Below are 72089 nucleotides of genomic sequence, written 5' to 3'. Positions count from 1 at the left end.
TGTGGTAGAAGAGTCCTGCTACATTGATACAATTGAAACATTGGATAGCAACTTAGGCAACAAAATCCGAAGGCGTACTGCTCAGGACAATCGTGGCTACTAGGGGCTCCACAAACTGCTGAGATCCAGAAGACTTCATTAACACTCGAGATGTTCTATATATCGTAAACTGGCAGAGGATGCGAATACAGTCGCTATTTTCATGCGGCGGATGTGGATCTCCCAAGCAAACCTTCCTATGCTTGTGCAACAGATGATCATTCGATAAAATATCCAACAAACTAAATTGGTTCAAAGTTCAAAGCTATCAATGAAATCCGACAGTTCCCGCACGCCATTCACAGTTGAAGTTTCGGCATCGTTTCTCATAGGACCTTGCAATAGACTATAATTGTAAAAGTTAAAGAGCATATTGTTAGCTGTTCGTCCACTCTCTAAAATGAGCTTCCATATGATACACCTTCATCCCTCAAGCCAATCTACCTTACAGCTAGCGAACACGGTTAACAATTCCATTTGTTTTATTAACACAGGCTCCACCCGTGCTCCAAAGACATGAATCACTCATCCCGTTCATTTCACTTTCAGCCTGAAAAGCAGTAACCTAACCGCACCAATCACCGCGGAAACAATGGACAGCAAAAAGGGTCAGTGAAAATGTTAGCAAACTTAGTCAGCGATGCGAGAAAATTTGCTACCGTAACCGTAAGTCAGCTGGAATGGAAGCGAACCGAAAGTTCGGCTGGCTGTTCTAATTTCGAAGGCAGAAAAACCGCTGAAACGCGTGCGTTCCCCGCGGCCACTGTTCACCGATGCTAGGTGTTGGTGGTTGCGGTGTGGCGGTATCGACCTAGCATCGTCCCCGGGCAAACTCGCTACAACCTCCCCGGACATTTGCAAATAACCTGGCGCCCCGGTTGTGGGCAAGGGGCATAATATTTCCGATGCAAACATTTCTCCATCACCTTCAACATCAGCATGATCGTCGTCATCAACCCGCTTTCTGATTACGCATCAAAGTTGTTGGTGTGTAACGATTGCTGTTGGAGTTGAAGTTGCCTGAAGGTTCAGCTCAGTTTTAGGCATACGTTAAAGTTGGGTTGAGTGAGGTTCCTAATGAAACTAGGCGTTGTTGAAAATAAAACCAAAATTGGCAATGTTTCATCGTGCCATGTGTTCTACGCACCGCACACGCTTTGATGGTTGCTGATGTGGCTCGAAAGTGGGGGGAAGCTAATTCTTCGTAAATTTATTGCTAGGTGAATTGGAAAAATACATCGTTTCCCCGATTGCTTCTTGTGCCCCGTGTTTTTCCGAACGGGAAATTTAATTCTTTTCATTAACAACCACCATCACGACACTCCGCCATCACACCCGAAGAGGTTAAGTGTACACGCCGGATTGAATTGTGCCTGAATGGCAATAGTCGTGGTGGAAAATAAATTAAATTTTTACGCCATCCTCAACTACACGGTGATCCCCACCTATGATGATTCTTTCCACTGTGCTGTGCTGTGGAAAAGATACACATACACACATACAGTTACAACTACAACAAAAAAATGCCAACAAGGCAGAAATGGGTTGAAAACAACAAACCAAAGTACACCGAACGAGCTCCACCAACCCAGCTCCATTTGCTGGCGGGACCCGGGCAACGCACCATTCACGGGAATGCACATCCTTCACAGCTATCCATCGCAAGCCCGGGCTCTCTCTAAAACCATTAATTAAAACACGTAGTTGCCGTAAAGTAGATGCCTAGTCCTGCTAGGAGTGTTGCGCCTCTCATCGCGAAACTTGCTGCGCCACTAGATTGTTACAATTTATGCCGGTTAGCATTGCGATTATGGCTCATTCATAATTACAAGTGCTGTACAGTGAGCGGTGTAGGTTTGCGGTCGCGAGGCATCCGTTGGGCATTGGGGGAGGGGAAGATTGGAACGGAGCAATCCGTCGTCGGGTCGGGTCACAGCCAGCCAGCGAGGCGGTAATAGTTGTGTGCGGTTTATTCAAATTTGTTTGTGCAAAGCGGCACGTGGAATGTAATCTACTTAAGGCAGGTGTGGTTGATGGTTTAGGGAACAAACAAAAAACACATTCACCAAATGGGTGAAGCAACAACAAAAAAACACTGTAGCTGAAATGAACGAAATGTCTGCGAGAGATTAAAAGGCAACCATTATGTGGGAACGCAGACATCGTGCCACGCCGCGTTCGGGAAGCTGATGCAGTGTTTTAATGAGAATAACTCACCCTCTCCTTTACATTACGCATTTTGCGTATTAACAGGTCTTTGAATGGTGAATGGTAGCTTTACGGATGCTCCCGTACAGCACTTTAGTTTATTAAGGCGAAGAAACGCTACACGAAGGTCACAGGGTTTTCCAGAAGAATGATACACATTATTGTTTTGTTGACTGGAACGTTACAGTGTGTAACGAAACTATAAGAACGCTTTTTCTTAAGAGGTTAAAGCAAGAACTCAGAGGTGGATGTAAGTAAAATAAAACTAAGGATGTGCTTGGAGCCCGTGAGCTGGAAGTAGGGTCCTGGAGGGCTCCGAGCTCAATAAAAAGACTTCGTCTAATGTCTCTCATTGACCTTTGAATCTAAACCAGTCAGAAGATTTGACGTGCCAGGAGCCTGATACAATTAACTGATATTATGCTTAGGGTCTCCAAGTTGTTTGGTCCGCGACTGTAAGTACAGAAACACTGCGCTGAAAAGCTCTTTCATCATAAAAACTGCATGAAAGGTGACAAAATGTAAGCTATATACTTATCCTGGTCCTTGGGGGGGTCCAGTGGCCGTGGCGAAAACGGCGCCGGTCTTCACACAGCAGGACTGGGGCTAACCACTTTGCTACGGGTGAAATCAAGTCACAAAAAGCCAGAAATGGCAGGCCGAGACCTCTCAAGGTTGTAGTGCCAAGAAAGAAGAAGATGCTTGTCCTGGTTTGCAAGTCTTTCTAATCCCTATTTATCAAGTCTTTCTTCGAGGATTGCTGAGTGCCCTAATGATAGGCCTTGACTACTTTATACATACTAAATCATTGGTTAATTTTAAACCATAGTTAAAATACGCTTGAAGTCTTACGGCCTGTTACCAGTGTTTTGTACCAATTATCTTTTCCTCTTACTCACCGATCAGGTCGTTGTTGAAGTATTGTTGGGTGATCGGATCGACCTCGGCCAGGATCTCCATTGTTCGTATTGGGTCTTTCTTGTTATGAGGATAGTTGTTGGAATTTCAATTTATTCACACTATACGCTCCTTCATAGACTATTCCTTAATCGCATCTCTTCTTCTTGATTATATTGATACATCAGTGTTGTTCTTGTACACGACCACCATTAATTTGATCTTATAAGTCACTCTAGAATAGGTCGAAGAAATAATTTGTCCAATACTAAACATACGTTTAATTCCTTGTCCCACATTTTTTATTAACAATGATTCCTTATATGTAGTGTATCAAACGGTGGGTGGGGTAGACGACCATCTAGTGACTATCTCCCAAAGGATAGGAGTATAAGAGGCCTCATATTAGGGACCTTGTATAAGGGGCCTCGATCAAGGGCTCAGTATGAAGGTCCTGAAATTGAGCATGAGCGTTTCCTGTAGATATGTCCATATTGCAGGCCTTAAGGGTCTACGAACCTCCGGTCAGCAGAAGTTCGAGCTAATAGGTGGCTGATGAATAACCAAAGCCTCTACTCCGACTAAGGCCGCCAAGGTATTTGATCCGCCACTGGTTATATTATTTACACTTGGATTGTCGACGCACAAATTGGTATATTTTCCTCAAGTTTCATTTTAAGAGACTCAGATATAATTGTCACGAGGTATTGGAAGCAGTTACATTCGTTAATAAACGGTGATTTTGACAACGGTGATAGACGTTCAGGATCAAGGAGGATTCAGGGTCTGGAAACGCAAGATGAACTAGCCTCTAAGTTAAGAGTCACTCGCCTAGCCGTTTTCTTACAATCCATGCTGAGAACTAGGAAACAACGTTAAATTAGTTTGGGGATAATAAAGTGATTAAAGTGCTTAAACTGTGCGTTCAAATATTCTCTTTTTATCTTGCTTCTCAAGTTTTTTTGTGAATAAAAAAAATAGCGCTCCTACAAATCTAGTGCAAACTGTACTTTGATAGAATATTTCTTCATAATTAAAGTTTAATTTTGCTAAGTAATTGTTAAAGTTTAAAAAAAATTAAAAATGTTTTGACTAATTTATTTAAAATGCTTTCGCAATGCTTCAAATTGTAAACAAAGGACCTTTAGAACCAGCACAGAGCCTCCAGGAACTTTCTTCAAACTTCAATAGGTTCATCGCTACGCTAATCCTCATCCTTCAAGGCTTACAAAGGCTACAGGGCACGCTCTTCACGTTACGTTCACTTCACAGTAATAATCACATACTCACTCTCGCCTCATAAACACACTTGCCACGACATTTGCCTTTATGACAGCGGCCCAAACGGAACCGGTACGGAACAATGCAAAAGATTTTATTAGACTTAATTAAGCTCATGGTGTAATAAATGGACTTGTTTTTATCCCCAGCGCCAAGTGTTTCATCCTTACCGTTTCGCCCCCCACCAGAAAGGTGTGCCCATGCGTGTGTTCCTCGTGACTTGCTACTCCGCGTACTCAGCATAATCGTCTGGCATAGGGTCGAGTGAAATGGTTGCTACGCCTTTTTGCCCTCGGAAGTGCTCTTGAGAAGTCGGATTGTAATTCGCACACAGGCAAAGATATGTATGTGTGTGAGTGGGAAAGTTTGCCAGAAAGCAAAAACCCCGCCCCGCCCACCGTAGCTGGTTCCCGGTGCCTATGCGTTACGGTGGGCCAATGGACCATTAGACAATAACGACGCACCGGCACAGCTCAGGAAGACACACACACAGCCATCTTTGGTGTGATTCTTGTCTTCCACTTCATTACTAACGGGGCCGACGGTAGACTTGTTGTTTTGTTGCTTTCGTCTAGAATCCGGCACATGTTCAAGCAGCTTAACTATATGCACCACCACTACCCATCAGCCAAAAAAAACCTCGGGCGCAGGAAGCGATGGCAGCGGAGGAGTCAGGACACTTTTGAAGTGACAATTATTCGCTGTAGCAGCAGTGTTAAAATGGCATTTAAAGCGGCATCGTTTGGGCTCTTGTTCTGGAAAAAAAGATTGCAAAACAAATGCGTCGCGAAAACATGTGCGGTGGGTTGGGCATAAAGACACCTCGGCCTGACGCTTGTTTGCTTGCCGTATGCTCGTAAGGATATCAGCTACTTCTTAGTAGCTAAAAATATGGACGAAAACTTTTGGCCTCTACTCTACGTTTTTTTGCTCGTTCTAAAGAAACACGAATTCAAAAAGGCAAATGTTTAATTTTGTTATCATGTTTCGGTGTGTTGCTTTTCGCTTTACACTTCATCACCCGACGGAGCTCGACGGTGGGAAACAATTTCGCACACAGCATGTTTTTCGGCAACATTAGTGACAAGAAGTGTGCCAAGTTGACAGTAGGGTGGATGGGGGTGGGAGGGGGCGAAACTTAAGGAAATTATCGCAAGTGTGCAAAAACTACTTCAAATTGTCAGCTGCCACACGGTTTCCTGCTGACTTTATTCCAGTCCATTAAGTACGGTCATTTTTCTAGTTGCATATAGATTCTGATTATTGCATTCAACATTCAAAATCTAAATCTATTTCCGTATAAAATTGACTTATAGTTTGTCTGAAGTATAATTTGTATCTTAAAAATAATATAAAACTCTAAAGTCTTGCAACTTTATGCAGGACGTAAGTGCTTCACGAGTAAATATTAGATGAGTTGTATGGGGACATCTAATACTGCTGCTAGTTGCTACACCAGTCGAAAATATTTAAAAAGTAAAACAGTAGAGGAAGATAAATGTGACCAGACAGGAGTTCAAAGTTGTTGGCACCTTGAAGTTCAAGGTTTTTATTTCTTGCCACCTCTTCAATGAAGTCGGCTTATGTGAATCTTAAACATATTTCATCAAAAGTTATAATTCTTAACCACATAGAAAAGACAAAACCATTAAAAACTAACAATATGGAATGCATTGCATTCATTGGTGGAATGCAATACAATACCAATTCATAACAAGATGATGAACAGCAAACAGGAAAACGAGTTAGGAACTTTTTTTGGCTACGATTTAAGAGAACAATAAGAAAATAGTATAACAAATTTTACAATGATAAATCCTTCAATGAATAAATCCTGGCTTCTAAGATAATCGTAGGAATTATTTGACCGAGGTGGTCCGGTGGCAACGACAGCAGTGGCCGTGGCTTTCACACCGCAGGACCGTTTTTCCAGTCCCATCCGGGTCTTTCCCTCGAAGTGAGGACTGACTATCCAACTATGTGCCAGAAATGGCAGGCATGACCTGAGAGAGCTCGTTTGAAGAAGAAGAGCATTGGGGCTAGTAAGAGCGATATCAGAGAAAGTATAGTGGACTGAAAAAACTGAACTGAAGAACTAAAAAATTATAAAGTGCCTTGTGATGATGAGCACCACATATTTCAGGAGCACTCAAAGCTAACCCAATCGCAATTGAGGTCCAAACGAGGTGTCAGTATAATTTATCTGGTTTCCTGGATAAAAAATTGCTGCCTTAAAGTTCCCGGTAGTAGAAGTCTCATCACTTTCTTTTAATTTTCAATACAAATAGATGGTCAGAATACTGTTCTGGAGTCCTATCTTTGAACCGGAAAATAAGATTGTACTTTCGATTTCTAAAGAAGCTTTCAAAAAAACTAATCAAAAAATAAATGTGTTTCTCATCCTAGCAACCACCAATTTTCCGCAGGTTAATGCAGTCGCTTAGTAAAAACTAAGGATACAGGGTTTTTCAGTTGATAAGGCAATAGCGTTCATTTTTACTGTACGCTCCTTAGATGAAATGGCAAACAAAGCTAGTTGACATGGAAACTGCTTCAGGTGATAGGAAAATCAAATACCTTTTATTGTGATGTCCTCAGATGACATTGTAATAGTAGCCGTTGATATTGTACGCACTTGCCCATACGATGAAAGGACATGTACAATATCTGAAGCCGTTTCAATATCAACTAGCTTTGTTTGCCATTCCATCTAAGAAGGTTGCTGCTCCCGGTGGTGAACAGTTTTACGGATTTGAGAACCTTCTCCTTTATTTGCCGTTTACAATTGGTTGTGGTATAGTGGCGACTAAACGGAGGTCGCGGAGACGTTGGAGAGGTGGTGAGAGAGAAAAGAGAGAGAGAGAGAGAGAGAGAGAGAGAGAAAAGAAGCCTATATTATGGCAAGTTCTCCGTCTATACGTTTTGGTTCTATTCGTGATCGCTATGCTAACAGCTGCCATAAAAATGGGTGATATTGCCTTATCAAATGAAAAACCCTGTAGCATTCTTAATGCCCATAATTTTTGTTGAAAAAGATTTTATTTTGGTTGACAATACGGCGCAAGCGTAATTATCTCTTTTCTACTTATACTTACTTTTTCTCATAAATACTTTATAAGTCCAATAGTTAAATAATTCATCCAGCTAGTAATTTTTTAAGTCCTGTTTAAATTGCTCTAAAATCATAGAGGACTGAATTGTAAAATTTATGTTGTACTTATTTACGGCAGGCTTTGAAGAGAAAAATAAATTATTTATCCGGTTTTTTCCAGCATGATGAGCTTCAAATAACACTTAAAACCATTGTAACATTGTTATAGAAGTTTTTCCTGTAGGGCAGTTTAATGAATATTGTTTAACGATTTTGCCATAATAGTGTCGAAACGTGTTTAAAATAGTTACAGCTACCCGAGATGAACCATTTTTGTTCTGTGTTAATATTGAAAGCACACATAGGATTATTGATTGTGCTATCACGACTCATAACACAGTGATAAGCTGTAAAATATTTTCTCAAAACATATGTGCCAATGAAAATTAAAGCTAACACAACACACACAAAAGTAAATGCACAATTTCTCACAAATGATACCTACACAACCGGAACTTAACCTCTCCGAAACACCACTCATGCACAAATTGTTCTGACACAGAATAACAATACACACACACACGGACTGCACCATACAATACGCGACGCAAATAGCACAATCGCAAAGATAAAAGTGCACTTTGTGCATTATCAATGAATACAACGAGAGCTGGTAGCATCATTCGTTCGCTCTTTCGGTTCATATGTCATTAGGAACAACAGAAATCACTTTCCGAGAAATCACAATACGAGCTGCATCTTTTCCCATTCTGCTGTTCCGTTTCTTTTCGCCACTACAGCCTTTATTGATGCCGAGCAGCTGACGTTCTCCAATTCCTTCAGCCCGGCCCAGGGTTTGTCAAGTGCCCCGTACTTGACATGGTCCGCTAACTATGGCCACAAAAATGTAACCGAATTTTTTAACCGACTCCACTGAGCCTGATTCTGCCATTCGGTTCGGTACCCTGGTTCGGTACTTGAACTCTGGAATGGTAGTGCAGTGGAGTGCACTTCGCTGGAACAAAGGTAACTCACGGAACCAGTCTGCTGTTATTTGGTGGTTCAGGTCATGCTGTCAATACTGGCGAAGCACGTGACGTAACCGTAGCGCAGAGTGATGTGATTGCAAATTGAGGATTTATACTACAAATAAAAACAGTTCTTCATTTGTGTTCTTAGTTGGGATTGCTGAGGAAATCTTCATCGCCTCGAAACGTAACCATTGTGCAAACTCATCACAAACTCAACATGTGACTTTCGCAGTCGGAAACAAGGTAATAAAAAACAATTAGCTAAAGTGTGCTTGTTTCCATTTCAAAGAAATCCGTACCTCGAACCTCGGCTACACGTGCACGTTCTTCCTTCGAAACTGCTGCCAAAGCAAAAGTGCCACACATTTTCCAAAACTACCCAGTTTTTGTCCCGCTCGTCCCGACCAACCGGTCCGGTGGAGCGTGGTGATCAAAATTACACCATCCGGGGCGGTCGAATTTACATCCGGCGTGCGAAAACCCTCGGCGTGCACGAACCACTCTCACCCCTGGCCAGACGGGCACTCCTGGACACACGAATTTGCAGCGGCGAGCTAATTACGCGATGCGATGCAGAAATCAGTTCCTCCATAATTCACCAACGCCGGAAGGCTCATGCTACATTACCTCCGATAAGGAAAATGGATGAATGAGCCTGCCCAGCCCACCCGACTTGCCGACCCGCAGCCGACATTTTTCCAGCGTCCATTCCGACGTAGCAGCGTGGTGCGTGTAGCGTTCCTTCGGTCACTACATGGTCGAATGTGCTGCAATTATCAAGGTCGTAGCGATGCTTACACACACAGCAAGAGAGAGCCGGTGGTTGGTGGACATGGGTGATACGAGGGTAATGTGACCGGTTTGCTAAATTATAGATGTCGAGAGCCGATTGGAATGCAAACATTTTAATCAAATATGAAATATATGACGGGTGCTTTTGGTGCTTTTCGTTGCACGTGCAAGTGCGCGGTGGCCAGTTCAAAGTGTCAAACTCGGTTCGGAGGGCTGGCAGGGCGTTGGGGGCGAAGCTTACCGAGGTAATCGCTGCCCGACAGGTTGGCTCACGAGTGAAATTAATATGCTCGAGCTGGACGGAGCTGGCGCAAACGGTGCTGCTTCCGACGTCTAGTGGCTAATGTGTCTAATTTCGAGAGCACTTACCCGGTTTGTTTCGACCAATGTTAGTGGCACTGTCTCATAGGTGTTGATCTGAGCAAAGCAGAACTTTGGCAACGTGTACGTCTATGTGATGTTATTATAATAATTTTTTTATAAGCTACGCAGTTACACCAACCAGAAATGTATACCCAACGGACTGCAGAACAGATCAATAATTGTAATGAATGAATGATCAAGAGGCCTCCTGGGATAAGAGCTTCTGATCGCCCAAAACTAATCTACCTCTGTGAAGATAAGTTTTTTTACCAAGAGACCTTTACGTTCCGTATCCTCGTTCAAGTATCCTCGTTGTCTAAAAAATCTCGATATTTTTGGAGCTCGGCTAAGGGTTCTTATTGTTCGAAACACCTCAACGTCATTGAAGCCTTATTTATCAAGGGAGTTTTTTTTACCAGGCGATCTTTACGTTCCAGAGTTCTCGTTATCAATCAAACCTCGTCGAAAGCTACTTAGTGCTGCATGGGGTTGGATTAAAGTATGAGAAAAGCAAGCAGACGCTTGGAGACCCGAGCTTTCAAGGGCTCCAAGGAGTATCTTCCTGTAAGCTGGTTGTTAGATCCTGAGAGTTGTCCTCCTTGAGGGGGCCTCAGGGATTCTAACTCTTTTAGTATGCAGATACGACGTGTTAGAGGCCTCTAAGTTTCATCCTTCTTAGGCCCTCCAAGGAGCTTAATCCGCCACTGTTCAAGCATAGTAAATGAAAATTCTTCTTTGGATCTACAACCTTGAGAGGTCTTTTCCTGGCTTCATTGACTAACGTTAACTATAACTACATATGTAGATCTCCTTATCCAAAAAAAATACCAATTATTTTATATCCAACGGGTACGGCCGGCTACAACTCCTTCGAACATTTCGCCAAACATGCCCAGATAATCGTCGTGGGTATAACATTATTCATGAGTGGTATAGACAATTTTTGCCCAAGGACAACTCGTCACACCGTCCCACGGTAAGAACTTGCTGACGGTTGTCGGACGATCATCGTTAGTCACCTTACAGTTAATGAGGCTCCTCCAGCTATGTATGGTGTTTTACTGCCTGTCGCGACAGCATCTTCTTCTGCGGATATCAGTAAAACATATCAGGAAAATGTTGTTCCCCAATGTTAGCACCTCTCTTACCTGAGTAGTCTCATGTGTCACGGCGATGAAGCAATGGCAGAGGAAATCCCTTAATAAGGGATTTTATGATAGGGTTTTCACACGGTAGGAGCGCAAATCAAATCCCATCTAGACCGCCTCCCCGTGCGCAGGACTGACTATCCAGCTAAAAGTAAAACCAAGTCACAGAGCGCCAAAACCTATTTTGCCACAAAAAAAACACTAAAAAATGCTCATGAAATCAGATCAAGAGCCTAAAATGCTGATCGCGTACCTTGAAAATTCGTATAAGTTATGAATAAAGGGTTATGAATAAGAATAAGATAAAGGATTCATTAGGTCTGACAATGGTCATATTACATTTTGGGTATTTCCAGACAGCTGTAGAAGAGAGTGAGTAGCATGGCCAAACGGAAATGATATAAAACATTCAGGCACTTTAAGATGTCCGATTGGCTATGTAAATCCTGAACAGAGCGAATGAAGTCTAGTTCATGCCTAAAAATGTGATATATCCTTAGACATAGAGACAAAAGAGAGACATAAAATAAACTGATCACGGAACAGACTGGCCGATTCTTTAGTTCCCGATTGGAATAATCCTGCAAGAGTAAACAAAAACACAGGAAAAACATAGAAATGTTGCTTTACAGGATCTCTAAGGTAGAAAACACTAAATGTCCCATAAAAACAGCTTGGTTTGTAATAGTATTGTACCTTCAAACATTCAATATCTTTCCATAGCATTTGTATAAAGATTTTCTATTTTCCCTTCATCATCCCTGATTGGAATTTTCATCATCCCTTCACCACAACAAATCATTCATTGGCCGTGCTCTCCATATTTTTCCACCTAACACCACCACTTTAAGCTATATCGAACTCTGCTGCTGTTGCCCTCGACAGCGACATATCGCTAACTAAATTCATCTAAAACTAACAAAACTAACCATCCTCCGCAAGCTCGGCGAGGATTTTCTACCCCGTAATGCCCACACCAACCACCCAAGCCTCTCGCATCAAGTTTTGCCGCCCTTACGCTAATCTAGTCGCTGGGAAAAAGAAAAATGAATGATCGAACTTACTATCATGCCTGTTTCGATATTAATTGGATGTGGGAATACATTTTATGAATTATAAATTACATTTTCCCTGATACTTCGCCCGTCTGTCCGTCCGACCGGCTTTGCTTTTTCTCCACCCTACTACACCTACACACTGGACTGAGCTTTTGTCCATTCCGCTCGCTAGCGACTCTCGCTTTCGGTCGGTCTTTCTTGCACTCATTTCGCCGCTATACACTCGGTCACTCGGAATGGACTCATCCATCTCATCGTGGTGTATGAGCATCTTTGGGTATCATCGAGCTGCTGGGACTTGTATCGGGTAAGGGGGTGTATTCTTTCCGTACACTTCCCGGTATCAGTACAGCAGCCGTCGCATTCCCGGAAAATGGCATCGCAAGGATATCTATCACTAACCGTCGGTGAACATCAACCGGTTGGCGCGCTGATGATGAAAGAAAAACCTACCAACAAGACGCTACGCCGGGATTAGGATGAAGTTAGATCAATCTCTTCAAAAACCGACGCCGAACGGTGGTTTCCAGTTCCACCGGTAAGTGCGCTCATAATGAAATGCTCTTCCCTTCTACCTGATTTATTTAGTCCGGTTCTGATTTGTTCTTCTTTCTCGATGGTGAGCTTACCGGTGGGTGGTCTGATTAGAGCACCTTTGGGAAATAATATTAATCTACTTATCGATGTTTCTTGTGTTTTCTATGAATTCGTTTCTAAACATTTGAGGAATTAGTTTTTACTCTCCCTGCTAAGCTACTAAAATGTTGCAGTTCTTCTTGGTGTAGAACCAGGATAGGATTCTAAGTAGCTTTTTATATTATTTCTGTATCAAACACGTCCTCCGAATTCTCACACCGGAGACAACGAACAAAAATACGTACAAAGAACGTGTTTTCTTTCCTGACACTGTCAGACGAATTTTCAAAAACTACCTCCAGGGAAATCGCTACAAAGCACGAGCTCACAAACTCGTTTACATAGACTCAGAATTTTCACCTGCACTGAACCGAGGTAGCAACCGGGGAAGGTACTCGCGCTCTTACGAAAATGAGCAACAACAAAAAAGTGTGTATAATTTGTCATTCCCCCCGAAAAGCGTGGGGTTTTTTTTTCAGGGAGAAAATGGACACGGAAAAAAAACGCCAACCCAGAACCCCTGTGCGGATATGATTAAAAAGATATGACCCATCATGCATATCAAATAGTCTTTCGTGGAAAAAGTTTAGGCCCAGTCGAGTCGAGTAGCGTTCCAATGGCAATATTGGGCGAATAAAAAAGCGTAACAGTCGGCACTACCCGACAGAACCGGGTAGTCCCGGGCTCGTGCCGGGCTCATCCCCGGGACGTGACATCAAAATTAATACCATTTGAGCTATTTGTCTTGGAAGGTAAGACTTTTGGGGGGGCTTTCGGATGGAACGGCCTCATTTTCCCATTTTTTGAGTCAAACACCGCACAATGTCAACGCAATTGTCATCAAAATTATTTATAATGTAATGTCTAATGCTGTTAACAGGAATGCACCCTCTATCCGCTCTGCAGTCAACTTCCGGTAATAAATCAATATAATTTACCAATTTGTAATTAATATCTTTGCAATCATGTTGCTGCGCGTTAGGCTCCCTTGGGCAGCGTTCCAAATATTTACTGCAATTATGACAAAAGCGGGAAATAATTTCCCCGGCGCTAATTACACGCCCCTTTTGATTGCGTTAAAAAGAGGTGAAAAAAGAAACAAGGGCAACGCTAAATGAGCTCATTCCCGGTTCATTCCTTGTATCCGGATCCGTCAATTCGCCCGGATTCTATTCCCATACGAGATTTCCCCGAACTCCGCGATAACGATCGTCCCATAATGGTATGCACATTCGCGATGATGAATGGCGCTTGTTGTAATGCGCTCCGCGTGTGTGTGTGTGTGTGTGTGTGTGTGTGTGTGTGTGTGTGTGTTTGTGTGCTTTTCCTTTTGTTTTCCCATCCGCTCGCCAACCATCCACGTCCGGCATTCCAAAGGGGCCTTTGCCACAATTAAACTAAATTGCTTTCGTGAGCAACCAATCAATTTTGCGAACAGAATGAACCACGAATCTGTCGGATTAACTATCGCAATTTAGAGATAGTGAAAGATGACGGGATGGGACCAACCAGGCCTAGTATTTGAGTGTGTGTGTGTGTTGGGATGATGTGCTACCTTTTCTTGCCCTTAGGCCACCAACTAGCTGCGTCCGGTAACGACGACGACAGGTGGTATGCGATAAATCCTGCCTTTGTCAACGATGTAAACGTTTGTTTGTGCCGTTTGTTCGCACCTTTCCGATGGGACTAGTGTTGGCCGGTGGAATTTCGCCAATCGGTAGTAAATTGGTAGAGTTACGATGGCGGCTAGGATCCGCCGGTACAGAAATGTGAGAACGCAATCGTTGCCGGGCTTTATGCCTGTTGGCGAGAGAGAGAGTGGATCTATCTAATCGGATGACAGAGAGCAGTGGTGCTTATTTACGAAAATGCTTCAAATGGTTCAGTTAAATTAGCAGCCGATTTATGGCGTATTCGATTAGAAAGTGACGATATAATGGGTCGTATCGTCTAGAATCGTATACAAAATGCGACTGTACGGCATGATTTTGATATCATTAAGCTTCATATGAGACTTTATACGAGTAGAAATCATAATCAAATCAACCTTGATGGGAAAACAAATGACAGATTTCTACTTATTTGCTCTATCTGACGGACAAGTTATGGATCCCTTATAGGTACAACTACGGAAGCAGTGTTGCCAGCCAGCCGTAAATTCACGCGACGAGTTTATCCTGTCGATCCTGTTGACATTGACTGAAGGATAGAGAACTCGTGAAATGCCAAGTCTGGAATGTAGGCATACTATTTTAGTGGATCAATAGAGACTGTAATGTTTGTAATTGAATTCAATTCTAGATTTTGAGCACTTCTCCCAACAATCGAGAATCATTCGTAGAAATATTATATACTAACTGACAGAAGCGGATTAAGCTCTTAGAAGGTCCTAAGTTAAATAAAAGTTGATGGCCCCAGCTGCATAAAATCTGCTGAACGTGGAGGAGGTCCTTTGTAAATCCGTTCCCTTGCGAGCTCGTTGGATCCCGTCAAAACTCTTAATCTTTCATCCAACCCTTTGTGCATTGATGTATATCAAACATCATATATATGGCTGTTTGTTCAATAGGGATCACTGCCAACTAAAAAACGAATATCTTGGTCAAGCGAGGTCCTCCTGTGGACATCCATTGTTGAGTTCTTTCTCGCCGCTCTACAGCTGTGCTGCGGCCTGCTAACACAGATGGGCTCCCGGTACATATTGCGTTTAGTCGCATGATTACTATCTGGACAGGCTCAGCTGGCAGCAAGCACACATAGGCACAGCTGTCAGCAAGCTTCGTAGCCGTGACTACGAGTTCTACGGTATTGATCGCATATCCTTGCTATTTTCTGGTGTTCTAGGAAAATTCGTTGCGCTAAAACTTTTGACAGGCAACAGAAGAATTTCTAATAACGCCACGATGCTAAGTCATTCGCCTGCCAGGCTTAGAATCCAGAAGTCACATTAATTTGGCAGTCTTCATGATGATACCCTTAACCCATGCACCACGGAATAGATATCGACTAGAAGATGTCGAAGCCTCGAAGGCAGAAAAAGTACCTGTGGTGATCTCCATACGTGTGTCATACGACACACGGCATGCCCTGGTCTTGTGAAAAACAATTTAAACAAATCCAGCCACGATTAAAGCATAATCAGGGAATGACAGGCAGGGAGATCTCTTGAGGTTCTAGAAATTGTTTTTGTTTGCTGATTATTAAAGACAAAAACGAATTTAGAACTAAACTTTCTATCATTTCTTTATACCGATCGCATGATCGCATGAGTTAGTTTTACTGTCAGCTGACCCGAAGCCACGCTCCAGAAAATGTTAGCACTGATTTGGTGAAATGTTCAACATCAAACATATCCCAATGCAAACAAAGCCAACACCATCACACCCGTGCAGCATTAGCCATAAAATATCACTCCCGATTCGTCATTGGAGTTTTGATCCACATGAGGTCCACTAATTAGAGCACCAGCCCGGTACACACAACAATGGGCGAAAGCGAGACACACTAAAGCACACAGATATCATGCACAAGTGCCTTTCGGCTACAAAAGCTGCCAAATTGCTTTTCCGAAATTGCAACCGAACACCGATTGCAGGATAAGGACGAAATGAAAAACTTATAGAAAAACTGTGTGAGAGAGAGAGAGATAGAGAGAGAGAGAGAGATAGAGAGAGCAAGAAAAAAACTAAATCGAATTAAGTCAAACACAAAGCACCCTCCCCGGTACTGGCGTTCCGGCTATCGCTCGGGCTCTCGGTATAATTTAAATAATCGTATCCAAAAGTAAATAGACCAGTTCTTGCAGAAGAAACTCAATCCCTGTGCATCAGTCACGGTGCGGACCAGTGCGGGAAACGTTGGAAACATACGGTGGACATAACGGGCTTGGCTCCACCGGTGCTTAGCTCCATTCCCCGGTTCCCGAATCCGCTTGACAGTCATCGTTTTTTGGGGTCCATGATAATCACCGGAAGCACTACCAGGACACGTTTCGTTGTCCACTGCAATTCTTTCCTGTCCACCTATACTCACCCCGGACTTTTGGTCCGTGTTTTTCTACCTTCCCGGCATTTTTTTCCCCCGACGGGAAGTTGCTTCCTATGGATGACATTAGTTGCTTAATTCACGACGAAATTAAATCTAACGACCAAACCACGATGGATATGAATGTGACGAATGTGAGGATGGCAGCCCACGATCCGCTAAACGTGGGCTAGTGGTGCTTTAACCGGTCACAATGGTTAGCTTATTAAACTGTTATATGTGCTTTTGCTTTAGATCCATCTACAGGCTCACGAAGGGTTTAGTAATAAGACTTATAAAAACACTTTAAAAAGTTTTTTATTGTAAACCAGAAAATGGAATAGTTCTAGACCACTGTGTGTTTGCGGAGGAGATAGTGCGGAGCAAAAAGAGGAAGGGTGAATATTATAATTTCAACTCTAATGATACGCTGCCAACATCCATCTGTGGCTAGTTTGGCAAAAGTCCCATGTGCTTCATTCCTTCTGCAAATATGCTCTAAAAACCATTGGAAGCATCTTCGCTGGTCGCAGCTCAAACTATGTGAGAGGAGAATGTGCTGAAAAAAAAAACAAGAAGCCCTATATCTTTATATGAATGGCGGTCAGGATGGCTTACAAATGAATTGAGAGACTTAAGGCAAATCAAATAAAATTTTAGGTTTATAGTTATATTCGTAAAAGTTTGCTCAAGCAGGATAGGATTACGAGGATGGTTTATTAAAAATTAATTATAACTTTTTAACTTCTATCTTCTTCTTTAACTTCTTTCGTGTTATAAAAAGAAAATGTAGATTTTTGAAGTATTTTTTGGCTAAAGAGTAGGAATAGCTCAAAAATTTTACGGGATGTAATTGTTATATAAATATTTAGATATTATTTAGAGGTAAAAGAATTTATTCGGCTTTGTGTTTAAGCATGTTTTAACAAAATAGTTTATAAATTTGCTGGCACGTTACCAGATAAAATAGTCATTATTAGTATTTAATAATTTAGGTAAATAATTTATTTAAAAAACCCGATAAAAAATAAAGAAAAAATTATAATTTGAGCACAAAATTTAAAGAAAATTACAAACAAATTATTACTTTATTTCAAAACGCCAAATGAGAATTATATACACAATTTACATTTGAAACTAGCTGTGGGGTTTATATTTAGTTATTTTGTCCTAGATCCTCATGTTCTCATTCCACTGTGCACTTCCACACAAGCTAGCGTACGAGTGTGTTCTACCTGAAAAAAATAAAATAATATTTCTTCTATTTCTACTTTTAATAAAATTAAACATGGTTTCTCTATCTTAATTTCCTTATTAACAGCCCCAGCACGAAAGTAAAGAAAATCGGGCGGAAATTGTACATAAACCCGGTAGCCGGTAATATTTTAACCCATTATCATTTATCGGAAGACCACTTTATTATGAAGATTATATCGGTGCAGCTTAAAATACGCTGGCCGCGTGACTGCGACCGTTTTGTGTGTATGTAATTAAGCGTTCATGTTTGCAAGCGCGTTTGTTAATTACATTATAAAATGAGACCAGAAATGAGCACAATAAATTCACCATCTAAAGTATTTAAACCCTTTAAAGGCCCTAATTATGTCTTGTTTTTCCTTTAATACCGTTCACAATAATGCTCGAACGCTTTTACATGCCCTTTACATGTTCACTTGACCAACTGAATCGAAGCGAGACAGCGAGCAGCATGTTGAAAGTCATAAGAAGGCTAATTATTATTAATGATACTCTCAGGTCACACTAGGACCACGTTTAAGATTAAATCACTAAGCCCTTGGTAAACCTTTCCCGAAAAACAGTGTTTATCTTCTTTATCCGCGAACCGAAAATGATCACATTCACTATTAATGGTGCACGATCGAAACCGTACACCCTGCCCGGTGATGGCCGTGTTCAAGAATATTTAACCCAAGCTTCTTCATCCCAGCGAAGCGTCCAACTGCGCTATCGGTAAGACACCGACGACCAAGCTACCCCTTCACTGTCGTAGTGGTGTCATACGAGGATCGAACCTAACCTCACCACAACCGAGAGGGTCAACCTCACCAGCCAACCATGTAATCCCTGTGCTTCGATTCTTCCTTAGCGTGTGACAAAATGATGAATTTATGCATCAGCTTGTGGCCACCGTATTATTATTACTAGCTCCATGTCTCTCTGCCCCCCCTCCCAGCTGATATCGCTCGACCCTCGAAAGGGTTTCTTGGTAAGGCTGATGAATAAATTTCCCACCACCCAGCTATCCATTGGACGGTCCGGTGTAAAAAGGGGGATTATGGGTTAGAGACCGGTGGTTTGGTGGTTTCTAATTTTCCACACTTTTCACACAGTTTTATGAGCAGTAGGGATGGTGTGTGTGTGTGTGTGTGTGTGTGTGTCAGGATCGAACTCAGTTCGAAGATCATCACCCGGGCAAGCATGTGTGATAGAAATTCAATAGCCCATCGTAAGCTTCTTAGCAAACATTGGCGCCGAAGGATGGCCACGATTGCATTAAGCAGCTGTGCAATGTGGTGATTGAAATGGATTCAGCCACCGGGATGGTTTGGTGGCATGAAAAGGAGCTTTTAAATAGCTATTTTTATTTTAATGGTCACTTATTAAACCTTGTTTGGGTCCTTTGGATTTCCAAAGTTTTTTTCGTCTCAAAATTACAGCGCAATCTGAGTGTACCATGCACATACAAGGTGGCCACTATTAGCATCTCATCGTCAGTGAAGATATCACCATGCAGCTTCCATCTTTCCTATTGTTCAACCTTTCATCTCCATTCATTTTATTCTTCTCCACGCAATTTAATTGATCGTCACTTTTCTGCAAGGTATGTAGATATAGAAGGTAGAGTTGTTTAGAGCAAATTGACATTTCTCGACCTGACATAACAGTTCCGTGGTGATCAAGGGGAAGGGTATAGAGAAGAGTGATGGCAGCGTCGGAGGAGGCGCCGGTGGTGGTATCGCTTGCGATTTTTTGACGAAAAATGCAACCAAATATCCTCAATCTTCTGTGGGACAACACTTAATATGCGAAGATGACCCATAAATTAGCGAAATTGCTCAAGGGACTGAGAATCGAGGCTGTTTGTTCATGTTTGTAGCCCCATACCATATGTTTTTGTAAACAAACTCTGACATTGTAATTTAGCTTTAAGCAATACGGCCAGGCCGTTCTTTATGAAAAAAAAAACCAAACTCTGACATAACTCGACTAAAATGTCGCCCTGTCAAATCGATAAAAATTCACCTTCTAAATACATACACCTTGCTTTTCTGAGTGCATAAGCGATGTCAATAAAAAAATAATAAACGAGTTCAAGACATTAAATTGTCCAGTAAATGTCAAATTACTCCGGCCTCCAATGAGCTGATCATGTCATGAGAATGGCACGGGACTACCCAGCTAGTAAAATCCTTTTTTACAAAGAAAAGGTATTGTAGACGTCATCCAATGCCATTAAATGTCAGACAGAATTTCTGACAGCAGTATCGAGATATTCTATAGCATTGCAAGCCCAGATTTATCACCTGATAACTTCAAGGATATTAAGAGCCCAGACTATTTCATCTAGATAATTATTTAAGATTTTGAGCTCATTATTGAAAGAAATCATTCGGAATATCTCTGGTTTGAATAACCTCTCTAACTTACTAATAGGTCTTCAGGGATGCTTTTGGGCGGTCACTGTTGCTCAGGAGCTTGGCTCACTTCATGAGCATTTTTGCTACTCACAGCTCGAGAAATTTTTGAACTAATTAAGCTCTTGAAAAGAGCTCTTGAAGCCTTAATTTCAGAGCATCACTGGAGATTGAGCATTCATTCGAACCGCGTGTAGACTTAAGTCTAGCTATTTCGCTTGAGGTGCATACCTTCTGTGTATCGTACAAGTAAACTAATAACACAAATAAGATCATCTTTAATGGTTTGATGTGGAGTACAAAGATGTTTGACCTGCCCCGTTACACGCAGTTCAGAGTGTTGAACCCCGATGAAATTGAAACTCACTTGAAGTTTCAATCAGGGATCTTTGAATAAACGCAGATGAATTGTATTTTCTTTAAACTAGTTTTAAAGGCGTTTTGGGGCGGCTCGGTCGTGGAGGCGACAACAGCGCTGGTCTTCATACGGCAGAACCGGGGTTAAAATCCCATTCGGATCGTTCCCCCGTAGTGAGGGCTGATTACCCAACTACGTGGGATCTTTAAGTTTAGTAAGCCAGAAATGGCAGACATGACCTAAGAGGTCAAAGGCCAAAGAAGGAGAAGAAGAAAGGCGTTTTGAATTAGAATTAAATCTCCTTTTTCCTTCCTCTAAAAATATTATTTATTTTGCATTTTTTAGCACAACAATCTCGCAAAGTCTCGGTCAACCATTTCTGGCTTTCTGTGCCTTGATTTTACCCGTAGCTGGATAGTTGCGAGCGAGGAGACGGTTTGGATGGGATTTGATCCTCGGCCTTGTCATGTGAATACTTCGCAGCTGTAGCCTCGGCCACTGGACTACCCCATATTATCTCTTCTTCTATGTTATCAGTTTATAATCAAAATATTGTCTACGAAAACAAAAAATTCTTTCAAGTAAAAAAACTGACCGACATCCAAACTCAGGTACAAATGAAAAACCACAGCTTTAATAACTACACAACAAATCCTAATCAGCACCAACAGACAAACCGACCCAGCTAATGATATATTCAATCTAAATTCACCATAAGAAGTTCCACCCAAACTAACGATCTGCCCCATCTCTTGCCCACAGCCCAGTCTGTTCACCAGCAGTGATAGAATGCACGAGATAAGCGCACCCTGTCACGCCGGAAGTAGGACGCGGTAATTCGATTAAATGAGCTATCTAACCGTAAACTGATAGATATCTGCATGTCTCCTAGTTCTAGCACCTAGGCTACCCTTACGTTCCCCTCTGTCTACTTCCCTTTTCCGTTCATGCGGATCTCCTTTGCATCGTGGCTTTCGAGTGGATACTCTACTCCGCACTGTGTGTGTGCGTAGTTCCTGTTTTTCACTGACATATCATCGCCAATAATTGAACGCTGATAAGATAACTAAATTGAACCGTCACAGCTAACAAGCGCTATATTAGATTTATTATTATGCTCATCAGGCCGCATCAGGCTGGCCGAGTTACCCGGTGCTCGGTTGAGGCATGACACAGATGCAGACTTTGGCGGTGCAGACCAGCGGCGATTGCTGTCCATACTTAGCGGTGCTGTACCGTTTCTGTTCGTTTTTGCTTCTGTTCGTTCGTTCACTTAGAAAACTTAGAAACGAACAGATAAGAAGGATGTTTCTCCTTTCAATGGTAGACCTACTAGCCTAGATAAGACCCACTTCTACGACTTTACTCTAAATGTAATATATCATGCACCATATAGTATCAACTCACCATTTGGATAACCCATTCGAATTTCACCGATGTGCTGCATGTCAAAACGTTAACAGTGACGCGAAACTAAAACTTTAAAACTACTTCCTTTGCCTTTCCGTCCTGTGCAGCACATCCACCACAGCACAGCTCAATGGAAAGAAATGGCAAAATTCAATTTAAAAACCAACAATTGGGAAGAAACTCCCAAACCAGGTTATCGACAATACAGGGCAAATGGCAATGAAATGCGAAGCAACAAACATACAAAACGTCCAACAGCAGCGAGCTTCAAGAGCAGAGCATCGCCGAAAAGTGTCATTCTTTCGGTGAGATAGAAGGCATCCGATTGGCTTATTTAAACTTTCATTTCCACCCGAATGGTATGCAGTAAGCTGCTTTAAGGATTGTGTGCACCGTGGAACAAAGTGCCTGAATCACGGCACCGTCTCCGATGGGGTTTGCCATTCATACGAAACGGTTCCCACGCAAGAATGACGTGTAGAAGGGCAAAGGTGAAGGAAGTGATGGTGCCCGTGCAAGTGATCTCAAAAGCTTATTTATAGAAATTTTGACAAATGGTTCCCGTGTTGATTCTTTGAAGCTGTCCTATTTTGAGCTGTTCAATGTGGAGAATCTCAACTTTAAATTAACAATAAGAGGCAGAAATTATAATAAAGGAGGATTACATTAGAAGGAAAAATTGCTATCGAGATTTTACTCGGTGTCCTGAACACCAGTTTTAGTTTTATTTATTTACCTGAAGTAGATGCTTCATTATATGCAAGTATATGGTACCATCAAGGGCCTGCGCCAGGGAGATGGACCCAGAAAAGACAGGCACTTTTCAATCTGGCGCTAGAGAGAGCCATCAGTGATTCGAAGGTGGAATCTTCGGCGACCATCTTCTACAAGTCAATCCAGTTCCTGGCATACGCTGATGACTCAGACAGCAGATATAGCAGACGCGTACTAAAGGATCGATCATGCGGTACTTAACTTCGGGTTGGAGATTGATGAGACGAAATCCAAAAGCATGGTGTCACCACCAGTAGCCCTGCTAACAAACACTGAGGGATGGTGTACAGATAGGTTTCCACACCATTGAAGTCATCCAAAACTTCACCTACCTTGGGTCAAAAGTCAGTACCGACAACAACATTGCTGTTGAGTTATAAGCAAGGGTGCCGGCTGCAAACCGGTCATACTACAGCCGGAGAAAACTTCCTGTCTCCTGAACTTCCTGAAAAACACAAGACATGACGGGCGAAGCTAGGACTGTACAGAACATTTATAGTCGCAGTTCTCACATTCACCTCTGAGACATGGATTCTGTTGAAAACTGACTGAGCCCTCCAGTACCCTCGTAGTAGCTCTACGAGCTGTACGGAGATATCACCATTATGGAGCGAATTAGACTCGCCAGGCTCCGGTGGGCTGGTCACGTCACGAGAATGACACCGGACGACCCAGCCCGTAAAGTCTTTTAAGGCCGTCCACACGGACAAAGAAGGCATGGAAAACCCAAATAGAGATGGAGTGATGACGTTGATGCTTCCGCCAGAACGACCGGGATAATGCATTGGCAGACGACTTCTCGAGACCGCGAGCATTATCGTCTGATAAATAAGTAAGTAGGTTTCTCTTTTATTGGCCTAACGACCTGTTAAGTCAAACTTGTCAATTCTGGCTTCTAGACTTAATCATATCAGGTAGTTGGTATATATCTCACTACGGGGGAACGGTTCGGATGGAATTTGAATTTCAGTGAGCCTAAGAATTGAAATCAAAATTGCGAAATTTTCACTGACAATTTCTTGTACTTTACAATCTCCTGTTACCCTCTTAAATCTCTAATTCACTTTGTGACAATTACTTATGCCATGTCCATTTATTTTGATTACTCGTGCAGGTGTCTCAAAACTGGCTCTTAAATTATTTTCTCTGGTACTTGTCTTTCAACAGTACCTAGAATCAGGCGATGGTAGACGATATCAAAATTTCGTCCTTTTTTTTGTGGACGTACATTTCCCTTCAAGCTAAACCATCCGCCGTTTAACCACATCCATTATACCGCTGTTCAGTAAACCTCAAATGATCTGTTAATAAGGTAAGCTCGTATACTATCTTCCGTTGCTTAAAAGCCCATTAAGATTATTAATATGCGTCCTTCCCAGCCAACCGCTCGACAGTCAATGAATTACAATCATGACTGCCGCCTGCCATGAGACACACAGTCTCAGGACTGCAGCAGCATGTTTCCACTCTTCATTGTTGAAACGAAAATAATTGGGGAGATTTTCTGAGTGTTTCTTCTTCTGCTGTCGTTTGTGTATTTGTTTCTGTTGTGTGCTACCGAACCACAAACGTGATTATCTTTATGAAATCTGTGACGAAAGGCCAATCTGAATGTAAATGATTATGAATGTCCCAAGCCATAGGTCAAGTTACAGCGGCGACATTTAATGATTCCCTAACAAGCTGCCGAAGGACCCTCCAGGCTATCCATTGTACTTTGTGCTGCTAAAAGCGATACGGGATTAATAGAATTCGATCAATCGGGGTTACGGGGGCTGATAACGTTTGGTACATTTCGAATATCCACTGTGCCAAGCTTTCTATCGTTTTGTTCTGTCTCTCTTGAATGTCTGAAACATGTATTTCTGAATGCTTTTAGCAACACGATTTAGTCCAACTGAGATAAAGCGCCCTGTTGGGTTGTTCGATAGGTATGGTTTTAATTATATCAATATATTTTTCATTCTTTTTTTCCATTTCATGTTGAAATACTTTCCGCCAATTTTTTCCTTTTTAAAAAGTAGTGAAAGGCTCTGTCGTATGTTGAAAAAGCTTTTCAGCGATCTGGCTTTTACCAAGGTCGCATTCGGCATTGAAGGGTTTGGCGGTTCGGTGGTAAAGGCAATTGCGATGCCGGTTTTCATACGCCAGGACCGGGAATCGAATCGCATCTCGACCACTCATATGTAGTAAGGACTGATTATCCAATTACTTGGTAAATCAATAAGTCTAGTAAGCCATTAGACGGCATGTATAAAATACCAGGTCATTAAGCCAAACGAGGGAGGGATAGAGCTTCCGCAAGAGTAACAATATCAGGACCGAAGTTAACTTACATGTGAGGTAGTCGTAATCTGGAGTAAATATTCAACTTCAATGAAGGTTGCTAAATATCTCAGGAAATTACATTCAAAGGTGTTTGAGTGAAACATAACTATAAATTCTCAAGAGACATTTACAATTAGTTCATATTTACAAATTTACAATATTTTACTTTTGTCTGCAAAAAAACACATCTAACGCTCTGCATATGAAATAATTCAATGAAATATTTCAGTACGAATTTTTCATCGGCCACTTGACAGTTACATTTCGAATATCGACATTTGACAGTATAGGATAAGCCGCGTGTACACGACTACATGCTCCTGCGAAGGTTTATATTCCTTAAATTTATTTATTTTTATTCTTTTGGTATATTTAATACTATCTAATCGATTAACTAGTAAATAAAATATCTAATATAATTATGCCTGTTTTTATTTAATCCAAACTCAAGTTTTTCATCGTTGTTTGGCCAATTACAGGCCTGCTGTGAGTAATATGCAGCGCACAGTCTACACGCAGCTTAACTTTCCGATGTATCACGAGATCACTTTTCGTAAACAGTCAGGTGATAGCCCACATTCCGTGCAGAAAGTTTCGTGTTTCGTGATCATTCCTAGCGTTAACTTCCTTCTAAAACAGCCGTTCGTTTTGTTCGGAAAAGATGGCCAAGCTGGGAGTTTCAGTGGCGCTGTTCCTAGCGTTTGCCGTTTTCGGCACCGCTCGAGCTTCTACCAACGTTCCAGTGTTCGTCTGGGGCAAGCCATCGTAAGTATTGAGGGGCGTTGTGTGATGGGTACCCCGTTTTCGCGATCTCGATCCGATTTTTCAACCTTGTCTCTTACGTCCCATCCCCAGTGTTACGTATGTTCCGGCCCTGAGCCGCTACTCTAGCTCGGAGTTTGCCGCGCTGGTGGAAGCACAGATCGATGAAAACACGTTCACGGTCGTGTTCGCCGAAGAGCGCCTGTCGGCGGAAGATCTTAGCCAATGCAAGCTGAAAACGCAAACCTGCTTTAAGAATCTGCAAAAGCTGGAGCGCAAATCGTACCTTCCGAGCGTGGAGGAACCGCTGAGCGTGCTGGAAGGTTCGAACGCCCAGAGCGTCCAGCTGCTGGCCGACGGAACGCTCAGCGAGCGGGTCGTACCGCAGGCGGGCGGAATTGTGGTGGTAAATCTGTCCGGTGGTGATTTTGCATCACATGACGCCATCATCGATGCGCTGTACACTCGGCTTCGCAATGCCCATCCCAACATTGTGGCCATCTACACCGCCAAAACACCGTCCTTCAGCTACTCCCGTTTGGTTCGCAAGACGCGTCAAACCGAACCGGAACCGGAACCTACTCGCGAAGTGCTGTCGACCGATGGATTCCTGATGGTGTACGAACAGTTCAAGTTCGGTCAGGCCGATGCGGCGGAGCTTACCACCGCCAAGCTGGATCGGGCCGCCAAGATCGAAAACGCTACTACCGACTCGATGCAAATTCGGCTAACCGGTGCAGGAGCTCAGGTGGATCTGTTCTTCCTGCAGACCCAAGGCTCGTGGGAAATTACGGGCGTGTGGTTCGACAATCAGGAGTACTACCTGCGCTACCGGGTGCACGTGAACCAACACTTTTCGTACAGCTGCAACTCCTGGGAGTACTACTCGTACGATCTGCAGAAGAAGATTGTCTTCGAGGAGGTGCAACTGCAACCGTTCTGGAGCACGGAAGGTGAAACCGTGCCAACGAACCGGTTCGGTGACGCGTGGTACTGCGTCGGATTCACCAGCGGTGGCATTCTGTCCGGGCTGTTTTTGATTCTGATCTTCATCATCATCGGTTCGTACGGTATCGCCTGGATGATGGACATCCGCACGATGGACCGTTTCGATGATCCGAAGGGTAAAACGATTACGGTGAATGCTGCTGAATAACGAGACAGATCCAGCACAACGCAGCAGCGTCCGTAGTAGTGTAGATTCGTTGCGCGTCGGCCGTCAACGTCTGCACTTGGAATGATACAGAATGCTGAAATACATACGCCATTCCTGTTAGAGCACAATAATTGGATTTGTTTTTTGTGTTTGAGAGTCCTAAATTACAGAAGAAAATACGCGAGAGTTGACTATTTACAATAAAAAAGCGTTCTTTTATTCAGGAAATGCATTCATTAGTCACATCTTTATTGATAGGTTAGATTGACAAGCTTGTTGTTCCCCCATCTGAACCTTCTTTCCGACTATTCCACTAAAATGTGCTTTTCTCACTGATTCACTATACTTACTATTGACTTTAAAGATCCACAACAACCGCTCCCGATCACAACAGCAACGATTTGAATTGGGTTACACACGGTCGGTTTCGAGCTTTAATTTGTCAGAATCTTATCGCGCAAGGCACCAAACCTACCAAAACAAATAACAAACAAAACCTTTTCGTTTCGCACGCACTCGCTCGCTCGCTATCTGCCCGAAATCCGCTCCTCTACATTAGCCGTACGGAGTCCGCACTCGAATCGACGGGCGTTATACGGCGCACATCGAAGCGTCGCTGGCGCACATAGTACCCGAGCACCACGAGACACACCACACCGAACACGGAGAACGTGTACACTAGCACCTGGAAGGTGACGTAGAGTGGCGATGAGCCCACCACCGGTTGCTGATCCCCGGGTGCCACGGACGGATCCGCCGAGGGCATGGTGCTGACCGTGTTCAAACTAACCGAAGTCGTAGGTTCCACCACGCCATTGTCCTTCATTGTGGTGGACGTGGGAACCGGGTTCGCCACTTCCGCTTCCACTGCATTCGAAGCCGGAGAGGAGGTGGGATAGAACTCGGCAAACTCCTGTTCCAGTATGTTGCTAACATCTTCCGACGAGTAGTCAGCATCCTCGACGGACGCTTTGGTGGATGATTCCGCTTTCGCCGAGCACAGATCGACGTAAAACGCTTGGAAGAGCAGCATCTGGGAGATCCCTTCCACGTCTGCCCTCAGACGGTAGTAGTGCATGTGCAGCAGCATACGCTCCATGTACGTAGAGTTCCAGCCATTGCCGCAGATTTCAAGTACACGCAGCTTAGGCAGATACTCACGCAGCTCGATAAAGTTGATCATCTGTATGTGGTTGTACGCAACGATCAGCGTTTCGAGATCGTTCATCGCGGCGAACATGCTGAAATCCAGCTCCGTCAGATTGTTGTACGACAGATCCAGTAGCATAATCAAGCTGAGGTTGGCAAACGTATTTTCCGTGATTTGGATGCTGGTGTTGCTCAGCAGCAATTCTTGCAGATTTACCAGCGAAGCGAAAACACTATCCGATTGCAGCGGGTTATTGCTGAGGCTCAGCTTGGTTAGGTTGGTCAGGCGCGTAATAGGCGTCACGTCGGAGATGGCGTTGTCGTGCAGCAACAGCTCGGTCAAATTGCGACCTGTGCCCGTGATCGTGCGAATCTGGTTGTGGTTGGCCTGCACAAACTTCACGTGATCGTTTACATTGAGACTGGTGAGCGAGTTGTTGCGCAGGAACAACAGCATTACCTTCAGGTCGGGGAAGTTAAACGACTCCAGCCGATTGTGCGTAATGTCCAGACGCAGCAGGAAATCTATGCTGTCGAAGAATCCGTCCGGAAGGTGAGTGAGCGAGTTGTAGCTTAGGGAGATCACTTTTAGCATCGGTGAAGAGCTGATAAGCTTCGCTGGCAGCTGGGTAAGCTTGTTTCCCGATAGCGTCAGGCGCGTGAGACTCTTGAGCCCATCGAAAGCGTACGGCGCGATGGTTGTCAAATTGTTCGAGTACAGATCGAGTATCTCCAGCGCACCCAACCCGCGGAAGGTGTAGTCCTCCAGCGTGCTAAAGTTTTGCCTGCGTATGTCCAGCTTGGTCAGATTCGTCAGCTTCTCGAACGCTCCGGGCTTGATCTGTTGAATCGTTCCTTGCAACAGCTCCAGCGAAGTAAGGTTGGTATGGGTTGCGAATATATCCTCCCCGAGAATCGTTTCGTTGAAGCGCAAGATCAAGATATCGCTGATGTTCTTCATGTTGGCGGGGCAGTACAGCTCGGCGTCTTTCAGTATGGAGCTGTTGCCGTTGATCAAAACGCAGCTCGCGACATGACACATGCATAACGCTGCATCCGCCGGCTCGTATGAAACGAGGGCATTCAGGGTCAGGCCCACTAGCAGGCTGGCAAGCAAAAGAGCAACACAGACGCGATCGCATTAGAGCGTTCCGTATTGTGTATGGAGCCGATGGTGTGGAAGACTTACCCTGCAATGGTGAACTTCATCCTCTTAAGCAGCTTTAGTGAACCTCACTGGATTACTGTTCGCGATTGACTGAACGACGATCGCGACTCGAATTCGGATCGGAGATTGCATCGTGTCAGCAAAAGGGGCATTTGGTTCGGTTGCGGATGCGTTATCACCACCAGGACGTAAACGATTTCAAGAGCGAACATTCATGTTAGCATCGATTGTCAATGCTGTCTTCGTTCCACTGGTTTGCGTTTCTGATTCTGATAAGCCATCGTCTCCGTTACTCCCCGATCGACTAAGTTCCGTCTGTTAGTTGGTACGTCGGCGATCGTCGCGTTGGTTGACCGCCGTTCAAGTAACATCTCCCGCGTGTGGCGAATACTTTACGATCGATTCTAGTTCGGTATTTTGATACCGATTCTCGATTGATCGACTTGAAAAGACATCTTGCTTTACATGGAGATAATTATTGAGGGGATTTCTGCTTGTGATTGTTTCACTTTTAAAGCTGCCCGGCTAGAGTTAGGAACTAGTCAAACAAAAACGCAAAAGATAATAGAATGGTCGTGCAACTGTATGAAGCTTATCAAGAGGTCGTTCTGTAAACTGACAACGATAAACACTTGCCCCACTGATCACCAGCTTATTTTGCACAGACTTCCGCTCTGTGATCCCATGCCTATCAAAGCATCGATCAGCGTGCAGAATTTCACTTAGCACCATGCAAAAGTGCCCGACATGTTTGGTGTGTATTGCTTCTTGATTGAATCATTACTCAATGGGGGTATGCATTCCAAACTTTCCAATGACTCACTTGTGGTTGCTGTGAACCTGGAACATCAAAACAAAGCCGACATTGACGCCATACTGATAGTACCGTACGTGTGTAACACATCGAATATGAAACTTATTTGGCTGAATGTTATCATCCTGCGTGATTCATACACTCTCCTTTTCAGCTTCCTTGCTAAGCTATCATGTGCTACAACGCAACAACACAGGAGACCCGTCGTCTACCAATCGGTTATCCCGGGCTTTCTGGTGGACGCATGAAGGCCATCACTCCGTCTGCTTCTGCTACGTAAGCGAGACATAAGCCAACGATGTCTGTGTCTTGATCTGGATGCTGATCACCTATATTTCCACCTTCGAACCACGGATGGACTCAGCTCTAAGGCCTAGCTTGTTGAGAAGCTGGAACCTGTTGATCAGACGTAACGCCATTTTTGACTTCCTTGGCAGTGTTAGCAGCATCGATCAATGGAATTTCAGAAAGAAAGCTTGTTGAATGAAAGTATATGTATTACTTGGAAAACTCTCTTTTGAAGCACGACTACCACGAATTGCCATGGAATTCCATTTCTAGCTTTCCTTGCTTTGATTTAACCTGTAGCAGGATAAAGAGTCCTGCGTACATCCGACCGGGAGCTGCTGTTGCATTGACCACCGGATCGTCAGAAAACATTACATTAAAATCTAAAGACCATATAGGACAAATATCTCATACCTTGAACTGTTTGAAGGCAAGTATCAAACCTCGAACGGTCTCGACTTGCCAATTTTGGCCTATTGTGATTTTTTTTTTACCGGCGATAACTTAGTGTGATGATCGGCGCCGTTATCGCTTCGGTCACCAGGTTTCGCTCGGGCTTATTTTACCAGAAAAGCTTCAAAGTACGCAACCGGACAATTTCCCTTAGTGAAGAAAAAATAGTCAAAAGATGGACCGATACTGTCTGTGCGCAATGAGTGTCTTGCGTACTGTCACTTATTTTGTTCACAGTTTAATATTCATTCCTGCATCCCTATGTGGATTTCACTGTCTTAGATTCTATATCGGTTAGAACGAGGCACAACAATGATAAGATAACTTTTCTCTTAGAGCGACTAACAGATAGGAGAAGGTCAACATTTAGTCTCTTACGTCATTAACATAGTTTATCACTGTTATCGGCAAGCTCAGGGAACGTTTCCCGTTCGTGTTACTGTGTCAAGCTCTGTAGTATCATGCGCTGTCAATGGGGACATTCACCATGGTCATGGTCAGATCAGTATTATTCAAGGGTAATCTACATTTAATATCAACCATGCTTAGCTCGTTGATTGAATATTTTGGAATACATACAAAATATATGGGAAAATTGAAACGATGGATGATTATTTCGTTGTTGTGAAATGACGCCACTTTGTGACGTAGAAAAATGTACACTGTGGAAAAATAGGCCAACAACTTGCGGCTCGGATTTAACAAACCTGGAATTGGTTGCTCCTAAGGATTATTACGAGTTTGAGTTTTTTCGATTGATGACAGGCTCAGCACCATAAAGATGATGTTCTCAATTACCGACACGCGCTTATTCTGAGTGATTGTCACATGGATGAGCAAGATAACGCCTTCAACCTTTAGATAGACGGTCTGATCGCTAGTTTGAAGTTTCACTGGTGGCTTGGGCAATAATGTATCTGAATTCCACAATAGATTCAGTTTTACACTTTTTAAATTACTCCAAACACTTTAACAGTGCACACGATTACATTTTATTTTAAATTTCTCTACAAAATTCGAAGACTTCACAAAACTCGAATAAAATACTAATGGGACTCAGGATAGGCCTGGTTCTTGTAATCCTCTTCGTTTAAAGATTCAATTACTTCCGAATCGAAATTATCACCGACTTACCCAAATAATAGCGTTAACTAAGCTGTTACTAAATCCTGTTACCTAAAGCCAATAATCTCGCAAACCCTCGATCAGGTACAGATTCTAAGCGATTCTTCTTCATACACAGTTTTTATTCATTTTGTCAGAATTGTACCGCCGAGGGTTAATATTTGATAACGTTTAAACTAACGGCTGTAGTTGATTCCTCAACGCTGTCCTTCTTGGTTGATCTAATATCATTTTTGAATGGGTTATTGCTATACTCTCCGTAATCTGCGTCCGATACCGCCGCGCACAGAAAACGGACGAATTAATGTAATTTTCGGGGATATATCCCAAATACCTGACCAGCATGTGGCGGCTTGCCTTTTGTACTTCGTATTCCAGCCATTCCGTCAGATTTTATGATACATTTTTTTTATACGATTGATTTTAAGTATGTGGTTATGAGCCACGATCAGTGTTCCGAGAGCAATCATGGAGAACATCCGGAGATACAAATATGTAAGATTGTTGTACGATAGATCCAGCTAAGATTCGCAAACGAGTTTCTCGGCGATTTAGGTGCTGGTGAGTTAATTGTTGCGTAGGAACAATCTCTGTACCCTAAGGTTGGACAAGTTAAGCGTTTCAAGAGGATTGTACGACACGTTTAACATGTGAAGCTGATCTATGTTGTCGAAGCATCCATCCGGAAAGCTAGTGAACAAGTTGTCACTTAAATATATTACCTTCAGCATAGGTAACGGGCTGATGATCATCGGTGGTTAGTTGGGTGAGTTAATTTTCCTGTAATACAAGATCAGCTAGGCTCTGGAGCCCACCGAAAGCGATAGGGGCGATACGTACATATTAAGGATCTCCAACGCATCCAGTCTCCGAAAGGAAAAGTCCTCAACTATCTTTTACGGGCGATCTTAAATGATAGCTGATAAGCAGCTAGAAAACTACCATGATCGATTTACCGAGCAAGCTTAGGTTCTGTTCCTAGAACGTTGCTGAAGAGTGTCTAATGGTAGCGTAACGCAGAGAACCCCAGCGCAACGAGATGGAACCTAGAACATGAAAATTGAAATAGTTAGGAAGAGCTACAATTTGCATTCTTAGAACGAGACAGAAGTCACATCAGCGAATTTTTCATGCCGAACTTTTCGGTGATGGGGTGGCGCCCAACAGTTTCCCAACAGATTTAAGCCCGTCTGCGCTGAGCTGGTGCACGTACACACGACAAGACCGAAAGACTGTAAAGAAAATGTGAATTTTACAATCGTTTCGAAGGAGTTTGATTGACGACACTTGCTCTAAACTGCAGAACCTCATCCCCTTGAGCAACGTCATGAACCTCACTTGATTGCTGTTTGCGATTGACTGACAACGGTTTTAACTGAAACATATACCGTGATTGAATCGCGCCTGTTAAAAGAGCATGCTGCATTTGATGCGATTGCGATAACCATGAAGTAAGCGTATTCAAGAGATTGCGAAGTATTGTCTACGTTGCACCAACAAGCGCTGCCGACCTGTCTGATTCTGATATTCCACCGCTCAGAAACGCTGAGCTGGTAAAAATGGGATCGTCATGTTACTGGTCGTTCAATCAGTACTATTTATTCGGTCGTTGGCTTCGGAAGATTGGAAAAGAAGCTCATGTTAACTAGTATTGATTTATAATTACTTCCTCTTTGATGGATTGTGATTGTAATGGCAGCCCCGTGCGCATCTTGGAATACGGGAAATCACATCCTTGCAGAAGCATCGTAGCCAATTAATCCATTATCTCGGCCATACTGGCGAAAGCAACGACACCATCATGACATTTGAATTTGCGTTTGTCACGCCACCTCTGTCCATATGGAGGTCCTAATAAGACAATCCTACCGACTGGATTGCCTGGTGACATTCTCATGACAGGACCTGTTGAGCCTGTTTAGCCTCATTTGCTGCTCAGTAGTGTGCCAACAGTAATGGAACAGTTATTCAATATGCAACTCTCAATCGTTTTTCAGAGCAAGATCGTGTCGCGTACGCAACGGTCCACGTCGTTTTGACAGCGGAGCGGAGCGGATCATCTTTAAGCTGCGGACATAACACGGGCGAAACGAAGCGAATTCGCTCAGGAGAATCCTAAAACATGAACTCTCACCAGCAGCGGTGAAGTGATTGACCGGAGGCTGGAGAACGAATAAAAACTCGGCGCGCGCCGAGATGAGCTCTCTTTCAACACGCAGCGGATGAACGCAGCTGATTTTAAACTTTCGAATAAAGTCGTACTAAAATTTCAACGCATTCGAAGTTGTTAAAAATTCGAAGTTGTTGTTGTCGAAAGTCCGAAACGCGTACTAAGTGAGGAGCGCTTGTTGCTGGACGCAACAGATCGTGATGAAGGAGATAGCTGAAGTAGTACAATAAATAGCTAAACATCACATAGTTTCGTTAAACTTATACTGTTATTTTATTTCGAAATTCCATGCCACCTTTTTTGCCTTTGCTTTGCTTTGAATTCAGTTAAAGCCTTGTACAAGTAGAACCTTGATCACTATGGGATTGATTGAATTTGATTTGAATTGCCTTCCTTTCCCATTTATATGTTGGGACGATATGGGAGAGATATATACATATAAGTATGTATCATACGCTCTGTCCGATGAAATGATGATCTCCATTCCTGCTACATCAAAACCATGATGGCAATCATGAAGTGGATAATGCATAAGTTCTTCAACAGGCCTCACTCTAATTACCAAAAAAGAGCCACTCAAACTCAAGATCCGAAACTGATTCTATGCGACTATCATCCTTGATCCTGCGTAAAAGGTTTGATTCTTCAGAATCATATCGTTCAGTAATGTTGAACCTAGCAGCACCAGTCGGTTCCTCAGCGCTCTCAATCTCGAACAAGTCCGTGGTCTATAATAGGTTCACCACTTTCCGTATTTCCGTAACTCGACTCACAGAAGATGTGGGATACTTCTCGGCAAATTCCTGTTCCAGCAGATTGATTTCGTCTCGGTCTGCGTAATCGTTGAATTTCAGTAAAATTGTTCCAGGCCTTTTAGAGCATATATCGATGTAATATGGTACGTGAGTGAAGATTGAAGTTCGCGGGAGCTCTTGCCACAGCCACAGCTTGTGTTGTTGCATTTGAACACGTATGTGCTCCATATTGGTGGCATTCCAGGGAATGCCGAAGACCTCCAACACAAGAAGCTCGGATAGGCACTCTCGCAGTTCGGTCCGATCGTCTGTATGCGGTTGAGCGCAACGATCAGTGATTCGAGCTCGATCACGGAGGAGAACATGCGAAAATCTAACTGTGTCAGATTGTTATGGGACAGATCCAGTAGCGTCATCGATCTGAGGTTGGCAAACGTATTTTCCGTGATTTGGATGCTTGATGCCACGTACAGCAAAGAAGAGAAAGTACTGTTCGCTTCCAGAGGGTTGCTGTTCAGTATAAGATTTGCCATGTTTTTCATGCGCGTTGAGGTTTACGTTTAAAATGTCATGCCTGTACCTTGTATCGTTCGAATACGGTTGTGATTCGCTTGCACAACCTTCATATGATCGTTGATATGGAGACTGGTGAGTGAGTTGTTCTGCAGGTATAACTTCATTACCTTTAGGTGCGGGAAGTTAAACGACTCCAGCCGATTGTGCGTTATGTCCAAACGGAGCAGGAAATCGATGTTGTCGAAGAATCCGTCCGGAAGGTGAGTGAGCGAGTTGTAGCTTAATAAAATTGATTTCAGCTTCGGCGATGAGCTGAACAGTTTTGCTGGTAACTGAGTGAACTTATTTCCCAATTGTGTGAGACGGGTGAGACTCTTGAGCCCATCAAAAGCGTTCGGCACGATGGTTGTCAAATTGTTCGAGTACAGATCGAGTTTATTCAAAGCTCCCAGTACTCGGTAGGTGTGGTCCTCAAGCGAGCTGATGTTGTTTTTTTCTGATCTCAAGCTTGGTGAGATTTGACAGCATTTCGAACGATCCGGGCTGTTTTGGAGTTGTAGTTCGTTTTTCACTACAGACATGTTCGTGAAAAAGCATTTTGCTCTTAAAGGACAAATGCAAAATAGTTCGCCTGGTTTGAAATGAGGACATCCAGGATAAGACTCGCGACTAGGCTGGTGCCTAGAAAGAAAAGAATTTTGCATCCAATATTAAGTAGACTAACACTAACCACGTTCCATTTTGTAGGAGACTGTTTAATGGACACTTACCACACAAAGCTGAACTTTATCCTCTTAATGTATTTCACTCGGCTACTGTTCGCGAAGGAATGGTGATGTTCTCACTCGGATCGAAGCTTGCATGCCATCGCTATCACCAGAACGAAAGCGATTTCTGACGCACTTGTGACAGCACATTCGAAGTCATGTGCTACAAAACAGCCACAAAGCATAAAATTACCTTACCGTAAAGCAGCCTCCCTCATAGAGTGGTCCCGTAGTTATTCATATCATTTTAATAAGAATACGTAATGTGATGCACTCGTGTTGATTAGCGAGGTCTCTGTTCCACGAACGTGTCTCAAGTATATCAGCTGTTTACAGCTGGTTCAGTTTAGCAAAAGCAAAACTGTTCCCACTTCGTATTTAAGAACATAAACACATATTGATTTTGTATGAAAAATACTACTTTCTTCCACATGGTTTCCGATTTTTTTATTCTGTACAGTCTTTATATGACGATTGATGGATCTTTGCAATTAATGAAGTTTTTAATCAAGGAACCGAAAATAATAACTTTAAGAATATTTAATAAGATACATTTATTTTTAATAATAAATTTGTCAATTCGAAGTTATGCTCGAGTGAGATCATCACAATCGAACATCGGTAACGTATATTTATGGGCCCCGTAAAATTCAAAATGTAAAAGTCAAGCGCTTCTTCCAGTTCGGGTCTGCCATTTACATTTTTGTTCATGTCTTTCTTATTACTCACATTGTGGTGGCTTGATAATTTTGAGTCAACTGAAAAACAAATTGGAGCAAAAACGATCAAGCAAGATCTTTAGAGTTGTGTGAGGTCAACAGTTCACCAAATATACGGACATCTAAAGAGGCGAACTGTGGAGCGGTCCAATGGCCGGAGCGATAACGGCGCCGGTCTTCACACGGCAGGTCCGCGATTCAAATCTCATCCAGGCAGAGACCGCCTCCTCGTACTACTTTACAGCGGGTAAAATTAAGTCAAAGTAAGTCAGAAATGGCGTTATTGTTGTGCCTCTCGTTATTGTTGTGCCAAAGGAGAAGAAGAGATAGTTCGGTAAATTGAGGTTAAGAGCAGTCATATGCCTATCGTCATTTTTCTGGATCAGTTCCTCCATTTTTTTATTTACCTTCAAGGTCGAGAAGATAAATCTACTTCAAATAAGGTATTTGAAAACTAAAGCCATCACACTAACTCTCTGTAATGGAATATTTTCTAAAACTGTATCACACAGCGAAGGCTATAAAGCAATATGAATCAACTCCCAGCACACGAAAATCTTACCAATAGAACAACTTGCTCTTGCCACTTTGCTTTTTGGTGGCATCTGTCCTAAAACCACGCTGCTCTACACAAGTGGTACCGAGTCAGCAGTTGCATCGACTGGTGCTATCCCACGAACATATAAACGTTTCTGGTGCACATAATAACCCAACACTGCGAGGCACGCTATACTCAACGTGCACATTGCCACCTGGAACGCGATGAAGAGTGGAGAGTAGTTTACCAACAGTTGCTGATCACCGGGCACTACGTCAACCGCAGTGTTCAAAATAACGGCAACAGTAGGTACCATAGCGCTCTCCTTCTTGGGTGGAGTTGTTCTTGTTTTTGTCGTGCTGGATGTATGGATAGGTTTAGACGTTTGTGAACTTGCTGGAGTTGGAGAAGATGTAGGATAATATTCATCAAACTGCTGTTCCAGTGTGTCGCTAACATCTTCCGATGAGTAGTCACTCTCCTCGATAGAAGCACTGGTAGCGTTTGTTTTGGTAGTGCAGAGATCGACGAAAAGCCCTCGGAGGAGTAGAGTCGGGAGCGATTGCCAATTATTCAACAGCTTGTGGTGCTTCATACGTAGAAGTATACGGTTGTTGTACGTTGTATTCCAGCCATTGTTACAGATTTCAAATATACGCAGCTTGGGTAGGAATTCACGCAGCTCGATAAAGTTGATCATCTGTATGCGGTTGTGGGCCACGATCAGAGTTTCGAGCTCGGTCATGGAGGAGAACATGCGGAAATCTAGCTGCGTCAGATTGTTGTAGGACAGATCCAGTAGCGTCATCGAGCTAAGGTTGGCAAACGTACTCTCGCTGATTTGGATGCTGGTGTTCCTCAGCAGCAATCCTTCCAGATTCGTCAAGGAACTGAAAACGCTATTCGGTTGCAGAGGGTTATTGCTGAGAATAAGCATTTTGAGGTTGGTGAGGCGCACAATAGACGTTACATCCGAGATGGCATTGTCCTTTAGCCATATTTCAGATAGTGAGCGACCTGTACCCTCTATCGTTCGAATGCGGTTGCAATGCGCCTGCAAAAGCTTTACGTGATCGTTTACATTGAGACTGGTGAGCGAGTTGTTGTGCAGGTATAACTTCGTCACCTTTAGGTGCGGGAAGTTAAACGACTCCAGCCGATTGTGAGCTAAATGCACCCCGTATAGCTCTTTGTTGTCAAACAAACTATCAGGAAGGTGAGTGAGCAAGTTTTCTTGCAAGAATAACGACTTCAGCGTAGTTAATGTGCTGAAAACCGTCGGTGGTAGTTCGGTGAGCTGATTGCACGATAGCGTTAGTTGAGCGAGCTTCTTCAGACCATCGAAAGCGTACGGTGCGATGCTGGTCAAGCTATTACAGTGCATATCAAGTATCTCCAACGCATCCAGCCCCCGGAAGGTATTATTCTCGAGCGTTCTGATGTTATTTCTTCGTATCTGAAGCTTGGTGAGATTTGACAGCTTTTCGAATGCTCCGGGCTGGATGTGTTGAATCGATCCTTGCCAAAACTCTGCTGAATTCAGATTTGTGTATCCATCCAGCGTATCCAGCGGTAGGCTTTTTTCCATGAAGTTCACGATCAAGATGTATTCCATGTTCTGAATTTTCGCAGGACAATGCATCTCGGTGTCTCTCAGTGTGGAACTGTTCGCGTTGAGTATGATGCATCGGTTAAAATGATGACACACGCACTGCTCTGGATTCGCCGATATGTTTGCGATTAGGGTTAGGGTCACGAGTAGGCTGGTGCATACGAAAGCAAGAAAACGACAGTTCAATCAATGTTTGTGCACATAAGTATCGCAGCGTTCCGGTTTTTATGAAGCAAATTACACTTACCCTGCATGGCGGAATCGCATCTTCAACGAATCTGGATGCAGCTTAATGGACTTAACTGGCTTACTGTTCTCGATGGACTGGACTGGCTACTGCAGCTCGGATCGACATGGAATCGAGCCAGCTAGAGTGTTGGTCTGATGCGCATCGCGATCGCTATCACCAGGAAGTAGACGATCGTGCATGTTCACATCAACGTTAGCTGCATTGACCGAGAGTAGCAAAGAGCAATGGAATTTTAAACAAAACAATCTAGTCAAGAGGAATTCGAAATTCACAGCTGTTATATTGGTACGTTCTACTGCAATAATATGTATTCATAGTTTGTTGATGTTAGTAATCCAGATGATATGATATGATTGTATTAAATGCTTTAGAATTAAGAATATTAAACTGATTCGTTCTCTCCGCGAGAAGCCTCTCTCCGATTAACAAGCAAACGCGTACAGCGACGAGAGAGAAAGAACGATGGTCGTGGGGATGGTTGCCTTGTTGAATGCAGATCTCGGATGCGAGGGAGGATTCGTAATCTGGCAGCCAGACTGGCAAGAACACGATGTGGTGTGGTGTACGCACACTCATTTAAAATAAAATAAGTTTTATGTTTATCCGTTAATATCGTTGTGTGCCCCCAACCATTGCACATATATACGGACGACGTCGGCGAAAGGATCTGAGAAGTGACAGGTGATGATTGACACCGGGTGGAAAGGATCCTTCTGAACTCGATCAGATGGACAGGTCGCTGAACTTTTGATGGCTCTCGCTAAGTATACATTCTGTGGCAAATTATAAGTGAAGTGAACAGTAAGCTGTGTTAGTTAGGCGTTACTTATGGCTTAGTGGTCGTGATTGATATGGTTTTTATGGTGTCTAAGGTCTTTATGCAAGCGTGAAACGAGCCTTCAGTACATTCGATTGACATCAGCACTAATACACTCCACATCCACGGTTATCGCCTTAGCTCAGAATCGGTTGTGTGGAACTGAGGATAAACATTCAGCAGCAAGAAAGCTAGAAATGATTTTGCAATCACCAGCAGAGTCATGCCAACGTCAATGTTGACGTTGTTGATAAAACTCTGATTCGTTTAAAATGAAAATGTTCTGTAAGAGAGTTCGACTGTCTTATCTTTAGCTGAAGATTGAAGTTCTTCTGCGAGATTCATTTATATTTATTATTTGAATTTTACGCTTCTTTTGTAATCGCACGTCCTTTCTGAAAACATAAAAAAAACACACACCTCTATGCAATTTATAAGACCGCATCGGTTCTCGTATCGACGGTCGAACGTGAACAGATGAAGGATGTGTCATGATCAGTTTTAGAAGTTTGATCGTGGAGGAAAACATCCAGAAATCCAGCTGCCCCAGATAGTTGTAAGAAAGCTCGAGTAACTTATTAAACGCACACTTGCATTGCATAGGCCTGAAGACCAAAAAAGAGTGTCCGTACGGATGTCGAATATCATGATATCGATCACCTGATCTGGTCATGTCGAGAATTCGATGTCTCATGCCGTCAACTAACTTCCGCAGTGATTTCTCTAGAGGGGAACATCAAACACTCCAATAAGAGATCTGTTAGCGCTGAGAGACGTGGTGTACATCAGACTCATACATCAATTCATAAGCAAAAATAGTATTTCCTTCTAATTCAGTTCATTTCAATAGCCCAAAATACACATAAACATAAAAACACTCAAACATTCATACTTTTCAAAGTAGTCAGCCCTGCGTTCTGGGAGGCGGTCTGGATGGGATTCGATCCCAGGTCTTGCCGAGTGAAAACCGGTGCAGTTGTCGCCTCTGCCACCTCATAAAATAACAATAATAATAAATTTAGATATAAATACTAAAAAATTAATAAGTTAATAAAAACATAAATAAATAAATGAAAAACTATATTTATAAACGGCGTGAAGCCATAATAATAAATAAAATATTTAAAAAAACAATAAAAAAATCAATAAACAAAAGATATTGTTAAAAAAAATTAAAAAAATGTAATATATGCACAAAAGATTTTGTTTAAAACAAAACAATTCAAAACAAGAAACAATTGTTTTATAACTGCATGCATGCCAAGCTTAAACAATAACGTACAAACAAAATTTTAATTTATTTTTGCAATGCTTTTTAACAAAACTTTTATGTGTAAAAGTGCTCTTAACGAAAGAAGATATGATCACCTAACACAAAGTACAAACCATTTTGAACAGCATACGATTTACACTGAAACCGGCTACACCGGCCATATATCTTGCGAGATTAAATAATCATTTGCGATTGATGGAGTTATTGTTTATTGTCTATTTGGTGTTTACACATAAATACGATTTCTATATTGTATCACTGATAGAGCTGCCCCATTAGTGTATGGAACGATTTCAAACGTTTAGCAAACGAGGTCATTCCTCTAACTGACGACGTTAAACAATTCTAAAATAAATGTAACCTGGTAAGGTTTAGCGGTCAATTCTTTTTCCGGTACTTAAATGAAGAATTGAATTTAGCTAAATGCAGCCAGGTATGCATTCACTCCCTTCATCATTCAGCAAAACCCATCTGTACTCTGTAAATGGAACATATAATTTGAGGATCTGAATGTTACTGTCCTTGCTCTAGAACGACTAACACATTCTGTTTACTAGCTGCTGGTGCTTATCCTTCTGCTGGAAAGCGTGAAAAATCAAATCACTTTACACCCTTGATCATACTTTCGTCTCTAAAGCCTATTGCAGCCAATCAGATAGTGTGTGCTATTGGCTGTTGGACTATCCGGTTCCATATGACAACACCTGTCGCTAACCATTCAGATCACACGACACTAAGCTTTCGTGTGAAATCGACGATCGCCGCTGGATGCGTTCCTTAAACAGCACCGTAAAGTATCGACTGTCGACGAACAGTTTGCCCAGCAGACCGAACACCATGCACAGCAGCAGTGCAATGACGACGTACTCGGCCGTCTTATCACCCGCACTACCATGCTCATGTGCATCCCTCGATCGTTCATCATCGCTCAGCTCGTGCTCGGTGTCGTTACCGAACGATGGCGTCACCTTCAGCGGGCACTTGGACTCATCGAACAGATAGTCACTTCGTATGTACGGTTGAATGTCATGCTTCTTCAGGTCATCGATTGCGATCGACAGCGAGGTAGAGTTCCAGGGCAGATCGTAGATGCCGAGTGATTTGAGGTTCGGGAAGTTTCGCTTGATCGATCCAATCGAGATGTTGGCGATGGGATTGCCGCTTATCATCAGCCGCTCCAGCAGTCGCTGCGAGGTAAGGTTTTCCAGATCGATCTTTTTCAAATTGTTGTACGATATGTCCAGGAAGCGCAGCTTCCGCAGATCGTGCAACGTTTTGTAGTTGAGGCTTATGTTCGTACACTCGATGTTCAGTGCGGTGATTTGCTTCAGGTACAGAAAATCGGTCCCCTTCTGCTGCAGATTGTGCGAAACGTCGAGCGAGCGGAGTGTGTCGGCACAGCGCAACAACCAATCGAATCCCTGCAGACGGTTGTGGGCGAGATAGAGCTTCTCCAGGCTGCAGTTGCGACCGATCGTTACCGTGTCGATCGCGTTGTGGGACGCGTGAAACTCACTACAGTTGCCGTTCACATGCACGCTCGTCAGATTGTTGTACTTCAGGTTCACCTTGCGCACGCTAATGTTCGTCCAGGACATGTCGACCAGCTGGTTGTAGGACGCGTCGAGATACGTCAGCGCGACCGCCCCATCCGGTGGGAACCAGCTGTCGAAGCTGAGCAGCAGCAACCGATTGTGGTTCAGATCGAGCGTCTTCAGCTTGCGCAGCTTGTGAAACACTCCGCTCGGCAGCCGGGTTAGATTGTTGTACGACAGGTTCAGTTCCTCCAGCTCGCCCAAAAACTCGAACGCATCGTGCTTGATCTCCGCGAGACGGTTGTGATGGAACAGCAGGTACTGGAGCTTGGGAGTTTTCGGGAACAGGTGCGAATCGAGCAGCGTAATGTTCGTGCCAGTTATTTCGATGTGGTTCAGCTTGTTACAGTCGACGAAACTGTTCGGATCGATTTCCCGGTAGAACAGACTGTTGAGCACGATGAAGCTCTCCAGGTTCGGCAGGGAGGCAAACATTTTCGTCGGCACACCGATTATCTTCTTGTTGCTGATCGTCAGCTTCGTGATGAAGCTCCAGTTGAACTTGATGTCGGTGCTGGACGTTTGGAACACATCGTCAAAGTCGATAAACTCACAGTGCGGTGGTTTTTCGCCCTCGTGCTCGAAGCACACGTCCACGAAATCGTTGTCCTCGGCAAATGCGATCGATAAAACGCCCCACCCAATCGCCAACAGCCTACGAACGACAACCAATTGTATCGAACTGAGCAATCTCTCGCGAGGAAACTTAAACTTACCAGTACCGAAACATGACGCGCACGGTGCGGGTTACTACTGTTATCAAAAACGACGTAATATGTACTGATGGTGGTTTGCTGTTCGGGATCAGCGGATAACTGTGAAGCAACAGCAAATTCTAGAGGATTAACAAATCAGGCGCGTCCGTAACGCAGGCCACAGCGCTGCTCCCGTACGGCCGTATGCAACCACGTTACGGAATTCATTGCCGGGAGCCTGAGCGTGTTGCGATCCGGTGGGGACACAATATACTTAAACCTTAATTGAAGAAGATTGGTACACCGACCGACGTGCATTTCGGGAGAGTGATCTTAAAGTCGCAGTATCCACGATCGGGCCGGTCGGGCAACCGAGACCGACGACACGATGCAGCAGGGAAGCGTCAAAAGCGAAATCTGCGTGGTGGGGTTGGGGTTGCGTAGTAAATCAACACGCTGAACGAAAGTATGATACGATTTCATGAGGCCACCGATATGTGTGAGTGTGTGGAGGATGAATGAGAAAACACAGATCGGCACGATAGGAAGACCGGTGTTCATCAATGCGCTGGAAGACACATGTTTCCGGTGCAAACGTACGTAAGACATTTTTACAGCGGACGACTGCTGATCTCGAACGGTGCAATGCGCCTGCAACGTATGCAATTCGGTGTTCGTTTCGATACGCGTTACGATTCGAATCGAAGAGCTTACGGTTATGCATCGGGAACGTAAGACTGCATTCTTTATCATCGTTTGGGAATGTACAACTCACATCGTTAAAAAAAAGTTTATCGCCTACCAGCCATCCGTATTGCGCCCTGTTCTCCAATCAATCACGAAGCGAATCATTTAATCAACCGTGTATCTAGGCATGAGCCGTAAGCCGTTGTCCGACGGACGATTCCCAATGCTGCTGGTGGTGGTTCGTTTCTCACGCACAGCACTATAGATCGTAGGCGAATCGTAATCGTGATGCTGTTGGAATTTCTACTTCCGGTCGAATGAATGAGCTGAGTAAAGCGAACTGGTCCGCGACTTGAAGGAGAAGAACGACGTCTTATGGGAGACGAAACGTTGTGCTTGTGCCAGGCTAACCGACACGCGGCACGAATGCTGGCTGGCTGCCCGCAGTGAGGCGAATTTATCGATATTTAGTGTCAGATTTATGCGTTCGATCGTGGTGTGGCACCGTGTGTGGCTTCGGATGTCTTGTTTCGATAGTTGGGCGTACCGGTGCAGTGAGGGCCTTCTTCGGTTTCGTTCCTCGATCTCGCTAAGGTCGACTCAATGAACGAGGAACCTGGAACGTTGAATGAAACGATTGAAACACCGACCAGCGCAAAGCAAACAACCGCTGGTGGATCGGGATGAATGAAATCAAAGTTATACATCTGTGGCATTAATAAGATGATTTGCGTGCACCGGGCCTGCAGTCAATGGACAGTGCTGTGTGAACTATTCGCTTTGTGTGGTCTATTATCACGTTGACATGCGTCGGAACAATTAACTCGTGGTTTTTGGTAGCAAGATAGCATCTGTAAGCCACGGACAATCATATAAAATTTGTTTTATGTTTTTACAGGTGACTGAGCAACAAAATACTGCTATTGTTTCTTCTACAAAATTGCTTCTATTCCCGATCACGAAAATTAAGGTTCTTGCGACGTCCTAGCCTTCGACAACTGCTCCGTTTTCATCCCAAAGTTATTGTATATTATATTTGTTTTAACGAACGTTTGCTTTCAATGATTTTGATGATTTTAAAACTACATGGAAAGAAAGGGAGGAAAAATTAAGAAAGAAGCTCTGTTGACAAAATACAACGGCAACGTCAAGTGCGATGACAGCCGACCGCGGATGTACGCAGCCACTTAAGGATGAGCCACGATCGCAGCCGAAGAGAAAAAACCTAGCCAGAGAGAGCCGGAGAAAGAGAGCGAAGGGAAAGGGCGAATGACCGCGTTACACACGGCAGTAACAGCCATAAAGCGAGAGAAAGAAGACGTTAAGTATTTTATCTGCCAAAAGTGTAACTAAAATTCACAAAAAAATACACTTATTCACGGATGTAGATAAGGCGTCTAATTAATTTATTCTCGCGGATTGTTGCCTGTTGCATTTGCAACAAACTCAATGAAATAATCGTAATCTAGACCGAAATAAGACGAAAAATTCAAGTAACGCATTGCACGTATCAAAATGATCGATACATCTAGCTAAAATCCAGAGTCTAGAAATAACATTAAGAAGATTAATAGCGAGAATAATGGTGAGGAAACAACTTTTGGAAGGATTTTATTCAAAATAAGCAAAAGAAATAACTCCCATAAATAATTCGATCTTTTCGCGCGAGAAGGGAAATACATTTGGAGTATTAGACTAATCTGATGTTCAATTGCTTTCAAGAGGTTTGAGAATCCCCTTACCTAAAGTAAGGCCTCAATTCTCCAACATGCCAGTAAGGGATATTCCTACTAAAATCCAGAGTCGTCTGGCCGACTCAATATGCCGATGAGATTCGAGAGCCTTTGCACCCAAGTTCAGGGTTTGTTGACTTCAATACTCCCTTAAGGAAGATTCTCGTCCTGAATCTTTACGACTGTCACGGACAGTCGATTTAATGAAGAAGTGGTTCGTCAGACCTTTCGTTCACTCTCGTTGACGTCCGAAGTAAGTCGTGTTATACCACAAATACCTCAATTTGATAACCTTTTTTATCGTTAATATAGGCTTTGGGTCCCTGCGACCTCATTCGCCTTTTTATTTTGTTAACCAGTTAAAAGTTTTTCACACAGGTCCAATACGATATGGCTCCTTGGATGATATGGCTCCTCAAGGATACGAGCTCTAGGCGACCAGATAACTGATAGAGAACTGTATCATACCTCTGTTGGACAAGGAATAGAGCAGAGTCCTGGGTCTGATGCTTCATTTCAGGGTGCCCACAAATATTACATTGGTTAGTCTATGTCCTTTTAGTCTTAGTCTGAATGCAATTTGTCGAGCTCGAGTGTGAGTCACAAGATGACTTTCGAATTTCTGTGATATTTCTTGAAGAGACAACAAGCTATATTTGTGCTTATCGCTTAATATTCAAGTCATCACCACAGTGACCTCCCAGGCGTCAGAGACTTCGCGCAAAACTTCAACCCAATCAGTAAACTACCCAATCGGTTGTACAGTAATGTTCAGCTAAACCAGTGCTCTACAATCACCATCACCCATTTGGGTGATTATTTGGAACTGACATCCATTTTTATGCTCCACGCCTGATGACATTTTGCACTAAATTGGAGCGCATTAGCGTCGTGCAGCCTAAAATGTGCAGGCAACCAGGAATATATTCTGCACGAGGTCATGGCGGAGGTCGCACCATCAACGCGCGCCATGCACCAGAAGAACCACTTCATGCCCTCGCACGGTGATGATTAACAGCAGAAATAACCTTTAAAAGGGGCCATTATTGGCGCCCCGGACTAGTTGAACTAGTTGAATGCTTTATGCTGGCAAGCGTCTCCAGTGTCTCCGGTGAGCTGACCCCCGGTGCCGGTGACAGACGCTCTGCGATGCTGACAGTAGCATAGCATAGCAAAACGCAGTCCCGTGCTCAGCCGCCTGCCTGCCGACCCACCGAACCCATGGTCCTGTGAGCGTTGAGATTAATAAATCAAATAAAACACCGCTCGCTAGAGGTAGGGGCGCCCACCCATCCCATCCCTGGTCGCGTCCACGCTTATGGCGGCATTTATTGGCGGACTGTTTTATTTTAGGTTTTCGCTCGCTCTCTCGTCCGCTGCTTTCCATGCCAATTCGGTGACGCTCCAAGGCGATAAATTATAGTAATTTAAACGTTGTTTCAATATTGAGAGTAAATCGTGATACAATTTCATTCTCGTGAGCACACACCTCCAGCGAAGATTGTGGCGCAGAGCTGATTGCTGAATTGTTTCCAGCTTCGTTGTTGAATTGATTTCTTCACGGCTTTGCCGTGTTAAGATATAAGGACTGAAATATTTCGTGTAATTGATATAAGTGGAGTTACAATTTATTCTTAAACAACGACTCTACTAGCTTTCTAACCTGGGAGAAGATCTTCAAACGATCCTAATGGAACAGATTTCCAAATAATTGGACCTCATTGGAAGTACGCAACATTCCAGAGCCTTGGTAAGTTGGTGGTGATCAGTACAAACGTCGTTGCTTTGGCGTAGAACTATGTCGGTTGCCACTCGGTTGCCCTATGTTCAGCCACCTTTACAGTTCCAATTTCGCACAGCACGGTGATCTATCATTTTTGATCGTTTGCAAAGCACGAAAAAAAAGCAACGAACCCCCAAAAAGCCTTAGCGGCGGCACCTTAGTGACGGTAGGCTCTCGATCATGCTAAATCCGTCCAGCTACAGGTTGTCCAGCACGGATCAGGAATGAATGACTCGCTGCGACCGTGCGCGCTGCAGTGTAGATTAATTACGATAAGATCCATTACTATTCACTTTTACCAGATTATTGACCGGTATTGCCGGTATGGGTGTGTTATACCAAGGATGGGGTGTTTTCAAGCCTTTAAACACTAGTGTTGCTTTCTTTTTTTTGCCCCCTGCATCCATTGGAATACCGCGTGTGTGTATGAGTGAGTCGTGAGTTTCTAATCTAAACGCGTGCGGCAGTAATCAATCAACGCTGCTCAGCACAAGAACTGGGGCTTTCGGGCGATTAATGCCAAATCTGGCCCGGCGCACTGGCTCCACAGAAAGGGGTGGAATGTGTTTTTGAGCTCATAAAATAATTATGATATACATTTGACACGGCCATTTGCAGCCGATCATCGGTCACGATCAGACACTATTGTAGACACTATTAGTAGAAAGAAGGAAGGCAAGAAAAGGGATTAAAGAAATGGATGTGTGGCGTTTTGACGTAGACGATAGGACGATTAAAACAAAAGCTTAATAAAGAGCATTGAGGGTAACAATTGGCGAGTGTTTATTTAAAACAATGTACACTAACACTGATCTCAATTGACCCCTTTGAGGAAAGAGATCAAAATCTAACATAGTCGTATTGACACTTAAAAGACATTTGTTGCTTCTATAATGACCGTTAATATGGGCTTATTAAGGCAATGGTGCTAATAATTTCGTGACGCTTCATAAATCATTCGCTTACTTAGGGCACACTTTTCTTGGACCAATTGTAATCATTTGAGCCATATGTTGATTTGGTAGGTAAACGATCTCGTTATATTTTCGTTCCTTTTTTTGTGTTTGATGTTCAGTCCTATTCCGACTTTGGCAATGTCGTTAGCTGTTGAAGTGAGTAAATGGATGGATAGCTCATGGTTGAAATGGTTGATGAGGCAGTTGCACAGAACAATCCATTAAGCAATGCAGATGTCAGTTGCGAGTTTCACCAGATATATCAACAGCAAGTATTTTATAAAAAAAACCCATCTTGTCAAGGATTATTAACACCGTTCAGGTGCAAGCAGTGACCCACGGGCGAGGGCTTCTTAACGATAATGCCATCAGTTGATATATCCTTGGATTCCATCATAACTTTCAGTTTCGGATGATTGGACTCTGCCACCTAATAAGACGTATTCGTCTTTCTCCAGAAGCTGGTCTGTTATTCAACAAGTTTATATTATAGGTTATTTTGTTATAGTTTAATGTTAATATCAATTAATTGGTGATATTGATATTATCCCTAACTAATCGGGCTCGAAATTTATCGATCCGGACGCGTTTCTAAAAATAGAAGCCAGTTCTAGTTCTTCGAGGTGAATCAGCTTCTGCCACAGCTCGCTTGCCCAACGTCCTCAAGACTTTTAGTCATTGGATTTACATTTTTTTAAGGTTTTTTCAAAAATTTACAAGATGTTGTAACAGTCGTCAGCATGTGCGCAGAACGATAAAGAAAATCACCTTTTTTTATTCATACGTTGCAGCGACGAAATCTCGATTGTATAGCATTGCGTTCTACCATGTGAGTCGTTCACTAAGTAAGTCTATTAATAGAAAAAAAAAACACAAAATTTCACATTAAAATTAAACTGTCAGTGAGTGAGTGAGTGTACTTATCTCATTATTAGTGTACTTCAGCCCATTAATTTGATGTGGATGTCTGATATCAGAACCTATGAGGAATCTCAGAAATATCTATCTATACAGCTCTTGCGAGTTAATTAAAATATTCAGACCAGAAATGGCAGTTCTAAACTTCCTGCGATAAAAGTTTGGGTCTACCAAAAACAAAAAAAAAAAAAAAATTGATACAGGGACAGATTCCCGATAAAACTTCAATTGCTATCGAAAGTCCCAGTATTGTTACCAGCAGATTGCGATGTGTAATTGTATCTTTGAGAACCAATATTACGACTGTCTTAATTCCAATCAGAGAAAGTCTTAAGGCAATACCAAAAGCAATACGCGCCGAATAACATAAGATTGATTAAAAAATGTAGAGCTTCCGTCGTTATTAGTGGAATAGTTAATATAAATGGGGCTATATAGTTATTAAGTACCTCGCCAATCATATGTGCTGATGCTATATGTCTTCCAAAGACAAATTACTACTAGAGATTGATGTAGCAAATGTAACAAGAGGGCTAACCCCTCACAAGAATCTCACCCACTTCCACTTTCACCAAATAACCGTCATCATGACGTCACCAAATTCCATTTCGAAAAGGACACGCTGCGCATGACCAAGGAACGTCACTTGTCGACGCTGAGCGCCGTCACCCTCCACGCCACTACTCCAGCATTCGACACAGGACATACAGTTTTACAGTAGGCCAGTCAAAACAATAAATACTCTGTTCGGTAAACTTTACCCTTTTTAACTGTTTCAATGCATCTTAGTTACGCAGTGGGTGTAGTGCAGTTTCCGATGTGCCAATACGTTTAACCCCCTTGTGGAAGACAAGTTGATTCGGGTTTTAGAGAACCAGCAGCGGTTTCTGGTCTAAAAATATCCTTCCGGTGCATTCCTGTGCATGCTCTCTTCTTAGGTGGTAGTGGTGGTCAATTATTTAACAAACAAACGATGCGCTGTTCGGTGTGCAATTACTATTCGTGGAGCTACTTCATCGCGTTTGGCGAAATCTTCATCTCGTTTCACATTGCCCGAGCCTTCCTGCACTGTGCCCGTTCGGCGGCCGTGCCTCAGGAAATAGCCTGCAACGATGGTGCGTGCTGGGATGGTGCTCTAACTCCATGACTCATCGGTGACATTCTTTTTTGTCGGCAATTGATTGTTTGTATTGTTTCCCCCCCCCCCCCTCTTTTACAGTCGAACCCATCTTCGTACTACTCGTGCTGTACAACTTGCTGTCGTTGCTACTCATCATCGGTGTAACGAAGGTAGGGCATAAATGTCGCCTTGTGGTATGAAAGCACCCGATAACATTCGATTCACTTTATTCATCACTTTGAAGCGCAATGAAAAGCTGCTACAGATATATCAAACCTGCACAATCACCCTGAAAGCATCGGCCATCGTGCGTCGGATAGTGCTCAGCGCGACAGAGTACAACGAGAGCAACGTGGGCAAAACTATCATTGAGCTTAAAATCATCATCGTGTTTACGCGTAAGCCAACCTCCATCACATGCTCGCTTCACTAACCAATATCACCAACTCACACTGTATTGCTGGAACATGTTTTAGTCATCTTCACCCTGGAAGCGCTAGTGGTCGCTGGTGCCTGTCGGAAAATGCGACGCGAGCAGCAGGAACAGCTGTACTACATTGACGTAGTTTAGGGAGTGTGTCACCCGTTGGACCGATGCCGCTCAGAGGCACGCACTTGCTAGGATGCTGACGGACATTACCGAGCGTTGCGTAGCGTTTTCCGTCCATCAGTCACACCGCAGTCCAGTGCTGCCAGGAAAGAGTCGCTGACGATGTCATTCCATCCACTACGGCGCTCATGCAATTAGCCAACAACATACCAAACCATACCTACATATATTTACATTTTACATTCGCGTAGTACGTGCTTCTTAGGTGATGATTATACAGCAGAAAGGCAGGACGGGATGAAGTAAAACATGGAAAACATTACTTCGATAAGAGGAAACTTAAAGGAATGATCAACCAATCCGCCACCACGGATCACATGAGATGAGCATCCATGTGCATCCTTCTTATCCAGTGCTTTTTGATGAACCCGATTAGGAAACGTGATTAGAGCTATGTGACGAAACAAAACAAAACAACAAAAATTGCGCAAAAAGTCCCAAAGAGAAATTTAAAGAGGCCTGACAGTTTATGTTCGAGTTTTCGATGCATTTGCAATAAAAAAAAACCAACAACCACTGTACCAGTAACGTTTGGAAGTAAGTTTTTGCTACTCTGACGGCAAAAGTAGCATTTAGTTCTTATAATTCCTGGACAAAAAAAAGACGAGGGTTCCGAAAGCGTGCTCAGCCAAGTCCTCCAATACTCGTCAGGACACAGTTCAGCGGTGGTACAGTTTCAGCGAACTTGATCTCGCCCCAGATCAGCTGATCGGTCAGATAAGCATGGCGGGAGGCTTTTTCTTACCCGTTTCGATAGGGGCTTCTTGATTCCCTTTCCGTTATCTGGTCAAAATTTCACCATGACCTGAATGGCTGAACACATGCAAAAGGACCGTGATAAAGCGCCGCCGATTGCATGACAGCGAGTCGCGGCCATTCACGGTCACGATCGACCGTGAGGTGGCAACAGTCAAAAAAACCTCCTCCAAAAGACACCGCCGACTAAGCTCTGCCAGCGAGAAACAACATGATAAACTGGTAAATAGAATTGAAAGGGTGATGAAAAAACAACAAACGTAAAACTACGAGAACCCGTCGTGATTCGTTATGGTTTTCACGTGCGTCAAGTGACCCCGTGTGTGTGTGTGTGTTTGTGTGCTACAAAATGCAGCAAAACCACAGCGATTTCCCTATAGGTGCTGACGGTTCCGTAACGAATCCCACAAAAAGAACGATCGAGTGGTAAAACGGTTGGAATGGACGTTTTTCACATTTGTTTCTTCTCCTCTCTAACAATGGCGCATTGAAGTGTGCTCTATAAACGGGTATCCATTTCAATTTTAATTTCAAGCACGGGGTACACGGGTGTGAGACCATCGTATCAATCGAGCGTTAGCCGCTTGATGCGTTGTGACGCGGCGTTGTGCGTTTGACGGGAAATTCATTACTCAAACTACCGCTAGAAAGGATCGTTGGTCCGAGGTGCGTCGGATGAGCCGAAAACACTGGTTTCAGGTCAGGAATGTTTGGTGGCTACCTGCTGAGTTGTTGCATTCGAATGGCGTTAGAGGCGCCCAGCAGATGCGATTACGCGATTTGTCGAAAGGTGAATCCCGGGAGGTCCATCACTCACTGCAGCCGAACGGTACGATCTACATCAACGCGTACCACGCAACCGCGGGCTGCTTCATATTAAATCGGAACCGTGCTACTGATCCCTCCCTGAGGGGATCAAAGGGTTGACCGGTTGGACGCGAATGTCATGTGTGTAACTGGTGCGTTTCGGTGTGCCAGTGAGACGTTTCTCATTATCTCATCAACCGATCAGGATCGCATTGCTGGCCGGGATGTCAGGTGATGAAAGATGAGCAGCTGCTCCGTCTGGCGGGTCGTGGGAAGTGCTTTGATTAACCTTTTCGGGCGGTTTGTGTTTCGAAAAGCTAGATATCAATTCCAATTCGAAGTAATCAGGCTAAACGTCATCTTAGCATTTGAGCCGCACATACATATACTAATTTGTCATTGTGGCAGACATTGAGAGAGATATCCCACACTAATGCCGTGACTTTCCCGGATAGATACAACATATTCGCAAACGATAATAAATATTTTTGATCTACAGATAAGGGTCAGTTTCACTATTCCGGGTATGGTTGAAACTGTGCCTACTTTCCCGGTAAGAGTTGTCCACCGGTTCACGTGAGTTTCATGAAGGTGGAGCTAGGGTTGGACCTCGCTGTCAAACAAATTAACCTGTCATTCCGGTGCCATGCGTGCGCTTGTCATCTACGCCTTAAACCTCTTTTTTATCTGGCATTATCATCCTCGTCTGGCCGACGTTGCCCATGCGCCAATGGGCGTCTATTTACAATGATGATAACTACAAATTTACACACGGCCCCGGCACCGGCCGTGTATTCCGATCGATCAATCTCGGGCTCGTGTCTAGCGGGAGTCGAACCTCGTGCACACTCTGAAGAAGTTGTGAGCATTAAAAGCATGATCGCGGTATCCGCACAGCCGAGAAGTTCAGCCGGAACGAAGGATCAGACAAGGTAGATTGTGGGCCATGTTTAGGGTTGTGCATGTTAAATTGTTAATAATTATACTATCTTCAAATTTATCACCCGACGTCGTCCGCGGTCACTCCCAATGTTCTCCCGCTCGAACGATGCTCTGGAATGACAATTCTCCCCATCCGGTTAGGTATGCGGTGTGACCTGACTGGGCTAGTTTGGGGCCCTGAACACACCCAACAGCATGTTTAGCATGAGCGTACGCACGCTTGAAGCTATTCGAGTTGAGCTACGGCTGAGCCGATTTGTCCAATTGATTGGGTTGTTTAGCATGAACGATAACAGCGTGATAATGATTGATCGTTTATCGTTTTATCGGGGTTGGAATCGTTGGAAGCAATGTTTCACAATTTGGTAGATTGTTGCAGAGAAATGCACTTTGGGATGTTTCTAACTAAGATTATCTTGAAGCTTGTAGTTATAGCAGTCGTATGTCGTATGACAGAAGATGCTGCTAATGCATCACGTCATCTCCATTCATGGTGAAATTGTTTTTTAATTGCCATTAATTATAAAAGATTGATAATTTACGATGCATTATGCAAACATGCATACTATCACTGATTGAACCGCGAGTGGTGGCAAACCCATTGCAGAGGGAAAGTATCGTCCAAGGGTCTCACAGCCCTCCCCAGAAGGGAGGGTCCTACGAGAACGCCTACGAAGAATCCCAATTTGCGGTTCCGGACCAACCTTCCGCAACCATTTACGGTGTCTGTGGGCGTTCGTAGGCGGATCTTGATATCAGGACCGGACCGTGTGTAGGGCTTTCCCGTTGCTTCGATTGCTTTGCTGAGCGAACCTCTCCGAGATGAACGGTAACGATCGGCAAAGGCAGGTTACGCTTGCTCGAGTGCATGGGAGCACGTGTAGCTCTAGTTAAGGAGCACCGGTGCAACTTCTCGTGCACATCACCGCACCGATGGATGACTAATTGTGGTCCGGGTGTAATAATAAGCGGTAAGTATCGTGTTTCGATGGTTGATTTGAAGCTACCCGGAGTTGAGTTTGCTCGCAGCCGCACGCTCGACACGCTGGAAAGGTTGATCAGAAGTCAGGATAACTTCAGCAGCAGGGCATGCCTGTTGGGCTTGTTGGTATTGAAGCAGCGATCGGTTTTGTTTCCAGTGCCGGGTGCGGGATTTAGGGACCATGGCTTTGAAGTTTAGCGAAACTACAACGTCCTACACCGGCCGCATGCTGAATTTCGTGATCAAATCTCGGTGAATGGGTAAACAATTTGTGTAACAAAGTTGAACAATTTTCGCCGCATGTGGTCGGTATAGATTTTATCAATCGGTTCGAGCTGATAATGTACGTGTGTACGAAATTTGTAGTGGAATCAGATGTTGGATGGCGTACGGTGAGCTGGATGAGTGGTGGATGTGGAGGAAGCAATCATAGCGTATCATGGTGATCAGTGTATTATAAATGATTAGTTTAATGACTTTTTATTTTCTTGGATCCATGGTCTTTTGGAGCTCAGAGATATTGGTTTTTGAGTGTAAATTTTGACTCTTAAACTGTACCGATAATTCCTCCTCCAAAGCTCTTTCACGCTTTAGTAATACAGTACTGGACAAAATAAATCATCCGTGAACACCAAAATAGCTTTTTGGTCGTTATTTTCTTGTTTTTTCTTATTGATACAATGATTTTCTCGGAAAAGTTCTAAGTGTATCCACAATGATTGGTAGAATCAAGAGGAAAATTAACGCGATACCATAGCAATTGTTCAAGAATCATTGTACTTGACACTGTTTTTACTTGACAGTTCTCGTATTTGGAAGCTTATGAGTCATAGTATTGTTTTGAGTCACGTGCAATGTGTAAGTTATCAGGGAATTTGCGATCAATTTGGATTGTAACTGTGCAACAAATATTGGAAAAATTAAACATATCGAATTGTGCGCAATTTATTTGACTATTTCGCATGACGGACCTTCGTGATGCCTTCGAGAATTGTTCGAATGGTTAATCAAAACCTGGAGCTTTCATCTTGGGAAACTGTGGAATTGATGAATCTGAATATTGATCGCCTTACCCTATGCCGTCTCATATCTCTTCTTGGGCCTAACGACCACTTGGATGATTTTCAGTTTTCACTACGGGGGAACGGTCCGGATCAGATTTGAACCCCGGTCCTGCAGTATGAAGACTCGCGCCGTTGTCGCCTCTAACGCTGGGCTCCCTCAGGTATACTAATTACTATGTATCCAGGAGACGAATCAAAACATACGGTGAAGAGAACAACTGCATTGTTCAAATAAAATCCAATTAAGATGCTAAAATGGCCACCCCAACATCCCGAAAATGAAACCAATTGAGGACTTGTGGTTTCATTTCGACAATCAAGAGGACACAATATCAGTATCTCCCTAAATTGTCTGTTATGAAGCTATGTAAACAGGATGCGAGAGTATCGATCCTGGATACCAACAGACGCTTGTTGAAAGTGCGCCCGACGATATGACGGTCATACTAAATAATGAGAGTTGTACGATTTATTCTGTCTATTGCGAATCTTGTCTTTTACTGAAGTTTATACGTAATGTACTTTTACTGAGTTTTTTGCCTAGCTCCAAAATTACTAAAGTTTCATTTTTTTTTGTTAATAGGGAAACAGCATTTTTTGAGATTTTTTTTGTAATTTTTATACTAATTGAGATATTAAGCATTATAAAAAAAAACTGACAACGAACGATTTATTTTGTCCAGTACTGTACATAGTTCGAACATGAATCTTCCTTAATGAATGACAGTTCCTATTCCATTCATTGTGGTCACCCAATTTTGGTCTTAACATAAATCATCCACACACAGTGTACGACGAGCCGGATCTTGTATGATGTTCCCTGGACCAGCTGTTAAGGGCACCGTGAGAAACATCGGATACTGTTTGTCCGAACAACCACACTAGCTGACCTACATCTGACACTCGCCGAAATGTCTCCTAAAAAAACGGGTTCGCTGTCATTCTTCACCCCGGATCGCATTCTTCGCTAGGCCGTTGCGTGACCTACCAGGCCAAATTGAAGCTGTTCGTAATGATCGCTTTCTCAACATCCGGACCGCAACAGCTGGCTATGGCCAAATATTTGGCGATACTTTAAAAAGTCTTACTTTGACCATAATTTGCTAGACCCTCCATGAGCTCACCAGCGCCAGCGTGGATCATTTAGCACGTGCAAACGGGCAAACAAATATGGTTTTGCGCGTGATTGCTTAAGCGACCACGAGCCACCCGCCGGATCATTGTCGCGGCTCATGACGCCCGATGGTTTTGGTTGGGCGCTTTGTTTAGCACCATAAAAGGATGCTTATGGGGGCTAGCCGGTTGGCATCATCGACTTCGGGGTGGTATCCACAATAGCGCCAAAACTTTAACCTGGTGGTGATTTGGTTGGAGCCTGTTTGCTTACGATGCTCACCGGAGCGCTGTCGTGTGGCACGATTTTTGCACCGATGCCCAAAAACAGTAGTTTTCACGGATGGAGATGGCTGAAGTATCGCGGCACATCGCGTTTGCCAATGAGGCGGTGTCCTGGTGTGCGAAGATCATCGACGTGCAAAACACCGCGAAGCATTAGGGCGCCGGCGAGTTTTGGTGAAATCGAAAGTGTAATGCCGATTGCCCTGGGGTGCGAATTTTCAGAGCGTTGAAGCCTGTTTGACAGCCGTTATCTATTCTAATTAATGGCACACGGCCAATGGGTTAGCCCACTTGGGAGAAGATAACGAGCCGATTACGAAATCGATACGGCACGAGACGAGACATCCTTTTGCGAGGGGACTTGGCCCAAACCTCCCGGATTCAGTTGACAACCTGCCGAGCGAGGAAAGAGAAAACGATTTGACGTTTGATTGAAGTTTCACGTTTCGTTCCAAACTTTGAAAGCGTTCATCGTGTAAGACATTTTGTTAGTATAGGCTCGCTGGTTTTCATATTGCACCTGAAGAAAGTTTCGACACTTTGACATGTCGGTTTTGCGTGTGGTTTAAAGTCCATTGTGCTATAGTTTTTCGCTAACGACTCATGCTTACGTCATACGGGTATTTATTTAAAAATTAATCTTATGGTGTTAACAGTCACACGACATGATTTACATCAAAAAAATTGGTGCTAACTAAATTGTTTAGAACATCATTAAAACCTACAAATAATCATTTTAAACCCACAGAATGTAATTTGCCGATTTCACATGTCTAACTATTTCAAGGCTAGTAAGTTAAGTAATGCTTTCAAATATTTAATTTTTTTTTATTCGTCGTGTACCTTATTATTTATGTGTTCCGGTGGCCGAGGCGATAGCGGCGCCGGTCTTCACGCGGCAGGACCGAGGTTTGATTCCCATCCAGACCGCCTCCCTTTACACAAGACTGTCTACGTTTTAAAAGGTAAAATCAAGTCACAGAAAGCCAGAAATGACATGCCGAGACCTCTCGACGTTGTAAAGGCAACGAAGAAGAAGGATCTTATTCCTTACTTGTCAGGGAAAATGTTAAACAACTATTAGTTTTTTGAAAAGAAAATATAGCTCTATTTAATGTTCACACACTTATTACCAATTTCCAATATGAAAAGCGATCGATCGATATCAATTACCTTTTACCGAAATCATGCTTTAAGGATAAAAGTTAACACCATTTATAAAAACTTTTCATCCTAATTTCGGCCTTTTTATAAACATGTTTTTTGCTTTAATTTTGCTCAGTTTTAGTATTCTCATGCAGTTTTGAATAAAGTTGAATAAATTAAAATAAAACGATTTTTTTATTTATTGATGTTTGAAGTATTGTTGCATGGCGCAATATGGTCACCACCCCATGCAATGACGATGATGCAAAAGACGTCTCAGAGTCCCAAAGCCTCTATGAATAAACGATTTAAAAGAGGATATAGCTATTGAACAAAAAATTAAAAATTAAAATGTCATCACAATGTTTTTGACGATTTTTTGAATATTTCTTTAGTAAACTGAACTTTAAAATCATATAAATTTCCCTTTTTTAGGCTAGAGTATCATAGTGGTGGATAGATCAGATAGAAAGTTGATTAATTTTACTTTAGATTTTTTATTGGTTCAAAACTTAACAGTTCATTAGAATAAGCTAAGCAAATATTACAAATTGTCAATATTTTTACCAGCACTTCAACATTACTATTCCAGCACAAAGCAAAAATTCTATTAATAAACAGTTTTTGCTTAGTGTAATTTGACATTTTCTATACATTATAAGCCGATTTTCTATCGTTCCCTAAGCGAACTAGAATAGAGGCTGTATGAAAATGTTGTAAATCTAAAATTTTGATTGTTTGATGTCCTGGCAGATTAGAGATTGTTAAATGACGTGCAAATTTTAGAAGTAAATCATTCATAAATAGCTTCCTTCTAATACAAAATAAAGTATTTTTAGCTGCATTGTTCTTCACACGGCAGGACCGGGAATCAAATCCCATTTGAACCACCTACTCGTTCGCAGGATTGACCATGCAGTATGGCACGCCAAGATCTTAAGGGGTTGTAGTGTCAAAAAAGAGATATGTATGACATCTTGTTGAATATTATTGTAAAGAAGATCCCTAGAATCCGCTGTGGGGCGGTCCGGTGGCTAAGGCGACACGGCAGGAGCGGTGTTCAATTACCATCCAGACCACCTCCCTGTACGCAAGGCTGACTACTTTACTACGGGTAAGATGAAGTCACAGAAAGCCAGAAATGGCAGGGCGAGACCTCTAGAGGTTGTATATCCCTAGAAGAAAAATCCCTAGAATTTGTATCATTCCCTATGTCCCTAGGTACCTATGTACGAACCTAAATTTGTTTATTTTAATATTTGCGTCAAAGTTTTTTTTAATAATTATTTTCTAAAATGAAATAATTTAATATTCCCAGTTTTTCATAACCTTTCATGTGTAATCACCTATTTTAAAAATCATTTACTTGTTAGATCAGACTGCTCCATCTGGCTGAAGACCTAAATTGAAAACTTCGACATGAAAACGCTGCCAAAATATGGAAGGTTTTATTCATTCTTTCAACAGAATTGCGTGACCGGTGTAAACTATTGAAGGGCTGCTAGCATAGATCGTGCATAAATTTCATGTAGCAGATAGAGATCAACAAGCAATGTCTTGCTCATTTACTCAAGAGTCACATACGATCGCTTAGAGTACTGTTTTCTTCAACGATTCTTAATGTATTTTTGTAATATTCTACCAACGGGATTTCCTCCAGATGTCATATCAAATTCCCATACTTAAAATTATTTAAACCGAACATTGAAATTCAGCACGTGATTGCTTTGTACGTTTTATTGCCATACAAGTACATTCCGATCATTATGTGGCATGAGTTGCCAGAACTCGCCTCGGACACCGAGACTTGTTAGTGTTGTTAATCAAGCAGTTCTTCTTAGCCCATGGGAACCATATCCATGACCAGAAGGAACCATATCAAACCACAAATCACTTCCGAAAATATCTCGAAACGCTCACACCACCAACCCTCACAGTGACACGGATTCGTGTAGGAATTTCTTTTCATCCCCATATGACATGTGCACGTTTCCTGGCATGTTGAAGTAAGCTGTCAAGCAAGTGCCCTTAGTAACGAAAGGGGTGATTTTCATTTTCCATTTTTACAAATCCAAAAACCCGAACGGTAAGTGCCGGCAGGGAAGCAAATGTGACCGGTGGCCATTTAAACAAGCTCCGATTCAAACAGCAACAGGTCCGAGTTCGCCGATGACGAGCACGATGGTCCGGAGTGAAAAGGTTGGGTCAATTTCATTGAAGAAATTCATATACAATAAATTTAATCTTAATCTGGTCTTGCGTCTCTCACCTTTCCGACGGCATCCTTCCATCTTTCCTCGGCCGGATTGGCAGATTTGGAGCTTTCAAAGATGGTGAGCAATTGTTCACCGAAAGCGGGCGGCCATGGGGCGAAAAGAAAAACCGATCCGGCGGGGTTGATGTTTGCGGTCCCGGGTGCCCGGTTCTGTCAAATGCCGCTGCCCTGTCGTCCTACCGGGTATTCAGTCCTACCGGAGGTTCTCCCCGAGGCGTTGCACGATCGTAAATGGATGCTGGGCGAGCTGAGTGCCTGCATACTGACACGTCATCGTGCGTCATGCCGGGCCACGGACAATACAGGGTCATGCTGCCACTAAATCGTGCCCGAAGTCCGGAGACCCAAGGAATCTCCCCGGAGGGGTACGGGGGCTTTTGAGGCGGTTGGGGACGAACCATTTTGATCGACTTCTGCCTCGGTACAATGGGCCGGGTCAAACGCGGCAAAGGTATTAAATATTTTCATCGCAACTAATGCTACCGTTAATGAAAGCCGGTGGCCACGGTTCGGCGCGACACGATTGCACACCCGTTTTGCGATTTTCGGATCCGGCACTTTTCGAAGGCGCACTTACGCCCAACAGTACCACGACCACAATTGTGTGCGCGCGGTGAATAGTTTTGATTGGGGCTATCTTGGGCTGGGACAAGAAAGAGGTCTCGGCTCGTCCATCTCCACGGGTAAACAACTTTAAGACCGTCATTGAAGACAGTAGGGAGGTGCCAGCTGAGCAGCTTCAGTCATACGCACGAGCAAATGGTAATGGTAGCAGCTGTCCTGTTTTTTTTTCCTTACTTCTTTCGGTTCATTTTTGCCATCCCCTCGGGCAGACGGCAGCGTCGGTAGCATTGATAGACAATCGGGTAATTTAGAAAATGAATTACTGTAAATTGTCTACATTTATTTCTCTGAATGGGTGTCCGCGGTACGGCGATGGGACTGACGAAACGATGGTGCACGGGGCGGACGGAATGGCCAATGTACGTCAGACTCGATCAAGCCGATTGCGAGACGCCCGAGGGACATTTGCGGTGGTCTTTCCTGATTGAAAGTGAAGCAAATGGAAACGACGCTGGAGTTGCTCGTGCATGTTTGTGTGGCGATTAATTACGGTTGATGTTTCTATTGCCGTTTGATTGACCCATGGGGACATTATTTTTGTGCCATTTAAATTCGATCGCTTGCGGTTGGTTTTCGGTCAGGTGAGGGTGCTCAGAATAGTTTCAAAAGTATTATTTCATTATTGTGTATTAGGTTAAATAGCGAAGAGACTTAAAATAGCCAAGAGATTTTAAATCATGTTAATATTTCAGAGTTTAACCTTGAACTGCAGAATAATGTTCATAGTAAGGTCAGTATGTACACGTCTGCCATTTCAGGCTCTTTTGATTTGACTAAACCTTGTCTAGAAAATCATTTCAAGTTCATGAAGGTAGGCCAAACTGAGATTTGATTTCGGTTCTTTCATTTTATCTACTGACATAGGCAATTCTATGCCTCCAGGTTATCACGATCAATGACAAGTTATTGTCAAATGTATGCTCGTAGGACCTTCTTCTGCTTGACTTGACAACTTGAGATCCATATAAAAGCTTAATAGATTTTTTTCTACCTTGTAGCTGGAAAGTCAGTTGGTTGCTATGGCGACACGGTACGGATGCTCTCCCTTACCGTTTGAAAACTGATTCGTAGATAGGTGAACTCACTCGATTTATTTCCAATTATGCCTTCACGGCACACGAGCAAGGAATAATATATCGAAAATATAGAAAATGCATTGAAAGAAATTATAATAAGCGAAAGAAAAATTTGAGAGCCACTATACAGTGAGTGAATGTACCATTTATTTTGGGAATAATTTTAAAGTGTACTCACCGATTCTTCTAGTTCTTAACTAGATTGTAATTATATTATATTTTTAACCGTTTTTAAACATTTTAAAGATTTTTAATTTTTTTTCAATTTTAGAAGATTTTTTTATGATACGGAATAAAAAATACACCTACATGACTTTTGATCGACGAATGCAAATATTTCAATACAAATTTGAATTGAATTATATGGCCAAGCTATTAAAAGTAACTATACTAGTAATAAGGGCGGCCCGGTGGTCGAGGCGATACCGGCGACGGTCTTCACACGGCCGGACCGGAGTTCAAATCCCATCCAGACCGCCTCCCCCTGTACGCAGGGCTGACTACCTTGCTACGGGTAAAATTAAGTCACAGAAAGCCAAAAATTGCAGGTCGAGACCTCTCGAGGTTGTAGTGCCAATAAAGAAAGAAACATACTAGTAATTATCCCAAATGTTTTTCATATGCCGTGTCTATGTGTCCAACATAGACTTTTTTCTAGGGTATTCAGCTCGATAAGTTCTCAGTATCCAAGAGTACGATGTTAATGCCTGTTAAAACTGTTTAATTGATTGTTATTTTCACTAAGGCGATAAGGAAGGATGGTCAAAAAAAATTGGAAATTATTAAAGACTCGTAGTCAGTATGGTGTCTAATGAACATCCATCAAAACTCCGTGTGAAAAAGATGCTTTATTCAGTTTAAAGCAATGCATTCTAGGCCGAAAGTCTGGGACAAAGTCCAGGCCCTTCCAATACATGCCATTGTCGGGTAATACTATTTATAATATTTAGATACCCTTAAGCTTTCCTTAAAATTAGAAAACTCCGCAAATTATCACTTTTTCAGCATCAGTGTTCCAACTCATATCAACATCGGATTCTTCAGGCAGATCTTGGCAAAATTGTTGCTCGATTGATCCGTTTTGAATTAAGGCTCTCTGTGAAGTCAACCGAGATTCTGAGGCCGCACCAAGTGTTGCTCGACAGCATATGCTGCACAAGTCTTGTGGTCACTGAACCTACTGATTCTATCCAAATTAAGGATGCTGTTACCTTCTGGTTCTCTTATCTTCTTCAATTATCCGCCTTTACTGCACAACATGTTAGCTTCTCCTCCCAAGAACCACTTAGAGGCCTGAATTATAAACATTTGCTTATGAGGTATACGTCTTTTGGATGTGATTGCAAGATATTTTAACCTATTTCTATATTAATTATAATAGAGGATAATTGTTTCTCAAAATCAAAAAGCACTGTGCCAGCTTATTTTCATCCTAGTTCTTATGGTTTAAGATATTGGTTGTATTTATAAGACGAAATAGTGTCAGACAATCATCAATGAAGTAATGAATTTCTCCGAAATCATAAAACCACTCCCTCTTCTATATAAAATATGAGTTGGCCCTCGCCAAGTGGTAGAGCAAATAAATAAATCTGAACAAACAATAAAAAATTTCAGCCTTTCTCAACATACACTCCCACAACCAACAAGAAACGACCGGCAAACACCGACTTGGCGCTGGTTATTGTATAAACAAACTGTGCGCCTTTTATCGACTGCATAGTGTCATAGTAAATCAACAGATTTAAAATCGAACACAATAAAGATATCTACAGATTGTGTGTACATAATTCATGCGATTATGAGTTTGGGTTGGTGATTAGCAAATTTTGATTGTGCTTGGCTAGACCCCACCTACATGCGATAGCGACACTGTAGGTTGGTGAAGCAAACATTAAGATGTATTTATGTATTTATTTTTCACCCCCAAAAAGATGGTTGACTTAAAACGATGTTTTCTAGCGAAAAACAGAAAAAAAGCGAGGTGCAGCTATATTCCAACATTTGCAGACTGTGGGATGGATGTAATCCTCTTAGCTGAGGTTAACTGATATCAAACGATCGACATGAGCTGCTTAACGGTGCGCTCAAGAGCACTCTGCCGCAGGGGCCGAGCATCAATAAACACCTGCTAATGAAATGCTTCACTGTGTCGTCCACGGGTTTTGAACGATGGAAAGAGGTCTCAATTTTCGCCATGGAATCGAAACAACGCGACCACCCGGACAGTGCCAGGCTGGATCAGGCAAACGATCGGATTAATGGCTGTTTGCTGAAGATTTTATTGGTAACATTAAAAATAAATTATTTCATCGATCCCGGCCACGATCCGGGGTCTTCGTGCTGGGTGCAGGCAACAGTTCCCAAGCTCACCCAGACGGCCATGCCAGAGGTCAATGGTGTACTCGGTGTACTCGAGTCCTGTAAACGTTAAGTTGTTTTTTTTTGGGATATTAGCATTTTATACGATCAACACATCAATGCTCCCCGGTGCAGGAATTGCCGGGAGATGCTAGGATTGACGGTTTCCACCCTCATTCTCCTGCAAAAAAAAAACGGTCGTTGAAGGCACTTTAACTACAGCCTCGAGCGTTTGGCGAGGCTATGCGACTATGCGCCTATAATCACGATCGTGACCCGCAAATGTCCACGGAGCAAACCCGCACCGGAGCACCCAAACATGATACGGATCTTTATGACAACAAAACGGTTACACTGGGGGAGAGCTGGGCAGCCGAGCGAAAGGGTGTACTGAACATAATCGGTATCAAATTTTATAGCTCCTTGGAAACGATCGGACCATGCGCGTGGAGACAGAAAATGGAGACATCTCGTGTGAGTTGTGCCTGGTGCCAAACGGCATTCCCAATGTCGGTTCGTTTTTTTGCGCATTGCTGCCTCGCCGAGCCGTTGGGAAAAAGCTAACCATCGTGCCCTTGTGCATGACGCGTTAGCACAACGTAACGCTATCGGAAATTGAAGTGAAATGTCCGTGTGATTTTACGATCCCGATAAGCGACAGCCAAGCGGGACGGACGGAGACTCCAAGAGGTCAAGTGGAAAGTTGGGCTCGACAGTCAAACAGAGTTGAACGTGACTTCTAATGGACTGCTGTCCGACTGCTGTCGATCGTAAATGGTCGACAGCAGCAGAACCGGTACGCGCTTACCGGCGTACCCGGTGAAGGGTCCGTCGCTTGGTAAAAGTTGAACTAATTCAGGTTGCGCTGGACGCCGAGCCCGACTTCAGCAGGTGCTAAATCGATCGATAGCCCGCAGTCTCTGCAGGACGCTTGGTTGATGGCTTGGCCGGGGGGACATTAGTGTCGTAGCGCGCCCGCACAGAGATAGGTCGGTGCGAATTTCCTTACACTTTAGCGGGTGGACCTGCCGGCCACCGGGCACTATGGTAAGTGTGCGTTGGCATCGTTACATATTTTGCCTGTTTGTCATAGCATAGACTGAGCTGGGTGCTGAACCGAAGCTGTTAAATGGGTTTATAATTAAATCGCGCACCGATTGCAAATCTTTGGACAGATGGCGACCCTAATGATGGAACCGTCCCAATATGTGTACAGATTGGAATTGGTGGCTGGTTTGGATATTGAAATTAACTTGAAGTCATCATCAAAACGCACATTAGAGAAGGCAATGAGCGTTTGATTGGCCCGAGTACCGGATTGTCATTTGAAGGTGCAATCAGGGTGCAACATTGGAAATGGTTTGGGGGGGGGGAGGGGGTGGGGGAAAGCTGCTCGTCGTGAGCAAGGACGGTAGGACATGGTGGCAAATGGTCATTAAAATTAATAAAGACCATTGCTTACGGTCTGGCGGATATATCTTGAGCATATCTTGCGGTACCATTTGCGAGTGTCGGTTAGGATCTGCCATTTCGAGATACTGGTTAGGGTAGCCACCTCGTTCGGCTAATGTGCGTATTGATCAACAGTAATTGATGGCTATATGGGTGGCTAATTACAATAATTAAACAATTATATAAAGTCGACAACATCTTGCATGAAGGACGATGGAGCACATCGTCAAAGCAGAGGAATTGATAAACAGATTGTTGTAGCAATTCTTCGATGAGTTTGAGTAGAGTTGCTCAGTAATGAGAAAGAGGATCAATTCGTGTTTCGGATTGCCATGAACAAAATGGCAACAAAGTTGTTTGAATTGAAGTTGAAATTCATATTAATGCTGCAGAATTCTGTTTAAGCAAGTCATCTACTGCCCTAACTCTTCAAGAATAAATTTTACACCATTATCAATCGACTTAAAGTAGAAATGGTCTAAATGGTCTACTTCAAACATATATTTATTTATTTATTGGTATAAGGTCATATAGATTAAAATGACCAACATAACTATGCTATTCTATTATATCATGACAAGAAAACGATGATAACAAATCTCCACTAATAGAATAGACTAATAGAGCAATAGACTTGGCTGTAAATTCCCTCTTAGAGATCTGCAGATTCTACAGAACTGCACAGTCACCAATAGAGACAGGTGTAGCATCCCTGCTATACATTACAACAACACCTCATGAAATCATACATTTTATAAACACGTACGTAGAAACGGTGAATCACACCAGAACATTGCGCAACAATTACCCACCAAGAACAGCATATTCAGCAAATTTGACCAAACACCCTTTGCAATAAGAAATTTAAAACCGACTAGGGCACTCGGCTATCGAGTTGCGCAATGCAATACAAAACCAAAACAACTAATCCACCAAACATCGCACGGTGCAGACAGTGGTCAGTAACTAAGCGTAAAACTTTATCCACTCCGGACCATCGCAACAAATAGAACAAAACAGACATAATCATAACGACACATTTTATACGAGCATAGCAATCACCATACCAAAGCATAGCAAAACCGCGACTAACTCATACATAGCGACACATTGTATGAAAGCGCAGCAATCGATCACACCGCGTTCGATCGCCCCGAAACAAACAAATCAATAAGTGATAATTTCAATTCAGCAGGTTAACGAACAAACCAACGGAAATGACTCAAACCAAAACCACCCTAAGGAAAATCCCATAAGTAACTTGCCGCCTATGCTCTTGCCGTCTACCTAGAAGTTACTCAATAATGTAAAACAGTTTTAACCTAATTTAAGGCAAATGAAGCAACCATAAACTAAGAAATTTTTGGTATAAATAAAGCTGTCTCTCAACCAACGAGAGAGTTGGTTCTGGGCTAGACTTGATGCAAATCAAATCCTGACGTCCAATTTTTTCCAAGAGTTTTGAGAGTCCCCCTACTCAAGGTAAGGCCTCAAAGGCTCCAACGAGCCAGTAAGGGATGTTTCCTCTGAATATCTAGAGTCGCCTGGCCGACTCAACGCCGATGAGCTTCGAGTGTCCCCCTACCAAAGGTAAGGCCTCAATGTCTCCAACAATCCAATAAGGAAGATTCTCATATAGAATTTTCACGATTGCCTGGACAATCGATAAAGGGAAGAATTGGTTCGCTCAGCAAGTTGCTGTTTGTCACTCTCGTCGAAACCCAAATGAACCACTTAAGTTCGGCTCGACTCAAATCGCATATGCGCAAAGCCCCGTCGACCGATCCCGCGTATTACATGGCGACTGTTTTCCTCCACGTTAAATGGCGACCGTAATTCCTCCATATTACACATTCAAATATATCATATACGTAAGTATATACTACGAGTACTATGAGTACCTTGAGTTTACATCTGAGCATTAGTGTTGGAAATAATTTCACTTTCTGATGATCGATACTACTACTTCGAGCATTATTACATCTTTTTAATTCTGAGTGTGACAGATTCCATCTACCGTGATATGTTTTAAGGATATAATAGTATAGTAGAAAGTGAGTGTAATATCTGATGGTTTCGTTGGAGATCAATTTGGATCCGAGGATAAGAGTTACCCGTGGAAAATGAGAAAGACTTGTGAGTAACTGAACTTTGCTTCTGTTGGCTAGGAAAAATGCCTTGCCTTCGGTGAGTAGGTCGTTGATCAAAGAGACCTTCTGCTCTCCTCAACAGTTGTTGAAAAAATATTGTGGACCTTTGCGACCCTAAAATCTTATCCATTCATTCTGTCTCCTCTGTTGGAAGAGACGATAGAGGTGCCGATCTTCACACGGCAGGACCGGGGTTCATATTCCATCCGAGAACCGACAACTTGGTATTGATAAGTCTGGAAAGCAGTTTAATGGCTGACCTAGTAAGTCATTTAGACATGATGACATGATGATTCTGTCTCTTAGAAGCAAGTGATCGCTTCGGATCAAAAAGAGCTGACAAAAGTTTAAAGACATGCTATATTGGTGGAAATTTATGCTTCAAACGATTAAAACAATGAGTTTTGTGTTGCAGTTACATCTTCAGAATCGTCTAAAGTTAGTATATTTTTTCATGTAAACGTTTTCGTAACATCGTGTTTTATGACTCACTCAACGATTTATACATATCAAATCATGGCATGAGCACATCCATTCTATAGCAATCTCACGACCTAAACCTAGTCTTATACTTACCGACTGGCCCAGTTCCACGATGAACGAAGTTCCACGAAGTTCAAAACCCTTCAACCGTTAACCGGGGAATGGTGTAGATGTCTACTTCATCATGTAAATTGAGCGATAGAATTAGACAGCCGCATATAGTAACATACGCGCACGAGCGTGCCACCATGGAGATGGGTCAAAAGATCTCATCCGGCCAGTTCGTAAGGTCGGTTACGGACGGGGCAGCGCGTGGTCCTTGATAGGTGGTCCAAGCTTTCGAGAACAATCGGCGTCCACCCACACGGGCCAAACGAGCCAGATATAACCGTTGTTGACCGAAAAGCATGATAAGAAGCGGTCGATGGATACACCGACCAGCACCAGTTGGGCACGTTTCGTCATCCTCTTGATGCTTTCACGGCTCTATTGGAGATATTTTGGTTCCGTTCCGTTATACTGCTTGTCTACCAGCACACGAGCCTTTTGGGGGTTGTGGAATAGCACATTCGTGCCGTATTTGGAAAAGATTTGGCGTGGAGTTATGAGTTTGTTCAGCTGCTCCCATTGTCAGTACAGTCCACCTTCTTGAGCGTCTTGAGTTGTCTAGGTGTGTGTGTGGTTGTTCCGATTGTCTGAGGCAAGCCGCAGTTCTAGAGCGTCGGGTATGGTCGCCAAAAAAACTCTGCTCGTAGTCGATATCTGCTCGAGGATCAAGTGTTGCCGTGAGTCGTGAGTGTCTAAGACAAATGCCTAGTCATGGGTAAGCGTTTCCGAAAAATCCCTCACATTGACGAAAAGGTTTCGGCTCTGTGTATGCACTAAAGGTAAGCCTTATTCTCCTTATTGCGTAATTTAACGAAAGCGGCACCGACCAGACAGGTAGATCAATTTACTCTCCCTGTCCCGTTGCTCAAGGCTCTCGCTATCTGGCTGTCAATGATCGGCATACTCCGCAATCGAAAGTAATAATGGAAGGAACAGTGGCAGCAAACGGGCTGATGTTTCATAAGAACCTGCTGGTGGTATGTAAATCGAATTCAGAACGATCGCCGTGTTAAGAAGGAGACGATCGGTTTCGCAGCATAACGCGCAAGACCGGGCGCCAGTCAGGTTCGGTTGCGGACGGTTCTTCATTCATTCGCGGCCGTTTCACCAGTCCACCGGCCGGTCGGGTCGGTCATTCAGCCATCCACCGTTATAAGCTGATTATGAATAAAAATTAAAGTAGGTAAACCTGTATCCTTAAAAGGAAATCCATAAAAAACCGAGCGAATATGCTAACCCTCCTGTCCTTCTTCTGCTTCGTCGTCGCTGCGCGTACGGACGAGGTAAATTTGATTGGTTCCGTTTTTGGCACGATCGCGGCGAATGAGGTGGAGGATGTTTAGCAACATCGTGGCAAGGTAAGCTTGCGTCTTGCTAACATTGAGGATCGGGGTTTTTCAATCGGGCAAAGGAACATGCTGTACGCTATGTTGCGAGAAAATCGAGAGTGATCGAGGGTGATGGATCGGACAAAGGAAAAAGGGGGTGGAGAGGGGTGCACGGACGGTGGAGTTGATGACTGTAATAAAGCTGATGATGATGATGAAGATGATGAGATCTCATGATGGACAAAATCACGCACAACAACGGACGGACGCAGAAAAGCTGTTATGAAACAATTGGCTTACATAGTCGGGTGGACTGTTTAGCATAAGACTGTCGCACGGGATTGGAAAACACTAAAGAGCGAATTAATTTGAGTGATTACAGTCAACCTCATCATAAGTAGTACACTTTTTAAAAAGCTATTCGTAGAAGAAGGAAATTGTATTGCTGTGTGACTGCGCCTTTGAATTTGTCAAATCTCATGTAATTGAGAGCTCGGAAAATCTTCTAATAGAGTTTCAAACTCAGAAAAAAGACTTACTGAAAATATTTGATGTATTCGATGTTAAAGATCTCCAACAGAAATTAAAGCTTGAAGCATAAATTGCCACAAATATAACCTTTAAACTACTGTTTCCTGTTTGTTAGTCAAGACTTTTGTATGACCACTGAAGGATTTTCACTGATCGTGATCCAGAAGGAATATTTGATATTTGCGCTGGATAAGTCAAACTTGTGTTAGGCTCAATAGCCTTTCAGAAAGCTTCTGTGCATTCATTGTCCGTGTACATATTTCATTCGTCAGAGCTTATTCTATAGTACATTCTAATTAATGGAAGGTTCCTTACGGTGCTATAACATTCAAAAACTTTAACCATAATCAAACATGAAACGCCAAGCCATAAATTCAGAACAGCTTTTAAATAAAATTAATATTAAAAATACCTTTAAATTACAACAACTACTGGGGTTACCACTAGGCCGTGGTAATATTTAAAACATAATCAATCTTGTAATAAATGTCTTTCACTAAAACAAATATCAATCCTATGTTGAACCATTCCTGAAACTTACTGATGAATATTAAAAGCTGTTGAAGGCTTAAGGGATGTTTAAGTTTTAAGCTTTAAGTGTTTAAGTAAAATAAAATGTTGCTTTAAATACTTTAAGAAAACTCAAACGATGTTTAACATTATTGATGGTGGTTAGCTTTCATCCACTAAGCTTTGATTCCTGACTCTCTTCATAGACTCAGCATGAACTCCTGAGCAACTGTGTAACCAGATGTCTTATCCGTTATTCCTACATGATACATATAATTTTCTACTTATTTTAATTTAATGTATTGATTTTTTTACTTATTCAATACTGTCTTACAGATTCCAAATCATAAAAAATCATGTTCAACTACTCAACCCTTATAAATAGCTTTAAATTAACCCTATTAGACAAATACAGAGTTCACGGTTCACGCTTCTTTTAAAATTGTCCTAACTAGAGTTAAAATCCAAATAATGAAAATATTTGTTGCCAGGCCGACTAATGATTAGCGTAACAAGATCTGGATCATGAAAGCCGAATGATTAGACCGGAACGAATATTCCTTTCATAGACTTT

At 43.0% G+C, this 72089-nt stretch overlaps 5 protein-coding genes and 1 long non-coding RNA gene across 6 annotated transcripts; 3 read left to right on the top strand and 3 right to left on the bottom strand.

Moving 5' to 3' along the window:
* Window positions 1–25569: 25569 nt before the first annotated feature.
* Window positions 25570–27239, top strand: LOC118502537 (V-type proton ATPase subunit S1). The gene is made up of 2 exons (XM_036034809.1): window positions 25570–25858; window positions 25949–27239. The coding sequence occupies exons 1-2, from the start codon at window positions 25755–25757 to the stop codon at window positions 27009–27011; spliced, it is 1167 nt and encodes a 388-aa protein (XP_035890702.1). The 5' UTR covers window positions 25570–25754; the 3' UTR covers window positions 27012–27239.
* LOC118502535 (insulin-like growth factor-binding protein complex acid labile subunit) lies at window positions 27206–29502 on the bottom strand. Its single transcript, XM_036034806.1, has 2 exons — window positions 29350–29502; window positions 27206–29266 (listed from the first exon to the last, which is right to left on the bottom strand). The coding sequence occupies exons 1-2, from the start codon at window positions 29367–29369 to the stop codon at window positions 27562–27564; spliced, it is 1725 nt and encodes a 574-aa protein (XP_035890699.1). The 5' UTR covers window positions 29370–29502; the 3' UTR covers window positions 27206–27561.
* Window positions 29503–34619: 5117 nt separating this feature from the next.
* On the bottom strand, window positions 34620–39584 carry LOC118502408. Its single transcript, XM_036034632.1, is given in 4 exon segments — window positions 34620–36130; window positions 36946–36974; window positions 37565–39236; window positions 39333–39584. Coding segments are annotated over 4 exon segments (2823 nt in total). The 5' UTR covers window positions 39353–39584; the 3' UTR covers window positions 34620–35028.
* A 1931-nt stretch (window positions 39585–41515) lies between these two features.
* LOC118502536 (prolargin-like) lies at window positions 41516–43939 on the bottom strand. Its single transcript, XM_036034807.1, has 2 exons — window positions 43737–43939; window positions 41516–43675 (listed from the first exon to the last, which is right to left on the bottom strand). The coding sequence occupies exons 1-2, from the start codon at window positions 43748–43750 to the stop codon at window positions 42136–42138; spliced, it is 1554 nt and encodes a 517-aa protein (XP_035890700.1). The 5' UTR covers window positions 43751–43939; the 3' UTR covers window positions 41516–42135.
* Window positions 43940–44469: 530 nt separating this feature from the next.
* LOC118502538 lies at window positions 44470–45707 on the top strand. Its single transcript, XR_004905053.1, has 2 exons — window positions 44470–45238; window positions 45301–45707. It is a non-coding gene; the product is annotated as an uncharacterized LOC118502538 (long non-coding RNA).
* Window positions 45708–50370: 4663 nt separating this feature from the next.
* LOC118502534 lies at window positions 50371–52090 on the top strand. The gene is made up of 4 exons (XM_036034805.1): window positions 50371–50907; window positions 51012–51082; window positions 51157–51310; window positions 51389–52090. Exons 1-4 carry the CDS (start codon window positions 50766–50768, stop codon window positions 51481–51483), a joined length of 462 nt encoding a protein of 153 aa, XP_035890698.1. The 5' UTR covers window positions 50371–50765; the 3' UTR covers window positions 51484–52090.
* The last annotated feature ends 19999 nt before the right edge of the window (window positions 52091–72089 follow it).

The sequence above is a fragment of the Anopheles stephensi genome, chromosome 2, assembly GCF_013141755.1.
Source record: "Anopheles stephensi strain Indian chromosome 2, UCI_ANSTEP_V1.0, whole genome shotgun sequence".
In the NCBI taxonomy this organism is placed as follows: Eukaryota; Metazoa; Arthropoda; class Insecta; order Diptera; family Culicidae; genus Anopheles; species Anopheles stephensi.
Note: the sequence above shows the minus strand (reverse complement) of the source record. Positions and strands in the feature narration are given on the sequence as shown.

Excerpts from the sequence above, each read along its gene's own strand:
- LOC118502535 (XM_036034806.1), bottom strand. The coding sequence starts at position 29,369 with ATGAAGTTCACCATTGCAGG. Across the intron at positions 29,267-29,349 it reads ATGAAGTTCACCATTGCAGG|CCTGCTAGTGGGCCTGACCC; the intron begins GTAAGTCTTCCA and ends TTTGCTTGCCAG.
- LOC118502537 (XM_036034809.1), top strand. The coding sequence starts at position 25,755 with ATGGCCAAGCTGGGAGTTTCAGTGGCGCTGTTCCTAGCGTTTGCCGTT. Across the intron at positions 25,859-25,948 it reads TTCGTCTGGGGCAAGCCATC|TGTTACGTATGTTCCGGCCC; the intron begins GTAAGTATTGAG and ends TCCCATCCCCAG.
- LOC118502534 (XM_036034805.1), top strand. The coding sequence starts at position 50,766 with ATGCGCTGTTCGGTGTGCAATTACTATTCGTGGAGCTACTTCATCGCG. Across the intron at positions 50,908-51,011 it reads GGAAATAGCCTGCAACGATG|TCGAACCCATCTTCGTACTA; the intron begins GTGCGTGCTGGG and ends CCTCTTTTACAG. Across the intron at positions 51,083-51,156 it reads TCATCATCGGTGTAACGAAG|CGCAATGAAAAGCTGCTACA; the intron begins GTAGGGCATAAA and ends ATCACTTTGAAG.